The following is a 71,329-nucleotide window of genomic DNA, read 5'->3' on the forward strand; positions in this document are numbered from 1 at the left end:
ATTACTGTTTTCCCAGGATCCATTTTGCCCTACTGTTAAGTTTGCACCATTATTTTTATGATAGCCCCATTTTAAGATTTGCAATTAAGATGTTAAAGTAAGCTGTTACAATAATGAGGTACACCGAGTGCCAGTAGAAAACACACAGGAAACTATCAAGTCAAAGACCATGCAATTTCAAAATGTACAAGGGTTTTCCTTCCTCCTGAAACTCATCTGTGCTCTTCAAAGTAATGAGAACGCAGTGCATACAGTAATCCTTAAACTGGTCACACGTGAACATTACAGACAGCTTCCTGAAGAATTAACAAGTCAACCGATATTGGCTGTATAACATTTTTATTTTACTATATTGACATTTTATGCACAAATATTTTAGAGTAAAAATAACTGTCTCATGTAAAATTACCAAAAAAATGAGAACCACAAAACAAATACATAATTATCAGCAGAGTATAAGTGTCTTTATTTAAAGAGTAAAAAGTATGCAAAAACCTTCTCTTTTACAAAAACATTTGGGAATATTCTTTCTACGTTTCCATCTGGCAGCATCAGAACAACTCGACAGTATATTCTACGTCTCTTTTCATCATTGAAGACATCAAGTTAGTCACAGGTTTCTCCCTCAACTACAGCAAACATGACAGCAGTTTTATACTGTTTGAAAGACAACTTCCTTGCTAGTTAGAACAAGGTAGAAAACCAAAACAACCCGAAGAACTGTATCATACCTACTGAAAAGCTTCAAACTAACAAGCAGATGTATTTACAAACCAAGTGTGAGATCAGAACTTTCCCCTAGAGGGCTTACCATGTACAAAGAACATTCAGGGGGATAAATAATTTCTACTGCATTTCAATTTCAGTTCATCCTACTGCAGGATGGACTTTTTGCCTTTCATGGACTCTGCTAAAAAGAACTAGTGATTTGTATTGGCCTTCTGCTTCGTACTGGCACGATGTTACGTGTGTAGTTGTTGCCACTCAATTATCAGTTCCACCTTACTCTTAGTAAGCAAGTCTACATCTGTGCAAGTCAACCTCAAGCGCTTGCCAACTGGTGGAGCTGGACTATTTTAAGAGCAAGAAGTGGACTGATGGTTGACTTCTCATGACAGAGAGCTAACAGCTTAAAAGATTTTATCAAAAGAAGAAAAAAAGTCAGCATGTTCAGTAGATGGAGTACTTCAGGTATCCAAGAATGAAAATAATGCTAAGAATGAATGGATCTGACAAGAAAATGTGATAGTTACGGAGCTAATAAAAAAGGTGGGCTAGAAATTAATGCAAGGTTTTTAATTAACCAAAAGCTGTCTGCAAATGAACACGCACCTATAAAGTAAACATTTTTAAAATAAAGATGAATACTCTGTGTTTTTTGCCCTTGGACTACAGGTACAACCATTCCTTTCCAGCTTAACAACCACCCACCACTCTTACTACTCACCGTGTAAGGACATTTTATGTTTAGAAAGTCTCTGTGCAAGTACTTTTGATTTAAGGTCTAGGAGTAGCTGAAGCTCTCATAAAATTAAAGGTTTTCCCTTAGCCATTTGGATTTTAATTAACTGTGAAATGTCCGTGGGTGCAGGATGTATAAAAAGTTGGGAAATACACCTTATAACATCATAATTACAATGTTTAATAACACAAAAGGACAGAACTAAAACCATACTATTTTCAAGACATCAAAAGAAATACTCTTAAGTGTAGAAACTCAAACATCACAATCTACTTTTTACTGCACTTTCGTATGAAGTTCTCTCTATACCAATCTCAGAATTCAGAATATATTCCAACTCTTTCTACTCATCACCCATACTTCAAATTGTACCCAGCTCTGGAGCATGCATTTGGCTTATGAAGCTTCAGAAACGTAATCTGAAGTTCAGAAAGAAATTCATTTTAAATAAAAATTACACATCTTTGCAATTCTTATATATGTCAGACTGTACAATAATTTGGAATTAAATTTCAGTTCTCTTTAAAACTATTTTCAACTTGCATTTTGTTTAAAGAGCAAGGGACTAATGACTGTGATTAACTTAGGTCTTCGGTCACTAGGGCTGACTAACATGCAGGTATAAAGCACCTGGCAGAACAGAGCATAAAACCAAGCAAACGAACAGAACAACCCACCAAAGCAGACTACTCTTTGGGTGAGGGATATTCTTTCAAGTTTTCAAGTCACCTGATGGGACAATGGTGGGGGAAAAAGTTTTATTTTATGTTACATGGCTAGCTTTAATGAGGTCTTGTAGCAGGTTAGTACTTGCCCTCATAAATTATCTACATATTACAATGAAATACTCAATTGGCTTTTCATCTAAGCCAGATCTAAACCTGGATCTCCTTCTTCAGCACAGATCTTCAGTTCTGTCTAGCCTTAGTTTCCTTTTCTTATTAACACACAAGTTCTTAAAGCACCTGATGTTTTGTCACGTTTGGTGTGCCTTTCAGCTCTGCTTGATTAAATGACAGAAATGAATGTGTCTAACTTCAAAAGCATCAAACTCAACGTGGTAGCTCAGCAGAGAACAAACTGGAAAGAACCCAATCTAGACAACTGATCTGCCTGTGTTTACTTCTTTTTTGTTAAAAGCACTGCAATTATTTTGTATAGCTGTGAACACAGATCACAGATCAACGTTCTTCACCAATGTCAGATTGTATATCACAGAGGCCCTGGCTCAAAGTTGCAGAAGTTGTGGTGATACCTTAACTTACACTGAAACGTATGCTGCTAAAAGATCCAAATTTACTTAAGTCCCAGTTCTTTGTAGAAAATCATGCATGGTATTGTACTGTGAAGAAAAAGAAGAAGCTTCCATTTCAGATAAAAGTAAAAGCAACTTCTCTGGCTATATAGGAAAGGCCATGGGTTCCCGCTTCCAGGTCCTAGTGCTTAATTATCTTTCTCTGTTTGCAAGGATGCAGTAGCCAGTGCTACTGCTGTAACTGGCTGTGCAATGCCATGAAGCTGCATCTTGGCCAGTTTCTTTTGCTCGCATTCTCGGACCAACCGATTCAGCTCTGCTGCGCTGTATCCAATGAGAGTTTTCAAGTCACACACAAATTTGTAGACAAACCTCTTGCCTTGCACTTTGCATATCATGTCTCCATCATAATAGTATCTGTAAAAAATAATAATAGTAATAATAAATATATATTTATATCAAATTAAGTTTTCAGCATCTGTAACTTCCACACCTAGTCATTTCCTTAAAGACACTTAATATTATACTTTAACATAAACTTCGGGTATTTTCTTTCATGATAAAAGGGGAAGAGAGTTGAAAGCTGCCCCAGCACCTTGACATACTAGAGGGAAACAAAACAGTAATTATTTTATAAGCTGTATTAAGCACCAAGACCATCATTTCTAAGCTAGAGCAATTAAAAAACAGCCTGGGCTAGAGGAGCAGAGATGGAAGTTAATATAGAGCTTTGCCTTAATAATAAAGTGTTACCTCCCCCCTCATCACTGTCTCTTGCTTTCTTTGCTCATTTCTGCTTTTCTGAGATAAACGGTTTATGTTGGAAACAGTCTGAAAGTCAGCACTGTGGTTTTTACAGTGTTAAACAGAAGAGTAAGAGAGAAAGTAAAGATACTTCTCAATCACCAGCAAAATCAAGCTCAGTACAAAGACTACCTATTTTCCCCTAGTCCCAGAAGATAAAAGGTAAGCTCCTAAGAACATAACCAAATTTCATCCCATGCTATAAACAAGCAAGTTACAATTGAGGATATATGATGACACAGTGTAATCATATATGATGATTAAATTTATGTTGAATACATTTCTAGTTGCAGCATTTGCCTATTCAAAAACCACAACCATAGTTTTCTAAACCTGCATGGGTATTTTACCAGCTATCAGAATGCTCTGAATCACATGGAAATTTTGTTTCAGAACAACAGAGGAAATTAATACTTTTTCTTCAAGCCTCACTTTGCTACAGGGTAATTATACAGATGCTGATTGCAGAAAATCAAGTTATACATGTAACAACAACAACAAGCTGCTCCTCCTTTTTTCATGAAAAAGCTGTCTGTTTCACCCACAGTTGGGTGGAAGATCGAGCATGTTTCTCAGTGATATCATTTCCAGCACTAATCAAAATTGACACCGTAAATTCAGCACATTAATAAACAAAACACATTGCCATTTTTGTTTTACTAAAAGTTTAACTTGACAACAACGTTCATCTCAGCAGTACTAACAGGCACTGAAGATCCCTTCAGACTTTCAAGTGTTAGAAAACATGTCAAATGCAAAATGGCAAGATTGAGGAATGCGATTTCTGTAATTCATTAACTGAAATATAACTGCAAAACTTCTCTTTAAACTAATGTACTCAAACTACTGTTCAGACATATGTTAAGTATCATAGTGATGAGGACATTATCCCAGAGTTCTTCAGCTGCATGTGAGACCCTCTGCATAGCTTGTTGATAAACCCCACAAAAATATCAGCATCATTTATAAGATTTGATGTTCCAATAATTTTTGCATACACCTTCAATGCATAAACTCATGGATTCAGACAAACACATCGGAAATGGGAATGGCACTGCAATGACACAGGCTGGGGAGCAGCTGTACTGAGCAAAAGACCCTGGACATCTGCACTGACTGCAAGCTGGACCAACTGCGCCCTGGGAGCAAACATACTGAGGGCGCACTCAATTGCACTGCCACTATTATTGATGAAGGTGTGAAGGAACACTGGTCACCCAGTGGTGTCCCCTGAGGGACTGCATCTGTCCTGGTGGAGATGTTTATTACCTGGCACAGGAAGTTATCCTCTATACATTCCAGGAGCCTCCTGGATCACCTACAGTTTGCTGTGCTACTTTTCCAGCACATCTAAGGGTGACTGTCACCTAAAAGGACAAGAGCCTAGGACTGTGACACCTCCCACACCCTGAGGAAGAAGGCTCCATCAGCAGGCTCTGCTTCATCAGGAGGCTTGTCGTAAAGGACAACCACAAAGCTTCCTATGTTGCTTTGGTCTTTAACTCTTGCACTTGGGTTTTTTACTTGCTTGTAGCCATTTTTCCAGGGACAGCTCTTCATATTCTACTCCAAGCATGTTCAACCCATGGCATGCAGCTCAGGACAGCCAGCAATGAGGCCTGCCCTCAGCCCTGAACATCATGGTTAACACCGTCTCAGCTGAAACCACAACATGGGGTGCAGTGCTAACTCAACTTATGGCAAATAATTTAATGCATTTTGATACACTGGCCAAACTCAGTCCTGTAAACAGCAAAAAAATATGCAGCCATGCTTTCCATTTTGATAAAGGAATCTGAGAACAGGTTTCAAGATTACAAAAAAAAAAAAGATCAATTTTCTGATACATTTATAACTCCCCTCAAAAGGGAACTGTCTATGTCAACTACTCTTTCCTTCTTGGTAGAAGCAGCCTTAATGCTTGGAGTTGTCCTCCTTGTCCTAGGCAGTCTCCTGAGTAGACCTTCCACTGCATTCTCACTTACCTCTCAAGTTCTAGATCCTCAGACCTACTGTGCAGGAAGAAATGGCTTCAAGGGGACTTACTAGCTATGTTCTAGTACCTATAGAGGAGTCTCTGAAAAAAGAAAAGCCACATACGGTGGCACACAGCAGGAGGACAATCACAACTGGGATAAAACAAAATAGAAAGGGATCAGACTGGGTATGGGAACTTCTTCCCTTGGAGGAAGAAGTTGGACTAAATGATCTTGTAGGTCCTTTCCAACCTAATGTATCTATGAATCTATGAGGACAGGCAAAGAGTGGGACAAGCAGCCCAGTGACATCATAAAGGCTCTATATCCAAGATGGTATGGGTAAGCTGTGTATCTGCTGCCTGCCAATTTCTTTTGATGTCACCTGTTCATGTACATAAGCTGGCAAACAGCTGTCTTTACTTATTCCATGCCAATTCATGAATTTATGAACTTCAGCCTTCCTCAGTTTTAGCATTATTTCTCACAGAGATATATTTAAAGAGAATTTGGTATTTTTTAAACAATGTTAGATGAGTTTACTTCCTTTTATGAAAAATAACATAGTCAAAAGTGGAAATGATGAAAAGTTAAACTCGTATCTCAGACTTCAACAGACACACAACTCTACTCTTCTGAAACTACTTAAATATTTATTGCTTAATGCTGCAAATGCCTTCTTTGAAAACCAAGAGAAATAGTGTTCACTGTATCCAAATAAAAAATAAGAAGCACAATCTTAATGATTTAAGACAACTTGGATGATTTTTCCCATGCTCCTAGAGACCAAATTAACTGGGGGAAAAAAAGCCTGAAGTAGAGCTACTTGCATTCTTCCCTTGTCCCTCAACTCTATCACTTGCAGAGGTTCAATAATACAAATCCTTTTTATCAATGTCAAACTACAGAAATCATGATGGAAGGAAGAAAACCTGTAACAAATAATTACAGAAGAATGTCTCCTTTATACCGTAATAAGAAAAAGGACAGAAACTAGTAAATAAAAAAAGTCAAGTCAGTAATTCAAGGTATTCACACATTTCTGCAACTTTCCCCACTAACAAGTACTGTTTACAAACCAGTAGATGCATTAATGTTGAAGATGTGTCAAAAAAATTGAAATATACGTAGGAAAAGCTAGCTGCACAGATTGACTGTCTTGTCAGTGCTTAATAATCTTGGGGAAAAAAAAGGAATTTCTGTATGTTTAAGAAATTACTGTATTAACTGCTATGAAGAGACAACTAGTACAATCTAACAGGAAGGAGCAGCTTCACAGGAACTGTATGATCTCCTTACTGAAAAAAGCTCACAAAAGCACTCTGATCCTGTATTACAACAGCTACAAATGGAATAGTCAAGAGTAACTGAACACGTTATCAATTTCTGAAGTTTCTTACCTCAAAGCCCGACTAAGCTTTTCATAGTTCATTGTGGGTTTGTTTTTGCGCTGCCCCCATTTTTGTGCAACCAGTTCGGGTTGTTTCAATTTAAACTCTCCTTCATCACCAACCCAAGAAATACAGTCCCGAGCATCTTTGTCAGTGAGAAGTTCTAATAAAAACTGCCACAATTGGATCTGGCCGTTGTTTCCTGTCAAAATAGGAACAACAAGATCCATCTCTCCCAGTACTTTTTTTCGTGTTCTCAAAGTTCAACATTTTCAACCAGCAGATAAAGCAAATCAACGCAGAACACACAACAGAAAGAGAACTTGCATTTAGTTAAAATATATACATGCAATAGAATACATTATTTTTAATTATCACTTTTTTTTTTCCTGATTTTCTACATGTAGTATTAGAAATAGGGAAAAAAGACCCACATACTAGAGTTTACGTCAATATATCATCTTGTATGTGCAATCAATCATTAAGACTTATTTGTAAGTATCTGCAATTAAATCACTAAACTCAGTGAGTTATAGAGAGTAGACAACGCTTAAAGGGAGATACAGTACTTCCCATTGATGCCAGATGATAAATTCTGGACCTAAGAATGACAATAATGGACTCTCAAACAGAGTTAAAAAATAGGAAAATGTGAGGGTAAGGAGAATTAAGGACTTAAAACAACAGTTCACAGAAGTGAAGAATATCAAAGCAAAAATGACAGTATGAGTAACCAAATCTGCATATGCTTGTGATGTATTTTCTATATAAAATACCAAAAGAGACTTTATGTAATTCTTTCCAAAAACCTTGCAAGCAGAGTGACAAAGACATGCCCTATAAAACCGTAATTCAACTTAATGAGTGCTTACCACATTTGCATTTAAAAATAATGTAGACAATACCTGTTCTGTTCCCAGGGGAACTTCTATCTTCCCCCGAGATCCTCGGAGATCTCTGTACTTTAGCTGCCTTTGCACTGCTGTTTATTACTTTAATGGTGGTTGGGGTAGCAGGCTGTACAGATGCTGGAATAATGTGCACAGCTGTGAAGCAGAAAACATCGCAGAACATCAATTATAAATAGCTAGGCAGAGAAACATCACATGCATAGGCATTTATTATTTATTATCTATATTACAACAGCAAAAAAGAGGTTTTTTATTTATTTATTTTTTACCTTTTACTAAAAAGATGCCCACTGTTTAAGTCACAGTGCTAAGAATTGAAAGAACTTTTACCACTTCTAGTGGAAATTGTGTTTAAGACTTGTAGTAAAGCTGGTATGTTGTAGATAAAACATTAGCTTTAGTCTACTATCACGTGTAGTACACATTCACATAATAAAACTCATTTGTTTTTATGCTGTTCCCATGTGATTTACCTTAACACAATCTTCTCTACGCTCACTGTACAATCCTTCATGCCTGCTATTCATACAGCAATGAGGACTGGAAGATTCAAAAGTCCCATTTTAGGTGAATTTAACTAGAGACAAACCCAGGATGCTCTAAATGTCTATTTAATACATAAGCTGCTTAAAAGTCCTCTCAAAATTCATCAATTTTAATAACTGACGACACTTTTATTACATCTAAAAGGAGCTTCTAGTATTTTTCTTGTATTACTTTCCAAGCAAGTCCTCTCTTTCAATGCCCTCAATTTTTTCTTTTTTTTTTAAATAAAAACATTTTAACTTGTCCATTCCTGAACACAATACATAACCTAAAATACCAAAACATCAAGACCTCAAATACACACCCTTGAGATCTTACTTCAAAAGAGTGGAAAATCTACCATCCAAAATGTAAGTTAGATACTTTCATACTTCAAGTCAGTCAACATCTTTCTGCCAGCAACAAGATACTGAGAAATGAAATGTTTTGCTTTGAATATAAAAATACACTCCCTCCTCTTACTGAAAAAAGCTACACTCTGGTGACTTTCTTACTGTTGTACCATTACAGCACTGTATCAAAGTGTGGTGCAGAATCCTAGCACCAAGCTTGCAAGCAGTTAATGGTATTAATTAGCTTCTGGCAGAAATACTTACGCTGATCAATAGTAACAGTTGCTATTTCTCCAGAGTGTTCTTGGCTAGCCAACACATCTGCAGATCAGAAAGAAAGAGAGTTGTTACTCAAAACATTAACATCAAACTTACCTCTATCATCATTTGAAAACCAAAAATTTTTGTATTTCACAGAGGGGAAAAAAGCCCAACATTTCCTATCAGATTGGAAAAGACACACATAATTCATGGTCTTAAGGGTAAGTAGAAACATTTAACGCTTGACATTTATTTTTTAGAAATAAGTATTTCAGTAGTGAATTTCAAGGTGCCCTTTGCATTCTACACATCTTAAAGCCTTTAGCCATGTGATGTAAAGTAAGATAGAAATAGCTTTTAGTCTGCCAGGTTATATGCAAGCAGGGTAAGTCTGAAAGCATACTGATACAAGTGCATCACCGATCAGTCATGCTGTGCACAGTCTAAGGATTTATGTGCCTACGCTTAATGCTTTCCAATTATGTGAGACAGATGTACACTAAGTAACTCATATTCAATTATAAAACTCAAATTTGGGAGATGCACAAACTAAGAATCTTAATTAAAAATAATAAGAAGGACTTATCAGTCCCGGCTTCTTCCATGCTAGTTAAGTTTGATGAACAATGGGGAAACTGCTTACCACTCACACATGCTTCTTAACAGCACACATTCTTGCTAATATATCCTGCTATTCTGTGTTGATGCCCACATTTTTACTGCTAACATTAAACAGGAGAAAAACAGCTGCTTTTAACTGATTCAAGAATAAATAAGAGAAAAGGGTGAATAGAGTAAAATCAAATGTAGAAAAATCTCCCATACACTTTCGAAGAAGCTCCAAGTGACTCCATAGAATTTCCCCACGTGGGACTCGCTGGAAGAAGTCTTCTTGACTGAGGCCACAGAGTTCCCGCCCAGGAATGCTGAGTGAATTAAGATCAACGTCTGACATGCTGAACTCCTTCATCACCCACACCACCCAGTGGAGCACTTGGTCTGTTGACCACTGCACAGGGTCTGGAAAAAGAAAGAAATGAAAATGCAGTACATCTCATCGCACTCTGCAAGGTCCCTTCTCAGTGAGGTTACAGAAGCAGTCTTTACTGTAATTTCAAACAATGAAATGCAAGTGGCCACTGAGCCACGGGATTGGAGCAAGTGTAACCTAGGGATCATTTTTCCTATACAATCTTCCAAAGTGAGAGCGAGAAGTGAGAAAGCAGTCACTGCTCGATTAAGAGAAGACTATTTTACTAAAAATGATAGAAGAATGTGGGACAATACAATATAAAAGGAATCAAGAGGAATAAATCAAACAGATGGGAAAGGGAACATCTCCTAACCACGCTGCTTGGTGGTACAGAAGGGAAAAAAATGAGGGACAACATTATATCACTTTGTATCTCCCACCCAGAAACCATGTGGGAAGGACTGGAGCATTTTCAAAACTGCAGCTCCTCCTTAGCAGTTGTTCAAATTCTGACAGTTCACTGCATGATGTTACGATACAGAATACTTATGAAAACTATGACATAAATATAATTTTAAGTGTGTGATAATCTGAAATACTAAATTCTACAGTCATTGAACATAACCTCAGTTTTGAAACTCTTTAAAATCACAGTTGCACTGAGTTTGGCTGGGATGGAGTTCATTTTCTGCACAGAAGCCTGCGTGTTGTTGTGCTTTAGATCTGCAACTAAGTTAGGCGTTGACAACAGACTGACTCTTTAGCTACTGCTGAGCAATGCTTACAGTGCATCAAGGCCCTCTCTTTCCCACTCAGCTTCCCCAGTGAGTAGGAAGGGGTGGGAATTTGATTGGTAAAGGACACAGATAGGACAGCTGACTCCAACAGTCCAGACAGATAGCCTGAGGCTAACTGTATTGTTTTGTTCAACGAAGACCAAGTACTGGGTTCTGTGGTTTGACCACAACAACCCCACAAAAACTACAGGCTGAAGGCAGAGTATACGGAAATCTGTGCAGAGAAAAAGGATCTGGAGCTATAGTTGACAGCCAGCTAAACATGAGTCAGCATTGTGCCCAGATGGCCAACAGCATTTGGCTTGTATCAGAAATAGAACCAGCAGCAGCAGGGAGGCAATCACACCTCTGTACTCAGCACTGGTGAGGTCACACCTTGAATACTGTGTTCTGTTTTAGGTCCCTCATTAAAGAAAAACATCGAAGCCCTGGAGTGCATCCAGAGAAGAACAAAAAGCTGGTGATGTGTCTGAGGAGCAGCTGAGGGAGCTAGGATTATTCAATCTGGAGGAGACTCAGGGGACACCTCCTTGCTCTCTACAACCACCTGAAGGGAGGCTGTGGCAAGGTGGGGGTCGGCCCTTTCTATGGGGGTAACAGTGATAGGATAGAAGGTAATAACCTTAAGTTGTACCAGGGGAGGTACAGTTTGGCTGTTAGGAAAAAATTCCTCTTTTTCAGAAGGAGTGGTAACGCATTGCAAGAGGCTGCTGAGGGAAGTGGGGTCACCATTCCTGCCATTCAAGAACAGTGTGGATGTGGCACTGAGCAACACGGTCATGGGCATAGTGGGAATGCACTGATGGCTGGACTAGGTGATCTTAGTCATCTTTTCCTTAAAGCCTTAAAGATTCTATCAACAGACCAAGGAGATATTCTTAAATCACACAGTAAATAAGATTTTAAAAAGCAAAAAACCCAAAGCTTTTTAAGTTTATAAATATTTACTAGAAGCTGTAATTTCTATTTTGCTTAATAAAAAGACAGTAACATTGCATCATTTTTCATTGATGCTACCAGAACCATACAGCATAATCCTTTGGGAAAAGCCACCCCAAAAGGATCTCTTACCTTTAGAATCTTACAATAAATTGCCAATTAATTTCCATGAAAAAAAATCTGCTAATTTGTTCTCTTTGAACACAACTGCAGGGCAAACACAAATCATTATTTTCCCTAACCAGTTCCATTGTTTCCAAGGTTTCTGCAACTCCCTTGTATGTCTTTGTTTCTCATACCAATGAATGTTTTTATTCTTCCTAGGAGCCTTTGCTGCAGTACTAAACTCCTGGATTTCATTAGAAAAAATACCTTTAACAGCTGAGTATTTGCAGTCTCTGGCAAAACCCACCAAAACATATCACAAAGGAAAAGCTACAACATCTTGAAGATCTTCTAAAAGCTAGTTTTCCACTTGCAGCAAAACAGAGAAGCCTGTCAGGATACCAGAGCATGATAAAAGCTATTTGGGAAATACTTGCCAATGAGAACAATTAAAAGATATCAAAAAGCTACTGCCTTAGTTATCAAAAATGTTTGAAATACTGGCAAGATAATGCAAAGACGTGTAACCACACTGGGATTTTTAAGCACTTCTAAACATCCTTTTCCAAATACCCTCTCATTCTGCAGTTGTGCTTACATAGTACAGCTTCATATGCTGAACATGCTTCACCAGTACATTTCATTCAGCAAGTCAGAACGTGCAACTCAGCCAGATAATAATCTCCTGAACATGATAAAGCTCAGAAAACTACAGTTTCAGCTCAATCCTCTGCAGGCATTTAGAGGTGCTTTTTCTAAGGTAACAATAAACCAGCAATCTGCTCAGAATCAATGTTAATTCAGAAGAGGTGATGATTTACTAGAGTGTTTATATTCATTTCCAAATTTTCTTTTTCCCCTCTATGTTGAAGCCAAGTATGGCTTTCCATGGAAAAATCTGAGTTTACAATGCACTCAGTGTGCTGCGACTCATGAAACAATTTGTTTCAGTATATTCAGAAGCAACCTCCACCACCTTATAACTAACATATGTATTTATACAGAGGAGGAAGAAAACTGCTTTCTAAAAACTCAGTGTAAAGGAAGTACTAGAACAAAAAGTGTCCTTTAAATAGAAATATTAGAAGCACTGATTCTACTTATCTCTGCATAAGATAAGGCATTATCTTATGAGAACTGCATAGCACTTATCCATAACCTGCCTATGAGCTACCAGAGCACTTGAATCACAGAACCCAAGTTAATTATCATTTATGAAAAATATGCCTCCTGCCCCAAAACAAACAGAAGAACCAGCCCCCACCTCCCTAACCAAACACATGCACAATTAATCATCAGCTATTATTACCATAGGGTATCCCGAGGCGTTCCTGCTCCTTTCTGTAGTCTTCCAATGCTGCAGCCCACCGTGTCACCTGTTCAGAGGTCTCATCTGAAATTGCTGCAATGTGTTTTGTTCCATCTAAGGTTATCACTTGAGCTTCCTCAACAAGGTGAGCTTCGGCCTCCGCATGATGAGCATCTGGATCAATCACTACCTCCACAGTTTCCACAGGCTTCACGATTTCAAGGATATTCAACTTGGGGTCTATTCCTAGATATAAATAGAACAAAGAAAAATTAAGAATAATTGATCAGGAAGTGCCAGCATACTTTGGAAAGAAGCATTATGCAAAAGAACCATCACTGATTTTCTGCAGGTGTCCTAAATGAGAACTACCTAGTCCACTATACACCTCAGTAAAATGAATACCAATTCATCTCTCTTTCCCCACTATTACAACTTCATATTCTACAGGAGTGAGCATGTGGGCACAGATCAAAATATTTCTTCTTTCAGAAATACACTGGGGAAAACAAACAAAAAGCCCACAACCAACCAAAACAAAAAAAAAAAAAAAAAACCCTAACAAAACAAACAAGCCATAAGCATCTGCTGCCTTCCCCCAACCAACACAGATTATTTCTAACCCTTACAGTCTTTTCCCCACTGTCTCTCAATTTTACACAGGAGCTAACATTTTCTCCTACAGTGCCCTGCAGAAAACAGTGTATTCAACATTCAGTTGAAACAAGACCAATAATGATGAAAATCTTAAGAACTTTATTATCCATATTTTTTGTTTGTTAACTTTAGTTCTGTCATATAAAATATATCTTCATTTTGCAATATGAAATGAAGTGGAAATAGTTTTAGACAACTAATAAATGACTGATTAGATGAAAAAGCACACGTGAAAATAAAGCAAACAAGCACCTCACTTAGGATAGTAAGTGATTAAAGTAGGCCGTGGAGGATTGGCAGATATAGAAGAGGCTTGTTTGAAAGTCATAAAAATGGGTAAAGGAAAACATTAAGGATTGAGGTTCTGTTTCAAATATTCAAAAACAAAAATAAAGAAGTTTTTAGAGACTAACAGTTCAGTATTGTTACCACAAAATAGCTCCCAAGGGAACTGTGAAGCTCTACTGCTTTGTCCACATGGAGACTGAAGTGATGAAACTCTGTAGAGCAGTCAGCTTAGAAGTAACAGTGCGGTCAAGTAATTGCCACCTATCCTAATGCTAGATCAAAATGAACTCACTGGGTTTGTCTGCATGTTCTCACATAAAGTAGATAAAGGGGGAGATAAAACAGTTGTCCAGTCTTCCTAGGATAACAGGTAAATTGTAAGCCACAACGTGAAAAAAAATGTAATGCATCCTAAAAGTTTAAACTGGTCCAAGAATACAAAAATTCAAGGAGGTCTGCTATCAAGATATGTATTAATGTTGCCTCCAGTACAAGCCTATTCACTACAAACTGCCTGAACACAGAAAATATCCTAGCATAGGAATGATCTACAGGCAATCCATCTTTGTTCTCTAACTCCGTGGTATTAACCACATCCAAAAAGCGAGGACATTCATATGGGAACTGTTGAGTCATGGCCTGAACCACTGATTGATCACCTGAGGTGAGCACTGAGTCAGCTGCAGGAGCACAGGTGAAAGTAATGAACCTGTGTGACCGGAAGGAGTGGAGTCTGGCTCCACCTCTCCCAGACCCCATTTAAGGGCTGACTACTACTGGGGAAGCATCTCTTGTTGGAGATCCCTCCCCTGTGGAGTTTCAGGGTGAGCCTCGATCTTCAGTGACAGGCAAGACCTTCCTAATTTACCAGGAGTCTTTATACCATCTGGATAATCCATCCAAAAATATACTGTTCATTTTGATTATACTGTCTGGGTATTATTAATTTTGGGTCATCACCTTACAGTATTACTCAGACTGCACCTTTAATTTAAAATCAGCATATACACTACATTCCCTCCTTTTCATAACAATAATAAGAGCTTTCTTATTGCTAAAAATAGCATAGAGAACAGCCACGTGAGGAGTTACACGTTTAAAAGAGCACTAAATAAGATACCTAAATCCAAAGCACCTCCTACTTAATCACTGCTCAGACATGAAATCTCTGTAAACGCAGTACAGCTATATACATACACATGCTCAGGAATTCTCAAAGGAGCTGGATAGTAACCTCTTAACTCAGTCACACGTTCAGAAAGTAAGCAAAACAGCATCTGCTCAGAAGAATATTCATCTTATATGTAAAAGAACTGAGATCAACACAACCAGCAGCTACAAATGCTTGCATTCACAAACAGTGCCTTGACCTGTTCAAGTTTGTATGTGACATGACAACAATTTGAGAACTGGAATCCACAAATCCAAAAGTTTGCTTTTACTTTTCTCCAGGTAAATAACTAATACAAACTCAGAATCACTTTAATTGTAGCTTGAGGAAAAACACCTATTAGCCTTTAAGGCTGGCAAAATGTTAATCTGATATCACCCCCAATGTGTGGCACAGGAAAAATCCCTGATCTAATATATTTTGTGACCAGATTAAAATAAAAAAAGCCCAAAATATTCTCTGTAGTGGTCTTTCACATTCATATGTTGCACTGCAGCTACTCAGAATGACACAGACTTGTAAGAGTGTTACTTCAGAGCAATACCAGGCAGGGCCAAGCTCAAAACAAATTATTATCAGAATGGCAGAAAAACTACAGGCATTTCCAAACTAGAAGAAAGTAGTTAAAGTGAGTTGGAAGTGAGTTGGAAGTGAGAGGAAGGGGGACCTGGGAAACTACAGGAAGGTGAGCTACACCTCTGTGCCTGGGAAGGTCGTGGAAAAGATCCTCCTAGAAGACATCTTAAGGCATGTGAGGGATGAGCACGTGATTTGAGACAATCAACAACGCTTCACCCAAGGAGGGCTGTGCCTGACCAAAGTGGCAGCTTGCTATGATAGAGCAATACTATCAGTGGACAAAGGGAAGGAACTGACATGATGTACCTGTACTTCTGCAAGGCCTTTGACATGGTCCCACACCACAGCCTTGTCTCTGAATTGAAGAGATAAAGATTTGAAGGGTGGACTACTCAGTAGATAAGGAATTGGTTGGAAGGTTGCAGCCAGAGGGTTGTGATCCATAGCTCTATGTCCAGGAGAAGGTCAGTAATGGGGGGCGTTCCCCAGGGGCTGGTAATCTTTAACATCTTTACATCTTTATCAGTGACATAGGTGATGGGTCTGAGAGCACCCGTAGTAAGTTTGCTGACAACACCAGCTGAGAGGTGAAGTAGATACAGCAGAATGAAGGGATGCCATCCAGGATGACCCTGATAAACTCTAAAGGTGGGCCCTTGCAAACCTAGTGAGATGCAACAAAGCAAAGTGCAAGGATTCGCATTTGGGTCACATTAACCCCATATATGTATGCAAACTGGGAGAACTCCTTGAGTGCAGCCCTGCTGAGAAGGCCTTAGGTGTTCAGGTTGACAAAAAAAAACTTAACATGAACCAGCATCGTGTGCTTGCAGCCAGAAGGCCAATGGCATCCTGTGTTCTGTCAGAAGATTGGAGGCCAGCAGGGAGAGGGAGGTGATTGTCCCTATCTACTCTGCCCTCATGAGACCCCATCTGGAGTACAGCATCCAAGTCTGGGGCCCCCAGCATAGGAAAAATGTGGAGCTTTTGGAGATGATCCAAATGAGGGCTACGAAGACGATCCAAGGCCTGGAGCACCTCTCTTATGAAGACAGGCTGAAGGAACTGGGTTTGTTCAGCTTGGAAAAGAGAAGACTATGGGGAGACCTCATTGTAGCCTTCCAATATTTAAAGGCAGTTTATAAACAGGAGTGAAAACAACAATGGTAGATAGTGACAGGACAAAGAGGAATGGTCTTAAACTAAAATGAAAGGAGATAGATCCAATGTTAGGGGGAAGTGGTTTTTTTTTTCCCACTGAGAGTGGTGAGGTGCTGCCCAGGAAGGCTGTGGATGCCCCATTCCAGGATGTGTTTAAGTCCAGGCTGAATGGGGCCCTGGGCAATGTGATGTTGTAGTTGATCTAACAGCTGGAAACCCTGCCTCTGGCAGGGGGATTAGAACTTGATAACCCTTGAAGTCCATTCCAACCCAAGCCATTCTATGATTCCATGATTCTCTTAAGAAATAAGGGAGTTCAACCCAGAGCAGGGATTAGCATCATTGAATATTGCTAGCTTAATTCTATTAATAACATGATTTGTGTGAAAATAAATAACCAAAAGTCTTGCAAAGGTACATCATCCACAGGGAAGAAAAAAAGAGAAAAAAAAGAGGGAGAAAGCACAAGACTCCAGCTTTTTTTTCTCCTCTCCTCTGGCTCAAGGGCACACTGCTCTTGCCAGAGTAAGAAATCCATCTCCTCCTTACTTATATGCAAGTCATTTGCTTTGTGAATTTCTTCTATAGTTAACTGGGGGAAAAAAAAATCTCCTTGAAGTACATGGTCACATACCCCAGTTTTACATTAAAATAAAACAAAAACTGAAAGCACAGGAAGAAAATAGAAGTTAATCACAAAGATCTGTATCACCTACATCCCCTTGAAATGGGAAGGGTGAGCACAGCATACTACAAGCTATGGGTGATGAATTAAGAGCGGTTAGTCTAATCCTCTAAAGAATACATTTTTCCTAAACAAAGAAACAAGGAAGATACTTCAATCCCCACTATGTGAAGAGCTGGGGATTCAATCTAGCACTTGTCACCTGACTACATTAAATACAAATACAAGCTCTATCAAATGCTGTTTAAGCACAGTTAAAACAGAGAGGATCTCTTCTGTAAAATCTATACTGAAATAACAAGAAAAAAAAAGATGTGCTCCCCAAATTCTGCTGATCTCCTTGGGTGACATAAAATGATTGAAGATACCCTACTCCGATGCAAATTGCCACTGAGGATTTGAAAACACAGCAACGTACATCCATAGATGTTTCACAAAGCCCAGTGTGGTCACTGTTCTCTGTAAGTGGCAACAGTCCATTGACCCAGGCATAAAGAAGGAAGCAAAGGGGAATAGGACATGAAGCACAACAGTAAATTTTAATTGGTACTATATATAAATGAAGGAGACAATGAAAAATACATTCTGAAATTATATGGCCACCCACTTACAGCTAGAAAGAGCAGAGTACTGGGTTTGTTCTCAGGCACTCCTATGGTGCTGGATGGTCTATAAAGCTGACAAATGTAACTGCTTACCTTGCCTAGATACTACTTGGACACTGAGTTGTACTGTTCCATCTGTTTTCACTCCTTGATCAAAAAGGCTTCGATCTGGGTCCAGCTTAATAGAAGTATTAAAAAGAATTAAAGAATTAAAACATGTATTAGTCACACAGTTATAACAACAGTTACACACTGTGATGCCTGAAGAAATATGTAGGAGGGGAATTTTCTCAAATAACATGTTATCTATGCATCTGAATAGCACAAAAATCTTTCTGCTCTATTCAAACAAAACAAGATCAGACTCTTGGAAGTTCAGATAGCAACAAATGACGGAGGCTACCTCATGAGTTTTTGCTTAGACAATGTTGTCATTACGCTCATTCTTTCACCTCATGGTTGGGTAATGGGAATGTCTCCCCCCAACTCACAAGCCATAACCCCCCCAGTTTTTTTGTTTTTTAATTTATTCATACAGAACTTATGTGTAAATGTTTGAATATTTTTATGATAATGAAGTTGGTGTAAAATTAAACTCTGTATTGCGGTGTACAAAATAAAGCAGGAATTTCATGTCAAAAGAAAGGGATGAAGCATAATGCCTCTCTGCTAAGAGTTTAAATTTTCTGTAACTATAACCTGGCAGTTTACCTGGATATCTTGCAGACAAATCTCATGCGCATCCAAGGAACACAGCAGCCTGGGTTCCAGCAATTTCTTAAGATTTCCAATTGGTTCATTGATGTCAATAGCCTGATTCACAAATTCTGCTGTGGTGTAGGTTTGCTCAACAATGCTTTAAGTACCAAATGAACACAAGGAATCATTACCCATATGTCAGTACAGCTCGCGCAATACAGTAGTTAGAGAACAAATTTTATGAAAGTTAGGAATAAGCTACACTAAACAATTATTGACTATGAATTCTTAATACCATTCAGAGAAACTACTTGCGCACAGTGAATTACCAAATTTCATCCCACTGATTTTACAGCTGACCTTCTTTTTAAGCTGTGCCACAGTTCAAAAGCTAAGCTGAATACAAGATTATTTTCAGATCCGAGTTTTCAATATACTAAGTTCTGATTAGTTTATTATATATTGTTAACCTTCACACTGAGTAAAGTGAGTCTGTCTACCCTGAGTGCTATGTATTTAAAAGATTCACGTTAAAAGTCAAATATGAAAACTTAACATGCAGAGTACAAAGAGTGTTTTACACCTCTCTTTTACAGATTAACTGTCCATGCCTTTTAGCCAATCAGAATATTAGGAAAGAAGCTTTACGAACTAAAAACTAGGTTAAGGAAACTAAGGCAAAGTATACTTCTATATCTACAGATTCTGTTCTAAACCTCTGCTTTTTAAAAATTGGTCCTGGATAGCAAGGAATTTAATAGACTGGAGAAACTAAAGGCTCATCTAAATTAAAGGAGATGCTGAATCTGAAACGTTTGCAACAATTACACGTAGAAATATTCCCACAGAGGTGAAAAGTAAAGAGAGTGCTGCTATTAATACTGCAGCAATAAAAAAAAAAATAAGGGGGAGATTTAACCAACTAAGATTGAATAACATGATCTACTGGGGTCACTGACTGGAGAGCAGCCCCATGGAAAGCAGTCTGAGGTTGAACCTAAGTCAGCAGTGTGCCCTGGCAGCCCAAAGGGCCAACTGTACCTGATGGGTGCATCAGGCCGAGCACTGCCAGCCAGGAGAGGAAAGGGGCTGCCCCGCTGTGCTCGCACTTCGCAGCCTCTCCTTGAGCACTCTGGGGCACAGCCCAGAGCCTGCCTGAGCGCAGAAAGCATCTGGACAGTGATCTCAAACACAGTGCTTGAATTTCACATGGTTCTGTGCGTAGCCCAGAGTTGGACTCAGTGCTCTTCAGGGGTCCCTTCCAAACTGGGATATGCTATGACAGCACTATACGGTTTTCTAGTAGTGGCTATAGTTCCACATTATTATTATTTTTAATCTTTTAATCAATTAATTAAATGAACAAGAAAACTGAAGAGAGCACAGGCAAAATGCAGACCTCTATAACCATAAGAAAAGTTGAAAACAATCAAGCACAGGAGCATGGAGATGGCAGGGAAACAGTTACTTTACCACGTTAAAGTTACTACTTTCACCTAGCTAGAAAACACTTGCACTTATTTCATAATCATACTAATCTCTGAAGCATTACACAATACCTAATAATAAACCTGAGTAACTGAACTTAGTGTGTGCACTCACAACTCTAAAATCAGGAAAACACAAAACAAATAAATCACTCTAATGACTCTCAAAAGCAAAGACAGTACATACCTTTCTTCAGTACATTCCTGTTTCTCGTTTCCATCAATCTCTATTTCTATCAACTCCTCTGCTTCTCTCTTAGTCATGGCTAAAACGTCTTAAGAACAGAGCTGGGAACAAAGAAATCTTTTTGTAAGTCACAGATGAACAAAACAAGCTGATTGTTTGCGTCCTATCAAACATTTCTTTAAACCAAATGCCTAGATAGTTTTTTTGAAGAAAAAAGGAAAACCAAAACCCAAAACAGATTTCACAAGATAGATGACAATACCTGCTTCTCAAATAGGAGGTCAGCCTGAGGAGGCAGAGGCGAGCAAAGCAGAGGCACAGAAAAGGGGAGAAAGATGGTTCCAGTGAGCACAAAGACAACAAAATGAGGTGAGCAGAGTGGAAAGAGGAAGAACAACATCACCAAAACATGAGAAATCAGTAACAGTTTGAGGAAGACTAATAGCGAAAATTAGTCATGTGTTCCTACACCAAAATAGTGACTCCTGATAATATTAACAAGCAGCATGATTCAAACAAAACACAGGTTTTACACAAAGTCCAATGAAACTCTGCTGCTACAGGGCTGCGCAGAGACTGACACCATGCATATGTGTGGATGGGACAGAACAAAATCACGCAAGGCAGATCACTGGGGCTATTAACTACAGAGAGGGGGGACTATGATGCCAAGAACCCGGCACAGACTCTCTACAAGAAAGATGCCTGGTTAGACATGTGGGACGTGAACTGTCTGATGCTAGCTAAATAATGTTAAAAAACAAGAACAAAAGAGAACTTGTGCTCATCATCCCACCAGCTAACTGTGAAGCAGGGACAGTTCAAGGAGCATATACATCTCACCAAGCAATAATGAAAAAAACCTCAATGAAGACGTTTTGTTTTAATTATACTTCACAGTCTGCCAGCTCCACAGAAGAATCACGTTATGCTGTAGACGTGAGCAGCACAGATACAATACAGGTGAAATACAAACAAAAGAGACATAATCGAACCCATGAAGCAGCTAGGGATTCAACAGAGCCTCTTGGGATAACGAGTGAAACCTAATAAAGAGGTTGCACAAGAAACATTCATATGCTGTGCTCAGGAATGTGGTTTGAGCGGGGAAGCACTGGTGGTGGACAGTTGGTTGGACTGGATGATCTTGGAGATGTTTCCAAAGTAGGTGGTTCTATGACCACGCTGTTGGGAGGGCCCCATGGTTCATCTGTTTCAGGGTATGGTCACCCCTACCGTTATGTCCACTGGAAAGGCCACACACACAGTTGGACCTTTACAGAGGATTTTTCACCAGTTACCAGCCAGTCTGATTTTAACACAGAGACGCTAAAAGGGCCAAAGTTTTCAGACGTTCTCCTTCCTCGCCAGAGGACACAAGTTCAAAAACAAACTCAAGCGGGCACGTGCATGGAAAAACACAGCAAGGAAAAACACAGCAAGGAACTGCGTAAGACGACAAATCCGTCGCCCGCCACCCCGCACCTGGTTACGGCCGGGCCCGGGCCCGGCCCCGCCCGGGGAGCCTGCAGGGCCGCCATGTGCCGCTCCTCCCCGCCGTCCCCGCTTCTCTCCCCGCGGCCCTCCCGCTTCCCCCCCTCCTCCTCGCGGCGTTGTTTGAACCCGAAACGGAAATGAGACGCGCGGCGCCGGGGAGAAACGGAAACAAAACACGGGCCGGGCCGTGCCGCCAGGCCGCGCCGCGCTCACCCACCTCACCTCCTCCGCCTTCCGCGCCAGCCCCGAACGGAGCGGCCCACGCCTCCTCCCGCGGCCCTCGCGGCCCCGCCGGGTCCCGCCGCCACCACCGCCGCCCCGCGGAGGCCGCCGCGCGTTCGGGATTGGGCAGCGCGGGCCCGGGCGGGGAGGGCGCGCCGACACCGCCACCTGCCGCGGGAACTACAGCTCCCGGCGGCCAATGCGAGAGCAGTGGGGAGAGTGTGTGGGAGGGGAGGGCGCCGCCCTGAGCCCTTTCCCCTCACCCGGAAGCGCAGCACCTACTTCCGGCGGCCGTTTGGTCGGTGCCCTCGGGCCTGTACGGCCTCGCGAGACTGGTGTGCGGCCGCGGGGATCGGAGTGAGGCAGAGGTAGGCCCCGCGGAGCCCCAGCATGCCTTGCGCGGGAGGGCGGCGCATGCGCGCTGCGCACCGTCCCAAGGTGACTGCGGCTTCGCACTGGGTTGGGGTAGGGTAGTTTTTGGTGGGGTAAAGCGCCGTTGTTTATGCGATTTATTCGTTCGTTCTGTTGTTCTAAGGGTAAACGTCGGTGCCGTCATGATCCTGCATCAGATCCTGCGACTTTCTTCCCTTTTTCGCTCCGCTGTCTCCACTCACTTGCGGAGAAACATCGGTTTCACCGCCATCGCTTTTAATAAGGCGAAAGAGCTTGACCCGGTTCAGAAGCTCTTCCTGGACAAGATCAGGGAGTACAACACGAAAAGCAAGTAAGTACACTGAGTTGTCTTAAAGCAGATGATGGAGCGGGTTAAGGGTGCTGGTTTTTGACGCACATTGAAAGATATTCACTTTGTGGCTGGATCCTGCATACCTCAGGAGCACTCCTGTGCCACCAAGCACTGCTGTGCTGCATGCTGATATCTCGGGGAGCAGCAGAGGCTCTGCTTCTTGCTCTTTTTTTCTTGTTTAATATTCAAGCCACGATCATGAACTCAGAAATAGCAGAGGTACAGGTGACGTTTTTGTCAAGAAGTCACACCTGGAACGCATGAAACTCCAGAGCCCTGCAAGTCTAGATACTCAGCATGGTTTTTGTGTCTCCAGAGACTGCTTCTGTAGCTGGAAGCTTCGTTATTCACAGCAAAAAGCCCATTCTTTACCCTGAGAACCTTTAATTATAATGTAAGTAGGGCTTTAAGGTGTGTCATCATTAGAAACTGTTTTGAATTATTTGCTTGATTGTCAAAATGATAATCCATAAATTGCAATGAAAATGTAGAACTTCCATACAAACTTTTTGAACTGAATTATTAATCAGAACTTTTTTTATTGCCACTGTTTGTTTTTAGGCAAGCTGGAGGGCCTGTTGATGTAGGCCCTGAGTTCCAGAAAGACATGAATGAATCGCTCGCTAGGCTTCAGCGGATGTATGGGGAGGGAGATCTAACCAAGTTCCCAGAATTTAAATTTGAGGGTGAGTTAACAATGCTCCTGAACTTGTGGTTGGAAGAAAGGACACGCTCACCAACTGACTTTTTGTTAATTCCCTTTTAGTTTTTGTTGGAACCATTAATTTTGTGTAAGATTCCCTCAGTGAATAACCTCACTTTTCCAGTGAAGATGTGAACTTACTTGGATGGACATTTGACCAGACTTGCAGTCAGAGTAGTAGTGTGTGTATAGTGTGTATATTGTGGATAACCAGTGTGTATCATCCAGGCTGCAGTTTGTAGACTTTATAAACTCATCTGGAAAGTCAGAGATTTCAGAAGGTGAACATAGAGCTATTCATGATTACAGCATGACTGATACTAAATCTATGTCTCCAGTTATTTTGAGGTGAGTTGTGGTTAGCTGCTCTCGATTTGTATTGGAATGCTTTTATATTACCTAGACTGAATGTGAGAATGCTAGGTGTGATTGGTTCATGTGGAATGCAAAGGGACTGCACCAACTGTTTTCCTTAGGACATAAAGGCAACTTAACCTTTGTTAATGACAGGCTCATCTTGTTGTTTCTTTTACTTACTTAAGCAAGTACACCTCAAAATGTCCATTGCTCACAAGCAGCTTTATCTGATAAAGTCAGCTTGGGGTGGTAAATTGTCTTTCCCATAAGCTGTAAGCAGCTGGTAGCTGGGACTTGGCAATGACTTGAGTTACATGGCAGGGTTTTAGCAGCACAAGTACTGCTGGTGGCCTCAGTGAGGGCACCAGGGGCTGTTGACATGGTTGCAGCACACCCAGCACAGCACAGGGCTCAGCCCACAGTGACACTGGTGGCACCTCTGTATTAAGGCACTCAGTAAATGGCAAAAAGAAAACTCTGTGGCAGCTGTGAAAGGAGCAATGAGGGGAAAAGATGTGAGAGCTGACACCAAAGTTAGTGAAAGAGGTGCAAATGAATCAGAAACAAAGGAGTGACATTGAGCCTAGGAAGACAGGCTCTGTGGGGGTGGGGAGCTTGTGGGTTGAGATAAGGACAGGGAGATCACTCACCAATTATGTACAAAAACAGACCCCCTTTCCTGGTCCATCCTTTTCTGCCTCCTCTGCTCAAGCAGTGCAAATGAATGGGAAATGAAGGCTGTGGTCAGTCCATAACATTTAATCTCTGCTGCTCTTCCGTGGTTGCTCTGCCCCTGTTCTTTGTGGATCCCTCACAAAGGATACTGTCCTTCCTGAACAGATCCTACATGGGCTTCCCTCAGGCTACAGTTCTCAAAGTGCTGCTCCAACACAGCTCCATACCACAGGGCCCACCCTTCAGGGACCATGCTGCTCCACACAGGTCCCCACAGGTGGCAGCTCCCCCAGCTCTGCTCCACTGTGGGCTCCTCCCCGTGGGCTGCAGCTTCAGCCCAAGGCTGCTCCTACAGGGGCTTTCCAAGGACTGTGCCTCCTCCAGGCCTCACCAACTGCTGCTCTGTGGGTCCCTCCTTGGCTGCAGGAAATCTGCTGCAAACAGTACCCATGGACGGCAGGGGGAGAGCCTGCTCCACCATGGGCCTCTCCTGAGCTGCAGGGAGATGTGCTGTGTGCCTGGAGCACCTCCTGCACTGACTGCTGCACAGCAGTTTTTCCTTTTTAAAAAAATCTGCTGTCCCAGAGGCACACCCAGTGTCATGCATGGCTTAGCTCTGGTCAGAAGTAGGACCTTTTCAGAGCAGGCAGGAGCTGGCTGTTTAATGTATGTTTAAGCTCTTAGAGCTGACACACCCATAGCCCCCACTGCTACCAAAACCAAAGCTACTGAGTAGCTTAATATTTAGTTTTCTTTGAACATCACGTTGTGTTTTAGGCTGGAATAAGAGAAAACTAACATGTCTCTTCTCTCTCTGCTTCCTTGTTACTCCTTTAGAGCCCAACTTTGAGGAGACTCCGAAGTAATTTCTTCCTGTCACCCTCCAGACAACAGCATACATCCATGGAGATGCAGAATATGGCATCAGTTGTAACTTAATAAATGCAGTGTTTCAGTTTCATTTTGGAAGTGTGAACAAGTTCTCATGTGCATGGGGATTCTAGTTGGTTCTGATTGTCAGCTACTACAGTTACTGAGGTACCTGAATAGCATATCTCACTGCTGAACTCCTTCAAGTAAGCCACAATTCAGTGCTGAGAAGTTACAAAACTGAGTGGATACATCCAGAAGAGACTTTATTTTCCTGAGTTTGTGACATTTCAAGATTCTGCATAGATTTTGCATACTCTGATTTTACATCAGTGAACGTATAAGCGATGCTCTCACAGGAGCAACTGAAACTTGTTACTGATGTAGGGCATCAGTATTCAGTAACAGAACTACTGACACAAACACTTGAGGTTCTGAGCAGCTATTTATTTGTAATACTTCAACATTTAGGGTCCAGCTGTTACAACTGTAGTTGTACTGGCATGATCTTTTTGATAATGCAAGTAACATATTCAATCTACAGAAAGAGGTACTTCCTTGTAAAAGAAATACTGTAGGCATTTTATATTAGACAATAAAACAATGCTTGGGACTCAATTACAAGCAGCTTTGTCCTGCCTGGACAGTGAATTAAAGTCTGTTCAATTTGCACTTCTAGGTGGCTCTGTCAAACCTAATATAATGCTGATGTATGAGTAAGAATGGAGTCAACACTGCAGGAGAGTTTGAGCCCTTGACAATGGTGGAGGGGTCATCTGTGAAAGTTATTTGGATAGACTGTTCCAAGCTGCAGGAATGAATCCCGTATTGCTGCATGTATACATCAACAAAATGAGAAGTCACACCAATGGATCTGTTTGTTCCTTTTAGTTGCATCTTTAAGTTAAGCATTTTTGTGGTTGGTTAAAAAAAGCAATCATTTACATACAATTAAGTTGACTAGATCTAAACAGTAGCAAACAGTAGCAATTTCTATTTTCAGTGCATATTACATGGAAACAATATTTACAGAGTAGAGGTCAAAAAAATCCCTATGATATTTTTGTATAACAAGTAGTTGTTTGATGTCCCTCACAGAGGCTGAAATCTTCTAGATAACAAAGGACTTGGTATGCTTGAAATCCTAAATGAAACAAGCAAGGTGACATAAGTAGTAGTTCAGGTATTTTAACCACATTAACAACTTACATTTCAGAAGAAAGTCAAGCATGCAAACCAAAAAGGATAATGACTGTTAGATACACTGTAAGTTTGCTTATACTGTTACACAAAACAGAATATTCTATTAAAAGACAGAAGTATTAGTATCTGCTGAGCATCTGATGGACAAAGGCATTAACACTGCTCCTTCACACTCAAAACAGCCAAGTAGTTGGCCTCTTATCTACATACTAAATAACAAAAATACATGCTGACAATGGACACACACTACTAAAAGTAAAATACCTTTTCACTCGTAGATTGAGAGTTGGACTTCCTGTTAATAGAACAGGAAAGGATATTAAGTTAAACAGGTATTTGTTTAGCCCTTTGAGAATTTTACTTATGAACATGTTTGTCCTGATCTCCAGCAATCCTTAAGTTTCTTTTCCATCTTAGAAGTACAAAATCTGTAACAAATCCACTTAATGCTTTTAGACAGCTGTGGTGATCTCATGAGCAACTGCCAAATTACCTTCCCTAGCTTGTCCCTTCACGGTTTCCAGGTACACTTTGTCTAATTAGCAATCAATATAACCAGCACAGTATGTTAAAACAGAGTTTTTCTTCAGTTTATTTCACCCAGTTTGAGGAAGAAAAAAGAATGCCTCTAGCTGAGTCTGGGATGTAAAGCATAACTACAAATAGTAATATCACAGTAATAATTCATTTTCTGACTGGGACACTGGTTCTAATGAGGAAATCCATTGGTGTGCTGGATCAGGTTTATTTTAGCATTCAAAGATGTCACTGTATGAGAGAAAGTCCTTAAACATCACAGTTACTAAATCATCATCATGTAAATGAAGTGTACAGTGACTTGGATAAAATATAAAGGTACTTACTGGGAAGAGCTTTCCTCTGGGAAAAAAAGAAGAAAAAGCAGAATGAGCACAGGAGTAGTTTCCTTAAAATTCTTTGACATATTTACTCAAAGCTTCAGCTGCTAAGTGAAATTTCAGTGTAGTTTAAATTTGAACAGAAGAAGATCAGGTGGGTTTCAACAATTCAAATTGTAAGGAAGAGGGACGCTAACATCAGCTCTGTTACTTTCGGGAAGCCGTCTTTCCCAGACTGACATCTGCAAACCTTATCGCTGCGCCGAACTGTACAGGCGCTGATATACGTGCTATGGAGAGGTAGATCGCTTGGGCTCAAGGTTTTCCCAGGTGATCCTCAGTATTTCACCACGTGCACTTTCACCACGAACCAGAAGAGGGAGCAAGTTACTTAGTTCCCCTGCATCAAAACTCGGGCTCCAAAAAACCCTTTATAGATTACAAGCAACCTTGTACGTCTTGTTTTTGCAGCATATATCATTCCTATCCCCTCTCAAAACTGCAGCAGAAACTCTAGAAACCAGGGCCCTGCTTGCTGCTTTTCCTAGATTGCTGTCTGCTATCCTTCTGCAACTGTACAAACACCTCCATCTCATTCTTACAGTATCCTCTGCAGCATAAGTCTGAATAAAAATGCACAGAGAAGTTGCTCTTTAGCTATAGTACCACGGAGTTAACACGTGAGAAATACATGTTACAGTCAGCAGAAATATAGTTGTTTTGTGTTTTGTTTTTTAGCCAAAGAGTGATTTTACTGTACTTACTTGTAAAATACCCTTTTTTTTGAGCATAAAACACTCCAAGGCCACATAGTGCCATTACCAGAGCCACAATTACTACAGCAGCAATGATACCGCTTACATTAAGGTCATCTGTAATTATAAAAGATAAATACAACATTTAAAGTTTTAAAAACATTTGAAGGATGGATTTTTTTCCCCCCTAATTACTACAGGTACCTTTCGTATTTATGAATGGACTTTGGTCTAAGCTTTATAAATTAGTACCTACCACACAAATGTGGATAAATTGTCCCAAAAGGATTACTATATCACAGCCACGTTAACAGGAGTGCTTGATACACTTCAAATCCTTCCTCTGAGTCAAAAAGTAAGGAAAGAATTAGAGTGGTCAAGAGACACAAACTCCTTGTTCTATCTATGCACTGTAAGTACTATTCAGGCTGTACATCTTCTAAAGATTCAAGGTATATTTCCTTAGTCTATTTAAACAACTGTTAGCCTACAACAGCTGATGATTTGTCACATCTGTCATGAAGAACTCTTTTGCCAGGTTATTTAAAATTAGATTTTTTTAAAATTATGTTTAAATAGCAAGGCTTTTAAAATTCAACATACTGAATGTAAAATAAGAAAAAAAAATTACACAATTCTATGATTCTATGATTCACTTGGGTGAATATTTCCACTATTACAGTTTTGCAGTACAAGCAGTAAAGGAAAGGCAGCAGGATCATTGGTGTGGACTAACAACAGTAGACTGGTACATTATGCTGTACAGCATCCATAATAGCATTCTGAAGCATTAAGGTTCTCAGATGGACACTGGTCCTGTCACATTCAGTGATGAGCAACATTAAAGGCTGGATACTACAATAATTTTAATACATCCAACTAACTGCTTTTCTATAAACTACAGTGAGACAACACACACACAAAGAAGAGAAAAAAAAGGAATGCTTTAAGCAGCCTCCCTAACTCCATATAAAGTGCCCTAACATATGAATATTATTCCTCCCCCGTAATACCATAATCAAATAAAAGGCTGTAATTAAATCTGGTCTTAGTTTCTCAACTGTATCACACAATGAAATCAGTTCAGATGCAAGACTGTTTTCTGTCCCTCTTTATTCTGACACATACCAACTTGCATTCGCTTCATGGAGCATTTCTGAGGTAATCCGATCCCATTTGAGGCTACACAGAAATACTCTCCAGTGTCGTTCTTTGAAACAGTGTTAAATATCTGTTAAGACAGAGTCCAAAACCATTGTCAGAATGGGAAAACAAAAAGCAATTTACTGCAGTATAGAAATTTTGAGACGTTGACACATTTATTTCCCAGAGAATCTGAAGAAAAGTGAGAACTTGTGCTCTCCTGTTCACGTTGATCCTGCTCCCATCCATATCCCTTCAGCTACTTGAACACGGGTCTTTTAGAAAAGCATTTTTACTAGATGGAGCATACACGAAGCATTGTACAAAGGATTTCCCAAGGAATTTTTTTGCTTTCCTCCAGAAATGTCACCTCCTCCATTATTCTAATGGAGAAATGCTGAACTGGATTACTTATGAAATATTTCTGATGTAATAACTACAGTGAGAAAGCAAAAAATAGATGCTGACCTCAGATCAGTTTCTGTGTTCCTCTATACTTATTTTTATAATCAGATTCGTTAGATGTTCTCCCTTTAATGTATCCTATACATCAGAACTATGACTTTAAAGAAGAGATTAATGTTTTTGAGCAGTTTGCAGTGTGCCAGAATATCTACAGCACCTCTGAATGATAAGGCACATTTTGGTTTCCAAATGTGATCATTTACAAGAGTAGAGTGTTCCTAAAATGACTCTTCTTCTATAAATAAATAAAGAAATAAAGATCTCAGCTTACAACACATGGTAAGTAGTATGTGATTTTCTCCTTTTCACAAGGACCAGCTCTAATGCTTGGTGGGGGAAAAGGGGCTGAGAAAAAAAGATGGCCAGCTCTCACATGGAACGTAGCAGGAAACACACTTACCACTACTCACTCCCATTGACTATACAGGTACAGCACTGGGGCCTTTAAATGACACTGGACTGCAGAGGTTCTGTACTGCCATTGGTGCTGCATCCCACTGAAGGATGTGAAGTTGCTGTTTTACATTTTAAGGCAGTAACAAATATAACTCCATCACATACTGAGAGATCGTTCTCACCTGGAGCTGGCTGGCTAACCAACAAGGTGAAATTTGTCATTTATTTGTTAGATTCTGCTCATTTATAATTGCTACAGCCTTATAAATCACCCAGTTTGCCTACTACACTCGACCTCTATGTTTTGTCATTGGTCTGAGGCAGAAACTGTACCCTATAAATTTGCTATCACATTTCAGCATGACATTGATCTCTGAGAAAGACCTTGTGCCTTGGAATATAGCCACTGTACAGAAATTTGGTTTTCTTCACGGCTGCTTATTACAGTTGGTTACTACACTTACCAGAGTGCCAGAGTTTTTATTCATGGTGTACGTTATGTTGGCTGTTCTAGCACTGCCTGTTCCCGTCTTTTCTAGTAACGCAACACCGTTCTTGTACCACTGATATTCAGATGGAGGAGACCCCTCAGCTTCCTTACAGCTCAGCTCCACTACTGTTCCCGTCATTGCAGAGCTTGGTACCACACATATTGGAGTGGTGGGAGGAACTGGAAAACAAAAATGTACTTGTTACACAGTCTTATCAGTATTTGCTATCTCACAACTGTTTGACTGTCACTGAGGAGGTGAACACCTGCCTACATGCTTAACAACTACGACATTAACAAACAGGGGCTCTGGAGATAGGGTGAATGGCAGATTTCTGCTACTGAAGAACACCGTGAGGTCTGTGAGCTGCCAAAAACACTAAAGGCAGAGGTTTGTTCCTGGGCTTCCTCACCACATGCTGTGTTCTTGCGTCTTCAGTCTAAACACAGTCATCCAAACTCTAGGTATCTTGTTCCACCCCATTTATTCTGTGGGGCCTCCTGCTCCCAGACACAGGAGGGATGTCTCAGGGAATGTGAAGTCCAGGAATTAATTTTTTTCCTCACTAGTATTTAAAAACAAAAGTGAGAAAGAGTAAAAAGATTTTGGTTTTGCTTCTACTGTTCTTTGGAACATAATTGTCAGAAAGAATGACCAAGACTAGCCACCATCACAGCCAATGTGTGAATCTCAGGTAGAAGATGAAAAGCAATTGACTACTGATTTCAGTTTAAATTAAAAAACAAAAACAAACAACAGCAACCACCCAAACCAGAAAAACAAAGAGGAATACAGGGCATATTAAAAACACAGGTGACATCTTAACAACTATTCATAATTTTTCCATGTCTGACCTTAAAATAGAAAGCAACAATTCTAAAAGCAAAACAAAACCCACACTGAACTTCCATAAACTTTAAAAACATTTTTTGCACAAGACACAAAATCACCCACCACTCTCTTTTGACTCCAAGATTTCAATTTTAAATGAAGAAGCTACACTAAAATCTGTTGAGAGAGTGGAAGAAAGAAGGAAAAGGTGATATTACCTCACTGTTGGAATTATACAGAAGTGTATGGATTTATTGTCATTTATGAAGAACTCTGAAACTTTATTTTTAATTTCAGAAGATCAATTAATTTTTTACTGAAAAAAAAGCAGGAACTTCTTTCCTACATATGAGGAAAAAAAAAGAAGTAAATTATCTACTTCTTCCATTCGTGGCACGGAAAGAGTAGGAGAAATAGTGGAAAAAGAATGGGCTCAAAATTCATTTTTTCATCCTTTCCCCAGCTGGGGAAAAAAAAAAAACAACAAGAAAAGTACCCATAAAGAATAATAAAAAACAACACACCTCCTATAAATAAAGTCCACAGATTGCTACCTGGCATTATGCAGGCACTGCAGCAATTTCTCCTTCCAAAAACAGGAGGAGACTGCTTTAGAATATTTGATAAGTGTTGACAGATGCTGACTTTCCAGTGTCAAACAGGATCAGATTCTCAGCCACTGAGTAACTTTAGTTTTAGTAGAAATTGACATTTCGTCATCATATTGATCAGCATACTTAGTGATAATTTTTGACAGTGAAAACACACATTCATATCAATAAAGAACTAAGTTATGTTACTATCTGATACAGGTATGCATTTCTTTGAATAATACTGTAGAACGTGAATGTAAGAAAGAACATGTGTTTATTATCCAACCCAAGAAAGACCCAAAATCCAATAGCCACCTGACAATCATACATGCAACACCCTTTGCCATCGTTCAATTTATTTACAGAAATCTAAGTACTAAAGTTGCTTTTTACCCAATACTGTGAGAGTAATAGTAGCCTCTCCCAGTCGTTGCCCCTCTTCACTCCTTGCACTGATTTCACAGCGGTAGGTCCCAGAATCCTTTCTAGTCACATTTCTAATACGGATTCCTGTATTCAGCATCTCTGCTCGGTCTTTAAGATCACCTTTAAGAGAGAATAGACAGAGTGGTTTCTGTTTATCACTTACAGAAAATATCTGTTTCTTACTGACTGGTTCCAAAATCCCACACAGTTTATGAACTATTGCTCATTTATGCAGTGCTAGATACCTATCACCAAAGGGCAATATGTAATCCCTCTCCCAAGACAGTAAGAACCTTCCACAAACTTCTCTATTCAAGTCCAGAAAAAAGTTACTCCAAAGTGTCACTTTCTAGTTGGAAGATAGAAGACGTTTTTATTCTGTGTCATGTGACTGAAAAATGAAGATTGTTTTCCACTTGGAGAGATGGCAATCACTGACTTCTCTTACAGAAATGATTCTGAGTGAGATTACAGCAAACTAATTTACATATTAACATAGCAAGAAAAAAAAAGATGAATTTAGCAAAGATATGACCATCAGTTTTCCTACAATGAGCTTTTCTTCATTCGATAGCTTGTTTTGAAATTAAACTTGCACAAACAGAACAATGAGTTCTAGTGTCTTTGTAACTGAAACATATGCGGGGAAAAAAAAAGTTCATCAACAAGACCAGTACATCTTACCAACTCTATAAACTAACAAAATTGCTGTGGCCTTATTTTACTTCTCAAGCTTTACTTGTCACATACAAAGTACCAAAGAACATTGCTTTCTTCAACAGATAAAGCAGAGGTAAATCTTCTAAACAAAGTATAAACAGAAATTCTACTTTTGAAAAAGATTACAAATAATTTAAAATGTACTGCTGAGTTTATATTTTATGTATATAAACATAGTTGCATTATTCATATCTAAGCCCCTAGCTCTACAGCAGGCTTCTGAGACCTCTTTGTTGGATAGGAGTGCAGAGCTTTCAACAGACTTATGCAAGTTCATGTTTGAATTGTAATTTCAGTTTTTAAAACCCTCAAGGAACACGCAATGTCAATTTTCTCTGTCTCTGGTGTTGTAATATTTAGCTTCTTTAAAAACATGACTAAACATTGAAAATTTTCTCAAAAGCTGTTTTTTTCTCCCTTGAGAAAGCATTCTTTTCCTCAAAAGGACAAAAGTCAAGAGCATCCTCTTTCATTATCATAACGTTTTGCCCGAGGAGAGTTGATATCTGTGCAAGAGAATGACATATTAAACCGTTAGTCTAAGCTTGTAGTACTATACCTGTAAATTTACCATCGTAGTAGACAAACGAAACTGCTTGGGACTGGATTTTCTTCCATTCTATTCTAAGACTCATCCCTTTTGAAAATTTGTGCTTGCAACTAAGAATAGCCTCTAGAGAAGGAAAACAAACAGACAAAAACAAACACAAAAGAACAAAGAGCAAAAGAGAAAGTTAGAACTTTCAGCATTGCGCGAGGTACACATTCAGGTTCTGTGACATTAATATTCCTCTTTAAAAGAGCCTGAGCAATCAGCAAGGGCCAGATCTATTTCAAATGATGCCATCAAACCTTCTCCAGATCTACACAAGTACAAAGAAGAGATAGAAACTAGTAATTTCCTCTTAATTCAATGGCCTTGGGATCAAACTTCAGATGTTGGATGAGCAGAGATTCCATACCACTATCCTCATTTTATGTTTTAATATTTTTGTCGGTGAACAAAACAGACTCTCATCCATTTATTATCTTTATTGACTCTGAATTCATTATTGGTAGCTTACCTGTAATAATACAAATGAAAAACACACTATTAAGATGGTTAGATATTCTAAATAACTTAAATATTTAGTTACAATTTCACATAGATTATTTTAAGGGTATATAGGAGATAAGCTTATGCTTCATTAAGATTGTCCAGTCAAGGGCCTTTCCAGTGCAATGGTAATAGTGATACTGGGGTAGCAACAACCTAAACCAAGCAAACTAGCAAGTAGGAAGCCCAGGGCTGGGCAGGGGAAGCAGGTAGGCTAAGGGCTGAGACAGTACTCAGGAGATGAATGAGCACGGATGTGTGCTTCTGGAACCTAGAGTGCTGTATGAGCACTTTCATCAGTGAACTCTACTCTCTAAAGGGGAAGAAAGAGGCTTAAGCTGTCTGCACTTTGCTTCAACTATATTACATGTGTGTGTGGCTGAAAGCAGTGTTTTTTCTTTGCTGGTTTGCACATGGAGCCTTGCTACTGACCAAATCTGCAAATGGGAAAGTAGCACCTGTATGCCTCAGTCCGGGACAAAGAACCCACAGGAATCCAGATATATCACGCTGGGCTACAGCAGCCATGCATTGGAAGTCTCCTACTTTTCCTGAGTGAAGAAGGTTTAAAAACCTGTTCACATATCTGCCTGTCTACTGAAGTTTCACGTTATAGATAGCAGGCATCTCCAGATATTTCACAGAAGCTGAGATCTCAAGAATTGCTGTTTCACTCTAGTTGCCATCACCGGGTAGGAAGCAGAACAAATTTGGTATTTCTTATGAGGAACAGATCAACTATTATTTTTCACTCCCTTGCAGCGTGGCATGGTCATATGCCACCTCTAATATGCAGCCTGCATCATAATTGTGGTCTCTGGTCAAGCCTATAGATATGATGGGGGAACTGAAGAGGGAGAGAAGGCATGACAGGCTGTAAAGGAGAGTTATCTGGACAAACTCAGCATTTCAGTAGTTTCATGTTTGTGGAACAGTATGCTGGAAAATAAATATATTTTCTTCCCTCCAGTAAATAACCCTTAAATATTAATACAAATTGACTGGATTCTCTCCTCTGATACCGTCTCCAACCGCACGTGTGACTGTCTCTGAATCTATTAATAAGTGAAATTTAGTATCTCTCAGGAACTTCTGTGAAAGAAACAAATACACTATTGATCTTGATTTCTCATCTTCCAATATAGGCCACAGTATCATGTATCAAAAGCCCTTGCAGTTTTGGCAATGCCTGCCAGGTTTACAGGGGGCAAACATCTACTGATAAAATGTGCAACCAATCTGCATTAACCAGCATCTTCCTTTCCAATCTCATCAAAAAAAGTTGCAGGGTATCAACAGATCTGTACATTCACCCTTTAGATTTGCACACATTTCCAACCCACTAGGTTTGTGTGTTTGTTGCCCTCTTTTTATGTTTTAATAAAGAAATATTTTTTAAAAGTAAGTTTGGTTACTTATATACATAATTATATTATATAATTCTATATGCTGCCCAAGACCATTCCCTCTTCAGTCAGTGCATTCCAGGCAAGCCAAAATGTTGGACACCCATGCTTAGAGTTTCATTTGCCAGATCTGTTCTGTGAAGAAACAAAAAGCTTCAAAGGGGTCAGGCTGGTAGCCCCAGGGATCTCTCATGGGGAAAAAAATGTCCAGACTTGAAAGAAAAAATGAGACAAGAGGGCATTATTTGCCAGAAACATGTTACACACGCACTGGCTGCTTCCAAAAACATGCCGTGCACTCAGGAAGCCCGAGGTTCCTGACTTCAGGTTGAGTGGCTGGGTGGAGGCTTCCTGAATCTTAAGATTTGCAGAAGTTTCCTTTCCATTCTGTTTTTGTATCCTTCTAACAAAGAAAAGCCATCATTCAAACTCAGTTTTCTTTTGGTACTGACCTTGTGACAGTTGGCTGGTCCCATGAGCTGGTCTATATTGGCTGAGCTGTCTGCATCAGCTGAAGTGTACTCAGCTTAACAAGTCACCTCTGTCTTGAAAGAGCTGCCCCCGTCTCATGTGCCACACTTTTTTTTCTTTCCAGAAAAGCCTTGTATTTATGCCCTCCCACTAATCTTATCCAGAAAAAAGGTACAAAAGGGAGCATAGGAATGCACACAGAACAACAGAGAAAACATAATAAAAGCCTTCATTACTTATAGTTCTCTTCTCCTCCTTTTCCCCCATACTAATGCAGACAGTTAGAGGAATTTTCCAGAAACAATCTACTTGGTTTTTATTAAGATAGACACACAGGAAGCTGTTCAACAGCAGAGGCTCTATCAGCCTGGTAAGAAGCCTAAGGGATCTTGGAGAGGTCTGAACAACAGTGACTTTGGATTTATATCTGGTCCAGGGTAATCATTTGATTAGCCCTCCTCTACAGTAATAGAAATTGGAAGGGAAAAGAGAAACATATTTCAGATCAGCTGCATTTAGATTAATAGCTAAGTCTCTCTGCTCATACTCTCCCTCAGTGCAAAAAAAGGGAAAGTTATGCTTATTTCTATGTTAAACTGATCTCTTACACGAATACCAAAATAACAAAGGACAAGCCATGCATATGGATAGAGAGCTGACAGCTTCAGAGACCATTCAAATATTTCATCACTACCTCATAGATGAATAAAGGCTCAGCAAAAAACCTTTCAATTTGAAATTCCCATCTCTCTGCATTCCAACCAAGTAGAATGAAACAACAGAAATCCGCATAAGCCACATACCTCACATACTTACACACTACTAGGATCTCTTTCTCATCTACCCAGCAAACATCAGGTTTTTCTTCCCTGCCTCCTTATATTTTGTAGCTGATGATCAGAAGTCATCATCCAGCCATGATAAGAGTCATGATAAAAGGTATGCAATTTTAGACAGCCAAGTTACTGGCATATTAAAAACAGCCAATAAGTTATAGCTACTGACAATAAAGAGAAAATAATGGTAAATCAGCTAACTCCTCACATCTCCGTTTAAGGTTAATGCCTTCCTTATCCATCATTTCACAGCACTTTACATGGAAGGAAACAAAACCAATGTTACAGAGTGGGCTATCAGGACTGAAAAACAAGTGACAAGAACCACAGAATAGATGAGGTTGAAAAGAAGCTCTAGAGAGCATTTAGTCCGACTCTGTAAGCAACTAAAAATGGGGACAAAACTAAGATTACAAGAGCAGCCAACAAAGAGAGTACTATCAAGATCACCCTTCCCCCCTCACAAGGAAAGAGGAAGACAATCTTAACTACACAGCTTCTGTCTGAATAGCTTGGATATATTTATTACATGTATGCACATACTATACCTTTAAACTCCTCTGCTTTTACGTTTTTGTTATCTGTTTCAATAGAAATTCCAGTTGCCTTATGACCTGCAAGAGGACAGAAAAAAAAACAAAAAACAGTTCAGCAATAAACACTTGTACTTTTCATTAGTGTTTCAGCAGTTTTTGAGACTTCCTTATACAGTACAGGTTGGATATTGTCCGCTAAGCACTTGACTAAGATTTAGAGCCTGTCTGGCCACGTGTATAGCCTTGAACAATTCATATTTTCCTATGACTTGCCATCTGTAAAACAAACAAACAAAAAAAACCACACGTAATATTTTTCTGTAACAATACCATGGTAATATTTACGCATGAGAAGTTCAATATAAACAGTAGGTGTTGCTTTATACTGGGGTAATGTTTCAGTCTGTTTTCAATTCAGGTGACTTGTATTTCCATTGTGTTTCTGTTACATAGCAGGCTTCTTTTCTGAATACCACATACTGTTTCTTCAGGAAAACATATGTGCAAAAAGTGGCAAAAAACTCAAGAAAGTACTCTAGTCTGCATTCCCTCATGATTCAGGGGTGTTCCTGCCCTGCAGGAACAACTAAATACATTTCTTTACACAGGTTTATGTTAATATATTTTTCAAAAGCATCTCAAGTTCCAGAGGGTTTAGACAAGTTTTCAAGATGGTATGGACACTCATCTTACACTTGATTTCCTACGTCCACATCAGCCACTGAACAATTGCTACGGAGGGTATGAAGAAGTGAGTACAACTCCTCATCACTAATATTTAGAAATATGGCTAATTCACAATAGGAGTGTAATCCTATTTTGGGTGATAGAAAGCAGTCCAGCTTGACCTACTACTTGCCTCTCAGACACACAGAACTTCTTTGTTCAAAAATTAATTTCCCTTCCCTCATTAGGCATATCTGGGACACCCACCATTGTTCTGAAGACATGAACACATCAAGAGTCATTTGCTTCTTATTATTTTCTTCTGGTCGTTCATTATTTCTGTTAAAGTGCGTTCACCATTTATCATTTCACTGAGTCTATCTGGCTTTCAGCCATGAGTGCTCACAGCTCTGCGTTAGGATGCCATACTCTTTACACAAAGATACCATCAACGAGTCATCTCTTGGTTTTCTTCTCAAGATCATTCCTTGTTGTTCAAGCCTGGCACTACACACTGCATGCTCCATCTGAAATGCTCCTGTGGCCCCTTCTACACAACTTTCTAACACTTCTCCAATTTCCTTTAAAAATACAGATTGTGGCATATGAGTATCCTTAACCATTGTGGCTGTGAGTGATAGAGCAGTTACAACAGCTATTTGTGTCTGCACCACTACAGCACAGGTTCAGCTGTCCATTTCCAGTATCCTGTCAAGGTGGGTTGACCTTGGCTTGCTGTCTGTCACCCCCCAGCCACTGTCACTACACCTCTTCAACGGGACAAGGGAGGAAAATAAGATGAAAATGCTTTTAGGCAGAGATTGTGGGGGGGGGGGGTTTGCTCATCAGTTAGCATCACAGGCAAAACAGACTTGACTAGGGAAAACTAATTTAATCTATTGACTGAGTGGTGCAAAGAGGATAAAGGATGAAGGCTTCTGTCAGTTATAATGGCTTCTCTCTGACAGCCCTTCCTCTGCACACTTTTGCTCAGCTCCAGTGCAGGCCTTTCCCACGGGCTGCAGCTTACTTCAGGGAACATCCAACTCATCCCAACATGGGCTCTCAAGGGCTGCAGTGGCAACTCTGCTCAGGCAACTGCAGCCCCTCTTTCTCTCTTCTGTGCATCTGCAGGGCTGTTCCTGACCCGGCTCCCATCACCTCCCCCCTCATATCTCCCCACCATGTGGTACATGCTCTCCCTTCCCCAAGCTGTTCCTGAGCTGCCCCAGGGTGGCTGCTGGTCCCGGCTATGAGTCTAGAACAGTTCAGCCCAGGCCTTGCCTCACACAGCAGACCCACAGCCTCCTAACTGCACCTCAACACCCGTACCCCAGGACACCTCCACTACTTCTCAGTGCTGCTGCTTTCTAGGAATCTCTCTGTCCCTCTCTCCACATCCAAACGTATGTCCAACTTTTCTTGTTTCTCAAAGGATACAGCTTTGTGAACCCAGCAATATAAAGTGAATTTTCACATCTGCAGATTAACAAAAGACCCAAATTTGTGTACAACTATCCTGTTCTCAGTATGTCTTAAACACCCTTGTGGCACCCCAGAATAGTTATGGCAGAAGTTTATATTATGAAAGTAAATGCAAAGCAAAGATGACAGTTCAAGTAACACCATTTATGGTCCCTCAGATTACAGAAATAGTGAAAATATTTCCATTACAAATCATGCTTGCAAATTTTTCCACTCCACCAAGAAAGGAAACTTCTTGTAGGGCTTTTAGAGAAGTAAAGCAGAACAAACTGCCAAAAGAGTCCTGAGGAGAGCATAAGAGGGAACCCCTCTTGTCCCCCAGCACCTCCCCAGGTAACAGCTGCCCCTGCACCTACACACAGCCTTTCTCTCTGATTTTACCTAAGCTTAGCCTAAAATAAAGGCTGGAATAATTCTCCTTTACATCTATTAAGCCCTATTTATTAAACTCTCTTCTTTAATACAGTGGTCATGAAGCTCACTGACCTGTTTTAAGTATTCATGATCCAGTGTACACAATAGGAAATAATATCTTATGACTTCTGGACCAAGATCGTGTTCTTATTTCTGTGGAAGTTACCATGAAATTACTCTGTGTACTTCATATTGGGAGCTTGCAATTGCACTAAGTCTGTATATTTCCTCCTGGATCAAGGGAATTACAGAATGCATAAGTTTGGTATGCAATGTAACAGGTACAAAATATTATGTGAGAAAAAGAAAAACAACTTAGCTCAACACAAAGCCCTCCTTGTCACACACAAACCACACACATATAGACTCCTCCTCAAGAAACACTTGAGTCTGAACAATAAGGTGGTGCAGTGGCAGCTGATGATCAAAACCTGATCAAGCAGGAGAGGTCTTTAAAGCTAGAGCACTTCTTCCTTAAAATGCCCTTTTAGAAAAGCTTCTGCCAATTATTCAGAGTCCAGTACTCAAACACTGGATTTTAATTCACCATATGAAGAGCACTAGAGAAAAGATGACAGATTACTGTACTACCAAGCTTTTTATTCTTCAGCTACTTTTATACACAGACTGTAAAACAAAAAACAAACAAAAACCAAACAAAACTGTACTCTTACTTGGAAGTAACTTAATTTGTTTGCAACTAGGCCCACAAAATGAAGTTTCCATTTAATCATCACGCAGCTGTAAACTGACAGTAGCTGGAGGAATCATCAAGGAAGAACGCATTAGTCAAACCAAATCAAAGGAAACTGTGGTGCCTGGAGGAAATTACACAAGAACAGAATCAAAACAAAGTAATAAGTACAAGAGAAAACGTAGACTAGCACTATTTGTTTTGCCAAGTTCTAAGTAGCAGGTGGCCAAGAACAAAGCTTAACAAAGAATACTGAAAGCTTAGGAAGTCCAGTGTCCCAAGAACAAAGAGATAACACAGACAGTTCTCTTACATTACTCCTCTACAGAGAACAGGAAGACAGCCATTATGTACCCAAATGACACCTTGTGTCTTGTCACGGACTCAACATTCACATGTCATTTAGTGCTTGTGTTGCTGTATTTTTTCAGAAGTGAAGAAGCCCATAGATAGCATAGTCCATAAGAGGAAGATAGAATATGCTTCCTAACTTCAGATAGAATTTATCACCTCAGAGGATGCTAACTCCCATTCTCCTTTAGTGAAGATGAGGTCACTACAACCAATAGGGTACCTATCATCTTATATATCATCAGGGTATAGTGCTGGCAGGCTAGGCAGTGTTAACCGCAGCGTGCCAGGGCTGAAGCCCACCACTCTCCCCAGACACATTGCTGTCATCAGATGAGTATTTAAACAGCTTTTGTCTTCCATCAATTTGCACGTTGAATGCTAGCCTTCAGTAAACGTGCTGGAAAAAGCTTGGCACTGTTAACAGACGGCAACTGCGGGAATCTTTACAGCGTTTGCCAGAGTCCTCAGCCAATTTGAGAAACCAGTGATTTATGAACCAAAACGTAGCTTGGACTGAGTACAAACAGCCCCATTAAGGAGATATAACAAACATGGCATTAAGAGTTCAAACTTTGGGCAAGGGCTAGAAGAAATTAACACACGTCATGGAAAAAAAGAAAAAGCTTGTGTCTTTCATTTATCTGGAATATTCTTGAACCCTAATATTAATAATAGAACAAGATTTACTCCAGGAAAGTCTTACAAAACAAAAAGCAACCAAAAACCAATACCAAAAAGGTATGTAGGGTAATGCATACCTTCAGCCACAGGAAACAAATAAGAGAGTAATCTCATTTGCAGGGGATGCTGTAGAGTCCATTCTATTTCAGATGCAGATGGTAAGTTTGTATTTTACTAAGCATGATGCCACTACGCAAAGCACAGCAACTCAAGGAATAATGCACACCTTGGAGCTTACAAACTAACGGACTATAAAACACAAAGAGAACTTACAGAGTTTCTGAGCCATCCCTTAAATTATGTGGTTGTGTCTGTCAGCAGCTTTTATAACGTTTAGGAAACTGCTGGACTTAACCACAGTAAGTTTTAGTCATTCAGGCACCAGAGCCGGTGGTAATACACACAGCTCCTGAGAGTATCTTAACACTGTGTGAAATATGTGCCAAGATTTTAAACACTCTTCTTGGCTAATTAGGACACAGTCCATACAGATGTTTTTAATCAGGAAAAAATCCTAGGGATCCCACGTCACGTACACGTGTTATCCATGCCTCAATGGCAAATGAGATATTTTTCTACTAGCTTGAAGAAACTGCTTTTAACTAAAGGTTTTAATACTTGAAAAATTATTAAGAAAAGCTGTTCCTCAGTAAGACCAGTGCTCGCCTCTGGCTTCTACGCAGAAGTTGTTTAGGGTGTATCTGTGCTGCTACAGTTTCAAGCTGAGGGAAAGACATGGCTACTTATTTTCAGTAAACAGTACTAGAAACAGTACCTTGATCTTGACTCTGGGGAATGATAGGGGTACAGAAAAAGCAGCAGCGTTTTAGATACTCAGAAGAGACAATGGCTAAAGGGGTTTGGGGAAAAAAAATAATAATCATAGGCAGAGTAACAGTCTAACTTCTATGCTTCAGCACAGCCTATGAACTCCTGCAAGAAGCATCTTTCCCACAGCAAGATCTATAATCTCAGGAAGAACCTCAGAAGGCACTTCAATTTGTGTACACAGATACCTGTTAGCTTTCCCTCATTCTCCTTGACCCCCTTTTTCCTACAAGCCCTCTCCTAATTCCTGTCAAAACTAGTTTGTCAAACCATCGGGGGGGGGGGGGGAGGGGGGAAATGGGGAGAGGAAAGGTAGCTAAATCCAACATTCGTTTTGGCTTCTCTTCTGGAAGAGAAGCTATTACAAATAATCTTACATACAAAAGTTGACCTTTACCCTGTTCCCCCAGAAACCCAAAAATATTCCCTCAAAGGCATTTTTCCCCCCTTACAGGCCAGGCTCAGAGCCACACACAATAGATCAGACCCCTCCTCTGTCTGCTCACCTGAGCAAAGCCATCCATTTGAAGCTTCTAACAAGTCCAGATGGTAAGGCAGTTAGAAATACAACATGCACACACATTACATGTCTTGCCAAGTTAGTCATCAGGCATTCTCTTCATTCTTTTTCATTAAAAGAGCTCAAATAAAAAGCAAAGACAGTGAAATTCTGAATGCATATATATATTTCTACAGATACCCAAGGAAGACATAGCAGTCAGACTTTATAGTACCCTACCCACAAAACTTCTATTACATCAAAGGAAGGTACACTTTATGCTGGTTTCTCAGAACATGACAGAGCAGTAGGCATTTTCAGAAGAAAACTTAGGTAAAAGTGACAGAGTTTAAGTGGTCAAGCAGCTCAACTTCAAAGTTTCTCTTGGATTTTATTACACATCCAGAGGTCTAAAAACAAGAACAAACCAACAAACAACAACCAAAAGCATAGGAAGTACTATTTTATTTAGATGTAGCATAAAAATAAAAATCGCAGCAATTCTTCACTTTCATTTGTTAGAGAAAGTATGTTTTTAATCAGAGTCAGCAACTCTGCCTTTGTGATGGAAATCATGTGAGAAGCAGCTCAGAGAACCATACCATATCCAGCTGGGAGCTGCTCCCTAGGGGACCAGAAGCTTTGTCAGTGAGACTAAGAGCAGGACTTCTACCTGTATTGAAAGCTCTTGTTGGATGGTCTGAAGAGCTCTCAATCTCACAGGGGTGAAAAAGCTCTTTTGTTGTATTGCCTCTATTACAGAGCAGACCAGAAAAGCAGCTCTCATTCACCATGCCAGCCTAGGGATGGTTTAATGCTCCGCTTTGTGTCTGTGCTGTTCAGTGCAAACTGAAAGGCCTGCACACCAGCTGATGTTGCTTTTACTTTCAAGATACTTTTTCACTTAACTTGAAGGTCAGGAATAACAAGAGTACATTTTTCAATTATCTTTAGTTAGCAGCAGGAGTCCTGAGAGTTTAGGATCACATCCATGATCACTTTGGAGCACAGCCCCAAGGACAGCGGGCTGGCAAGGCAAAACTGGAAGTGCTTGTAGAGGAGAAAGCAGGGAATAAAAACAAGTGGCATGGGACAAGAGAGGAAGGAATTATTTAGGTCAGCCTTTATGAAGAAACTGAACACCAAAATAAATGAATTCCAGAGAACACTGAATGGCCTCCAAACTGCTTTCAGGAGTCCCAACACAGATTTCTAGGCGACAAGGTGTGGGAAATTAGAACGTAAGCTTTCAGAGATACGTTATTAACCAATTAACTATCTGTGGCTCTCGTTCTCGCAGCAGCCCCACAGCTGCCTGCCTCCGAGGCCTGCTGCACACTCGGGTTGCCACAGCAACGCAGCGGCGGCTCAAGGCAGCCTGCAGGCTGCTGCCTATAGCAGCAGGCATCAGGATGCTGAGGGCTTGTGTCCTGTACCACTGTGTTTCAAAAGACCTTTAGAAAAGACACCCACACCCGCAGCCTCTTGGCTGCTGCTGTCCCACGCACCTCATGTAGTGTGCACAGCAGCAGCGAGCTGAAGAAACAGGTTTAACAATTCAGCAAAACACCTGTCTGTTCAAATATCTAGGGAAATTCTCATAGTGTGATTACCGAATTCACAGAACAAAGTCGAGTCCCCACTGCAAACTGGCATGTCCCCCTGAAGTCAATAGTATCGGGCTGATTCACATCAACTGTAAAATCAGCACATGAGAGCTGGGAAACAAGAGAAAACAAGCAACTCCCTCAAAAAAGCCATGCAACCATTAGGGCTTTCAGCTCAAGACAGAAGTTCCATGCTAGATTTCAGAGGTCTGCACAACACTTAAGTGACTTCTGCTGGGTCTGCCAAGCAATTTCAAAAGGATAAATGCTTTAAAAAAGTTGTGTCATTTATAAACCTACTAACGCACATTAAAAAATTCTGAGAACGGATTCAGTTCACTTCCCAGCTGCACCAACCAGTGCAGTAAACACCATGTAGAACTAGAGTTCCTGCTAGCTCAGAACCAGAGGAATAACTGAACTCTGTGATGGAAAGATCGTGTTTCCAGATCTCCTAGGAAAAACATCAGGTCTCTAAGATTTCAAATCTTGGAAGCAAATGCACTGTTCTAGTGAGGGAACATTTCTTTCCCTAACTAGTGTCAACCATCTAAGATGGAAACAGATTTTCTGATCATACCCAGTCCCTTCTCAAGTTCAGAGCATTTCTTTCACATAGATTAATCAAAAAAGGGGTTGAAAAGTCCTAAGTGTTTATATGAAGTGCTTTAACTGCAGAAATGCAGACCTATTCAGGTCTGTCATCTAAAGGCAAATGAGTACCAAACTAGCCATAAGATGCAAAGAGATCCACACTAACAGGTACAATCACTAATTAGACTAACTATATCCAAAAGTCTCATTTTCAGAAAAAAATTAAATTCAAAAATCAAGCCAGCATTGTCACTGTATATCTTCCACTGAAAGAAATGATCAATCTGAAGTCTGGTAGCTTAAAAAAATATATATTATAGTCTCAGAAGCAGACATTCACCTAGAATATACTTTTGTACTAACATGGAATGAATGCAAGAACAACTCCTCATGATGAGTTTTTAAGAGGGCTTTACACAAGCTTTCTTTCATTCAACTTCTGCTGACTTTGGGACAAACTATGACTTTAATCTAGCTAGCATGTCCATTAAACAAAAGTATATGTATATAAAGAATCTTTTCAAAAACAGCAGGATACTCTTTAAATGGAAATATTGGGTTTGCATAATGGTTTGTGAATTAAGGATTTCTGAGGAGACATTTTCAACAGCTGAGGATGAGGTGTCACTTGACCAACTTCCAACTGAATCGTGAAATGTAGGTCTACATATTGTTAGTGATCAGAAGCACTGGACTAATATATTAGCTTTTTTCCTCACAATGCTACAGACCAGTTTCTTTGCTAATATGAGCTGCAAGTACAATGCCCACTTCTCTCCTAGCAAAGAATATGGTGAACACTTCCAAATCATCTGCACACAGTTTGCCAAATTAGCTCATCCCACTTTCATTCACACATGATCCCTTAATACTGCCAAGTTTGCTCAATGGTCTCCTCCTGCCAGAAGCAGCTAACAGTTATGTTTGATGGCTATTACTGTCAATGAATATTGTGGTTTACAGCACAAATTTATGCATATAATGTATTGAGAAGAGCTAAAACAGAAGATGTTTTGCACTCTGGAAGGTATAGGGTGATTAGAAGAAATCCTCCGGAAGGTAGAGCTAGGAACAATAGGTCACAGTATAATAGGAGCCAGATTTTCCTCAAAGGGAATGAAGAGGGTAATAATAATAAATCACTGTAAAGTTTTCATCCCATTGGAAGATACACAAACAAAAAAACATATGGGTATTCAGATTAGAAAACATTAGAAGAGCAACGCTGTAATGTTACACAGGAAACAGGAATAAACAGAGCAGCTCTGCACTGTATTTATTTTTAAAATCAAGAGTACATGTTAACTCTGTGATCATCATAGCTTTTCAACAGGAGAGATGTGTCAGGAGCCACATCCTTGAGAATAGTTGGGAAAGATTAGCTAACAAGCAATTCATCTGCTTTGCGTCACAAAGGCAAGCTTGGGTAGCAACCTAACATTCACAATTCACTAGTCTGAAGCTTCACATAACACGATTTGATTATCTTGTCAGCAGATATTTAAACTAGGAAAGCACCAGCTGTTTCACTGTCACAAAAGTGAAATTAAAAAGAAAAATGTCACCAATTCTGTAACACTGTAACATAATAAATAAATAAATAAATCCTGGGGAAGACAACAGTTGCATGGAAGACAAATAACCTTGTCAGAATCAAATAGCCAATCTTGGCATAATTTAAAAACAAAACTAATTCCTATTTCAATGTGCTCCTGGAAGCCATTATTAGTATTTTTTAAGCCACTAGATATTTTTAGAATTAAATAAAATCTTTTTAATGATTTCACCTCCTGGCCCACCTTTTCAAGGGCAACTTGAAAGATCTATAGGAGTCTGATAGTTAAAACAGCTATATACAGAATACATAAGATACACTATTCACGTAAGATATGTATCATTAAAACCCATGTATTACATTTCTAAAATGCTTGCTAGAGTCAATGGATAAACACATTTTATGGAATCATTATCTTCCAGATAGGCATATATGCTTTTTTTAGACTACTGTTTTGTTACCTGTTTTGCCTACTTTTGATTTTGTTTTCTTTAGCGCCAACTGCTCACAAGATATGGATATTTTGTGAATTCACGACACTGTTTGCTTACATTTCCTTTAGAAATAAGACTAAATAATAGCACTTTGTAGTACTCAATTCAAGTTAACTAATTTCAGCTTAAGAATTTCTTTTTGAGAAGAGTATCTGAAGAACTGTTTAAGGACTATGCTGACATAAAGGTTATATGGGCAGATGCACATCAGAATAAGTACTGTGATTATATGCAATCCAAACAAACAAACAAAAAGCCTTCAGGGTTCAGAACCAAAGCCACATAACTATCTACGTTAGTAAGAAGAGGATCTGACATATCTACACATTTATTTCCACTGTTGTTGCAAGTCTGCTCATCTTGCATCAAGAGTGTATGACACCTAGCATCAGCACAGTTAGGAATGGTCAAGAAGCCAAGAAAGGGAACAAGATGGTTTGTTGAATAATAGATAGTTACCTGCATTTCTCTCCTATAAGAGGAACTCATTGCCTTCTAAGTTTAGCTGAAAGCACACTTGTTAAAAGAAGCCTATAAGCTTTTAGGCTTGACGTTTGAGTGCCAAGTTATGTTTTATGGCAGTTAAGGACCAGGTTCCTTACATAACAGAATGAATTACTCTTTCACACACGTACACATGCACACACATGAAATAATACCCACTTCAAGGCTGACAGATATGCAACTCCCTATAGCCAAGTCTACACATACCTTCCACTTAAACAGTTAGCCAAGCCTCTTCACACATTTAGCTGTAGGAGCTTTTTCAGATACCATCTGCTCAGTCTTCACATTTCCCATCACAAAGCAGAAAAAGCTAAAGGTCATGAATTATCTGTTCTTCAGTCAGCATGATTAAGAATTTAAAAGAATCAGATTTAATACCACATTTCTGCTTTTAAGACTTCGTCCATAAGGACAGGACTCCAAAAAACTATAGGGATTCAAATGCAGCATTCAGCAGCAAAATAATGCTGTATTTTTTTTTCTTCTGATTTTCAAATGATTAGTGCCATCCCAAAACTGAAGAGTAAACCTCAGGTTACTAACCTGTTTACACTGGATATTCAATTGTAAATAATACGTCCATAAGCAGGGCTACCAGAACTCAAGTCCACTTTTATATGCACACATTGGACACAAGGGACACTGTTCTACTGGTATTATTAGTACCATATATTGTCTTACTCTCCTTGTATTCATGCAACATGAAATAGTTCAGTTTCAGAAGAAAGACAAATTCCTCCCTACCCCCTGCTGTATTTTGTTCAATGCTTTTAATTTCTAACCTCTGCTGGAAGCCACAGATATCACATTGCTTCAGTAACGGAAGGGAGGCCTGCTCACTACCCAGCCTACTCCCCCACATTGATCTTCTGATTTATGAGGGAAAAAAAAAGAATAAAAGAAAAGCACACAGAGACATACAGTTGTTAAAAGTGCCAGTAAGATCCCAATAACATTTTCCCCAATAATTAGGTGAAATTAAGAACCATTGTGTTCATTATCTAATTGAATGCTGGCCTTGTCTTGAAGAATGTCCTTCAGCTTTCCGAAGTAGTGTAAAACAATGTTTTTGTTTAAGTAGTCTTTGTTACATAGATATTCAGTACAAATGCTTTAGCAGTAAACAAAGTATCTGCCTTAAACATTTATGACATTTTTGCAAGAAAACAAGTTTTCTGGGATTTTTTTTTTTTTTTGTTGGCTTGAAGCCCATCTTATAAGTTAAGGAAAAAAAAAACAACAACACCTTTCTGCACTGCTCTATTGTTCCCTAAAAGGCATGGAGTTTGCTTTAACTCAACAGAAACATTCTGCACCTGCAAGTCTCTCAGCTGTGTATATGAGAACTGGTCATTCCCACTTCTCTATTTACATAACTTGGAAAAGGTTTGCATAAGCTTTAAATAAGTTTGAATGCTTATAAACAGACATCACTTTCCTTATTCTCTCACAGAAGTCAGCACGTTCTCCCAATGGCTTTTTGTGTTAGAAAGCCAGTATTCCATCACATATTCCAAAATTGGGACGTGGCCTCAGAAGCAATGCTTTCACTTCCCCCTTCTCAAAAAGAGGGGCTAAAAAACTGAACACAGTTGTAAAGTGAAGAGCAACTGTTGTGTGCTATTAGAACGCTGAGGACTCAGCTAGAGATATAACTGGAATGCAAATTAAGAGTCATATCAACAGGAGCTGAAAACAGATATGATGTGGAATATCAATAATATAACAAAAATCATAAAACCATAACAAGTCACTATCTCCATATTCACTGCTGATTCCATGTAGAAAAACAGCTTTCCCAGCTGACTCTTACGCACCAGGACATTATTCACAGAAAGTGTACTTGGTTTTGAGCCTAAGTTCTGGAAGCACCCCTGAGCCATTCCTTCAACAGTGCTTAAACTGAACAGACAGAACTGCATCTACTTCTTACGCTTAATATATTTCACAAGACTTCATGATCAACTAGTGCTGTTAGAATCAAGGGACGTAGATCTTATACAGGAAAAAAAAAAGTTGACAAAATGGAATTACGTGAAGGCCTCTTAAGACTGTATGGCAAGAAGCAAAACCTTACACTAAGACAGCCCTAAGCACTGCTTCACAATGTTTAAGCATACCTTCACTATGGTATGTATCTGCTTACTACTCTATACCTCCTATTCCAGGCAGAAACTTTTGATACTATTGGCAAGTATGGAGTCCCTTAATTTGTCAGCTTTACTAGTCATTCCAATACTACAAAAACAGCACCCTAAAAATATTATGAGCTCTTACAACTACCAAGCTGTCCCAATTTCCCTCTTCCTCTTCTACATTTTCAACTACTCTATTCAATATATATTTAAAAATATATATTTCCTTCAATATTGATTTACTTTCAGGACCTTCTCAAATGTTTACAACTTATGTATACATTAGTAAACCACATTACACCTGGGAGGAACATTACCTTAGGCAGCTGAAAGTAGCAGGGGCAGTGACTGCAAGATACAAAGAAAAACTCAAATTCTGCAAATAAAACACTTCCATTTCATTCATTCATTCACAGACAAATATTTACTGTCATTTAAATGGAAAACTACTAAGCCTTCTCATAATATAAAGACTTTTTTGGCATCAACTCTTTCCAAGAGCTAAGCATTGGAATTTATGTGGAGATTAGATTGGAAAGGAAAAATAAAATAAAAACACCCCCTCACCTTCCAGCAAGGGCTCTACAATATATGCTCAGACTTGAAAGAAAGGCAGGGACACATTGCTAAATAGAACTAAACAGAAAGAGTGATGCCTTGCTTTGATATTCAACTTGTGTTTTCAAAATAATCCTCTTCTACTTAATTCCAAAGAAGTTAGGTGTTGCAAACATCTGAAATGAACTTGAGTTGATTATGTGTAGTACAAGTCACTGACCAGTTATAATCTTCTATGTCTCAAGCAGTGAAATGTGTTTGACTACTAGATGTTACTAAAATTTCTAAATCAAGATTTAAAAGTCTTAATTGACAAGACATCATGTTAACATTTGTTTAATTCAGCAGTATTTAAAGACTATTCGGTCACTGTTAGAAAGCGTGTTTCTGACTTAAGAGTGCCACTGAGCACTGCCAGAAAAACTCTATTACTACTGGGGCAAGCTGCCTTCCCAAATACAGACATACCACACTTATCACTGTTATTAACTACACAGCACAGCCTGCTTGAAGCCCAGTTTTGGAACTGCTCACCACCAGCAGTCCGAACAGTAACGAAGTTGCCCTGATGCCTAGTCATGCTGTCAAAAATATCAGTTCATGAAACAAGAGCTACAGACAAGAGCCATGTATCCAAGAGATATATTCTCATCTTCATGACTGACCAGCTTAAAGAGTGGGAGAACGGGTCTCAATGGCCTGTAGTCAACATTTACTTCTGTAAGCCATTTCACAGAAACAGGGTACTGAATGACAAAACTTAGCTAGAACATAAACCTAAGCACACCTACACAGTCTAAAATGCATCAGTCAAGATTATGTGGTTTTCTCTTTTTTTCTTCTTCTTCTTCCAGCAGAGCTACTAAAAAGCTTGAGTTATGAACCAGAGCCTCCCAGTGACAGGACTGTTCATACACTCAAGTGAGAAGTTGCTGTCTAACTCATGTAATATTTATTCAAGCTCTGTTTTTTCTGTGTAGCATCCCCTCACATGTTTATAAGTATGCCAGGCATGAACACTTCTTCAGCTCTAACCTACGTCCTGTCAGCATCCACAAACCCTTAGCTTGCTGCCCCAAAAATTTCTCCAAATTCATACTGAGCACTCTGCACTCTGGGACAACTTAACTATTATTTTAGTTATGAATAATATCAAGAGTCACTTCTCAAGAATGCAGGTCCCACTGTAATCTCCAGTACTATATTAACAGTTTGCAAACAGCAAATACAGCTGTTATTCTTATCATTACCTGGTAACAAAACAATTCTATAATCCATCGCTTCCCATCCACACCATAACATGTTTTGTTTCCCCTTGAGCCTGACTCAGTGCTCTGCACTGAACTGAATGCACGTTATGAAGCTAATCCTAACATCTGGATGCTGCTCTGAGTCACATGGCCTGATTTTTGGGTGATTCTGTGTAGGAACAGGAGTTGGAATTGATGATTCTAACAAAAAAAAAAAAAAAAATATATATATATATATGTATCTATTGAAACTTCATACCTGTAGAAGCTGTTCTTTTCATCTCAAGTCTGACCATTTCCTACTTTTTTAAAAGCCAGGAACAAGTTGTTATCACAACAAAAGTTGGATCTTCTTACTGAAAACCGCTAAGTTTTCAACAACTTAAAGCATTCAAAAAGGTTTATTACCACATTTTCCCATTGTGTTCTCCCCTGCAAACAATCTCTGAAAGAAACTGGATGCCTCCTTTGATTCCTGTTGACCAAGAGGGGCTACAGTCTCACCAGTGGTTCAACAATTACTCCTTCTGTGATACTGCTTGCTGCTGTTCAGAAATGGCTATCTTTTCCCTCTTGCATTTCCAAAAGCTTCTTCACCTCCCAGAGCATGCTAGAAAGTGACAAGTGAATAGGACCAGATGTTCAGCTACCAAGCTTACCTTCTGCCAGCATTATAAAATAGGCACTCAAGTGCACAATGATATCCCATGAGCATTAAGGTGACTTAAGTCATTGGAAACTTCTAGAAGAAAATGTGGCTCTGAAAATACAGGTGAGCACAAGCACAAAAAAACATCCAAATGTTGCTCCAGCTTCATTTTCTATCCCATTCTCCTTTCCTCTGTATTTAGGAAACTTACCATTTGTCTGGATTACAAGATACCATAATATTTGCACCAAGCTTCCTGCAGTAAAATTACATCAAAGTAATGTACAACACTGAGAAAGATGTGGCAGGCTTCTCTGAAGAAGTGTTTTGTTAAAAACGATAGTTCTCTGAGAATTAATCTGGATGGAAAATGACATGCCAGAAAGTAAAAACTACCCTTAAAAAGTTACTTTTTCTTGGGAGGAAGATGTGAACTAATAAGGGATTTGCCAGTAAAGTAATTGACTTTCAGTTTCCATGTAACATTTCCCTCATTTCCATGATAGCATTCATCCAGTAGATATTAGCCACCAAACTGGAAAGGGATAAACTTACTGCCAGAAAGACATCAGAGTTGGGGAAAAAATCTCAACCAACCAACCAAACACAGCTGTAAGATAGTCTGCTGCAAGTGGTTCTGCTTGATATTGGTCTGTAACTTCAGGGAAAACAATCTAGCCATTCCATACAGCCCTGGCAAATAGCCTGCAATGGCAAATACAAATTTAATTGTTTTAATGTAAAAACAATTTTATTGCCTAGTGGATGCTTGTTAATAACTTTCCTTTATGTAAGCTTTTACACTAGATTGATCTCCATTATTGCTGGGAGAGAGCATGACACCAAATCTTTATTTCTCTGAGAGAACTGTTAAAAGAGAATGCCAGTCATAAGGAATCAATTATAAAGAGCCTGTCTTTAGAAATGCTCTAAGAGAAAGATGACATTTCACAGCGCTGATAGAAATTAACTGAATTATAATAAACTCTTAGATTCCAGCTTCAGAATTAAGTTACTAGTTGCAGACAGCCCAAAACTTCATCTCCCCACCTAACAAGGGAAGCTTACTTACTGCTACTGCAGAAGATCTACACACATTACTGTTTGTCTTGAGTGAGAGTATTACTACTACTTACTCATGTGAAATGGAATGAGAGCTGATTTTCCTGTATATAAGCCATTGAAGATGATTTTCCCATACTTAAAAAGGGTTGTCCCGTTCATGACCACCAGCACTTGGGGTACCCTTTGAAGAAGCTATACATAAAAGCTGTCTTTATGCAACTTTAATTTACTTCTTTAGAAACAGGTTTGCACACGTTTCCCCAATAACATCTGGAGCTGGACAGTCTTGGCCTCAGACAAGCCTGGTAGCTCTAAGTTGTGAAAGATGATCCCACAAATTTTAAGTCAGTAAACTAAAGAGAAAATATGAAGCTCAAGCACTTCCATGTTCTTACTCATTTGTGATACCATCAGCCAATTTCTGCAGCAGAACCCAGCTGACTGCATGCTGCTGCCAAAATAATTTGTAGCAGGAAATACAAATATTATATTATCACAAAAAACAACAACAAACAAATAAAAAAACTTGGTGTAATTAAATTAAATAGCCAACAAGACGACCTCATCCAGGCTCAATTAGATCTGCTACTAACAGTGGTAATTTTAGCTCTCATTACTAAAGCCATATGCCTTACTGCACTCAAATTTACCAGAAATACACAACCTACAACACGAACAACGAAAATCTGCAGCACTGAAGCTGAGAGAACAGGACCTTGGAGATCAAGAAATAGTAAAAGCAAGTACTCCAACTTGAGTACAATTACCTAAACAGAAAAGGAGAATTGTGACTGCCCTGCAGTGATGGCGCAGGTGCATTTCATGCTGCCTGCATGCAAAGAAGGAAAACAGTTATCCCCTTTTTTCATCTTTTTTCTTCTGCACATCCAGTAACAGGCTGTAGGGGCAGCAATCAGAACAAATGGTACCACAGAGCAAGTCAGGAACCAGCCCTCTGTGTCTCCTCCCTGCTGACAGAAAGGAGAGAGACAAACCCTTACTAAACTGCACTGTGTCTGGCTGAGTCCCCTCTGAAACAGAGATCCTTTCAATAAACAGTGCCTAGATTTTAAAGAAAACAGCAAGACTTTCTGATAAAGCTCACAGCCAAGGTTTCCCCTGAGCCCTGAAGATCTAACCAAGATGTTGGAACTGTGAAGATAATAACAACAGACTGAAAAATCCGTCTCTCCTTGCAGAGGCAGGAAGGTCTTGCACCAAATCCTCAATTCATAAACTTTTTAGAAGCGCTCCAGTATGTCACTAAAGCATGAAGACAAAAAATAAAAATAAAAAATAAAAGCCAAGCATTTGAAACAAATACTGCTTTTCTATAGTAAAATCTAATCTGCTTGTTCATATTCAAGAACTATACAATAGCCCATATTATGGCTGCAGAGACTGTGCAAATTTGTAGACCACCAGCAGCCTACAGCACTGAAATATTGCTTCACTAAAACAGCAATGGAAGGAACCTTCTACAGATTCAGAGTTCTTGGAGGGACGAAGAGGAGACATTTTTGACCTACAACCTCTGCATCTCTCTGAAAGATTCCTGGGCACTAAGGAGTGTTTGTTCTAAAGCCTATAATAAAATAAAAAAAACAAACAACAAAAAAAACCCACAACCTCACCTTCCTGAAAACTATCCCAGAGAGCTCCATCAGATGTTTATGTAAGACTGCTATTTATTGCCTCCGCATTGTCCTCACCCCCAACACCCTGTACTGCATTTGTTCTCAGCATCAAAAGCTTAAATTTTAATTCTAACTTACAGTAATGCAAAGAAAAAAAATAAAAAAATCACACCTGGAAGCTCCACAGAAGGGCCAGTTCATCAGTATGCACCACCTTCCCAACTGCTGCCATGACTATTAATAGCAATAATTTCTGTACATTTTCTAATTCCTACCAACAGAGCTCAGAAGTCTGAGACTGCTCACCTTTAAAAACATTCACAGGCAGCACCAGTTTACGGAGCTCACACAGACTGAGAATGCACAACTGATGGTCTCCAACTCCCCTACTTTCCCCTAAATTAAAGATATGCTTTAACTCAGAGAAACCACTCGTGCTATGGGTCAGTAGCGTTTCTTTGTAGGTTTTCAATGAAAATACCTCAGCACTGTTCTTGGCTACGCTAACTTCCTATGACTGATTTATCCAGCTCTTAACTCCTGCAGCTGAATTACCAAACAAGTCCTCTACAGCTACTCTACAACTCTCACGCTCTACAGGTAATTTACCTAATTCTTTCTTTTCCTTGTTACACATTGCCCGTCCATTCCCTGCTGTCTCTGTAGCATGTTGGGATCCAGACCCACACCACAAATGATTCAACCCATACATCTGATGTGGATACCAGCATTACTCAGCCTTATTGTTAGCACAAGCACACTGTAGCCCTAGGAGCAGCAGCAGACTCTCAACAGCTTTTTCTGCCTGGATTTCCTCCAGCTCACAGAAACAACCAGCATTTGCACACCCACCTGCAGTTGCTTTCTTCATGCAAAAAACTCCATATCAGCACTTGGTTGGTAAACTGAGTTCTCTCCACCTGGCATTTTTTCTTTGAACAACTTAAAGGGGGAGGGGGGGGAATAGTGACAGAAAGAGAGAAAAGTATGTGTCTGCCAACAATTTATCCACCCGACCCAGTGTACTGCTTTGTAAACACCCTGCGGCATTTCCATGCTGACCAAAGCCAGCAGTATGAACACACAAAACCCAACAATGAGTAGCCTGAAAATGCTAAAACCACTAAATAAATACATAAATGAAACACACACAGCAGCCTTTTTTTGATCAGATATAGATATAAAAACAAATGAAGGAAAAGATAAAAGAATTTTTGTTGTTGTTTTTTTTCTAATTTACTGTGTGATAGAGAAAGCCTACATCAGCCACCCACTTAACAACCCTGGTTTTTCATAAGCTCTTGTACAGGTAAAGACAAAGGAAAACTGCTACCAAATCAGAGAACAAGTGTACATCAATTAAAGGTCTGTCCTCTCAGAACATTAATAATCACTAAGGTAGGAAAAAAATCTACCTAGGAAATGATCGTAAAGCCCAGCTGCCACCATGCCCACTATACATGTTCCTCATCCACACAGCTCTTGAACACCTCCCTGGGCAGCTTGATCCAGCACCTCACCACTCTTTCTGAGAACAGTTTTTTCCTAATAACTAACCTGAACCTCTTCTGATGCAACTTGAGGCCATTCCCTCTCGTCCTATCGCCATTACCAGGGAGAAGAGGCTGACCCACACACTGCCATCACCTTCTTTTCAGGTGGTTGTCAAAAGAAATAAGATCTCCCCTGAGCCTCCTCTTCTCCAGAATGAAGAACCCCAGTTCCCTCAGCTGCTCCCCATCAGGCTTGTGCTCCAGACAGCTTTGCTGCCCTTTTCCGGATACACTTCATCTTTCTTGTAGTGAAGGGCCCAAAACTGAACACAGTTCAGGGAAGACAGAGGAAAAGAAAAACAGACACCAAACCAAAGAACTAGCAGAGTGCGTGTCACTTTGAAGTCTGCTCTCCTCCAAAAAAGATTTTCTACACACAAATTTCTGTTAGATGAGGAGGATTTAAAGTTAAATGCAAGAGTGCCTTATTGAGCAGCCCTAATAGTCAGGTTTCAGGTTCTCACTTCATTAGCGAGACAATGTGAGCTGCACAATTCGTTTCAGGGCATCCTTTGCACATATTGACTCTTTCTCAAAGGTAGCAGAGAGACACGGAGCACAGTCAGATGTGACCTGAAAGAACCAGGCACCCCATTGGACTGGCACTGGGAACACCGCATATTCATTCACTGTTTCTCTGCAGCTAAACGGCCCCGCACTCCGCTTTCACTCATTTCCATGCGTTTTCTGGGTGGGGCGCCTTTTCCTAACTTCACATCTCTCCGTCTGGTTTTTAAACGAGTTAAGACAACAAGACCAGAAAACTCAGCCTCCTCCAGAGCCGCGTTACTCGCAGACAGCACACTCCTAGCACTCGCCCGTTCATCTCTTAGGACCCACCAGGAGGGCGCAGCCCGCATCCTAACACTCGCGGTGCCGCAGATCGCGGTCAGCTCACGCGCGCCGGGTGGAGGACGCGGTCACAGCCCCGCGGGACGAAGCAGGGACCCGCTCCCCAGCCGTGCCCCACGGCAGGCAGCTCGGAGGCTGCGGAGCGCTCCCAGAGGCGACGACAACTCTAATACGCACAAGCACGCAGCACGAACGTGCTCCCGAGAAGGAGGCGCGGCAACTTACAGCAAAAGACCCCCAAGTAGCCGAGGAGCAGCATGCGGAGGCTCGCCATCTTCCCGGCTGCGGCCGCTTCCCGCGGGCGGCAGCGGATAATCACCGCGGGGCGACGCCGGCTGCGGCGGGGCGTGGGGCGCGGCCCGGCCGGCGCGGAACGGAGCGGAGCGGAGCGAGGGGGCGGCCCGGGAGCGGCGGCGGCCGATAGGGGGCGGCCCGCGGCAGGGCAGATGCAGGCGGCGCCGGGGCTGCAGGTGGGGACCGCTGGCGGTGGGTGCCGAAGTTTGCGGCTCTCAGGCTCGGTGCTGGCGGGCGGTTCCCGGGCTCGGCTGCTTGGTCCTCCGCGTTCCCGGGCAGTGCGGAGCGACCCCGGGCCCCGAGTCGTCCCTCAGGGCCCGTGGTCGTGTGTACGCGTGTTTAGATGTGAGCTCACGGACGTTGGCAGCGGCAGAATAAAGTTTGGCTTCGATTAGGAAAAGCTTAAACTTCTCCTTCGAGAAGCTCGCAGTCACTGCTTGCGTTCACTTCCGCTATTACACCCATTCAGGATTGGAGAGAAATGGGATGGAAGCGGGCGTCACGGGGTGATGGTGAAAATGAAATGCAGGTGGGTGCTCATGGCAAAAGGAGAGCGACGTGACGGCACAGAGCTCAGTCACATCCATCCATCGCACCCGCGCAGGACAGAATGCCATATGCATCCGTATGCCAGCAGGGCAGCACGCTCACCTCTGCAGCCTCCTTTCTTGTCACCTTATGCTTGGTTTGGGAAGTTCTAGACTGAATATGCAGGAGGTGCAGTGGCCCTTTAAATCTAGGAATCAAGGAAAATAACTCCTCGTAACAACTAATTCCACATCCGAGTTGTTTCTAATGACGTCTTAAAATATACCGCTGATGAAATATGGTTCTGTAACAGGAAAAGTGTTAAAAGTATTTCCGATGATCAGTGCAGCAACACTGGCCATATTTTTAGACTGTAGTGAAATGGGGAAAGTTTATTTATAAACGAAGTATCCAGCAGCTCTTTTAATAGCAACCAGAGAATTAGGATTGCACTCTTCACATCAAAATCTTCAGTCTGTTTATCACCTACAAAAATGTATGTGGAATACAAGTAATATTTCTGAAATAAATAAATAAAGCACATATATATTTATATACTTCACACATACATGTTGCAAGTATGTATTGCCACACTATGGAAGGAGCCTGGTGGAAAAGGTGTAGAGGTGGGGAATGACAAGAAATGGCAGTACATCTCATGGCATGGCTGCTGAAGCTGACACAATGGCAATGAACCAATGGCAAGAATGAAGAGATCAGTGGTGAGGAGAAGGTGTCTCGTTAGGATTTCCATCAGGATCCTTTCATCACAGCAAATACTCCATTCTGATTGTCCAAATAAATGGACTCTTGTATAGCATTTAATTTGGATTTCCTTAGCATGACTCATACCACAGTAAATCCATTTAAATGCTTTCAGTTTACATAAGCAAGAGTTCAAAGTAAAATTTCTTTCCATTTTCTATTTGCTGTTCTTTTCTGTTGCAAGTAGAGTGGATATTTGGTGTACAAGGGTGTCTCCCCAGCGCTTCTCTATGTTGTCCTAGTACAGTTTATCAGTACTTCCACAGCTTCTATGTGTCACTCTCTTTTATTTCAGCAATGGCAAGATCATGGCTTCTCCACTTGCTTTATCAAACAGCAGGAAATACAAGCAGTTGAATTTGAGAATTTTTGCATTTATAGGATTACTGGAAAAGCTGTTGCAGTGCATACAGTTTACTTAATGAATACAAGTTTTTCCTGTATTTACTTTGCTGAAAATGATACTCTTAAAATACTGTAAGTAGTTGTTAGAAGAGGATTGCTATCCACATAGTTACCCTTTTTAAGTAAAAGCAGTAAAAAGAATTTCACTGAAACAACACAGAGAGCTCAACAGGAAATATTTTTTTATGTTCAAAATACTCAACTGAACTGTTATTCTGAGAGCTTTCCATGCAGATTCCTTTTTTAAAGTGATATAAAAAAAAATAAAAATACTCCTGAACCACTCCATCCAGATGTGGAGTCCTCAGTACAAGAGAGAAGTGGACCTGTTGGAGCACATCCAGAGGAAGACCACAGAAATGATCCCAGGGATGGAACACATCCACTATGAGGACAGGCTGAGAGCTGGGGCTGTTCAGCCTGGAGAAGGGAAGGTTCTGGGGAGGCCTGGGAGCGGCCCTTCAGTATCCAAAGGGGGTCTAGGAGAAAGAAGAGGACAGACTATGCAGCAGGATCTGTTGTGATAGGACAAAGGAAAACAGTTTCAAACTAAAAGAGGGGAGATTTAGATTGGATATAAGGAAAATATTTTTTCAATGAAGGTGGTGAGGCAGTGGGACAGGCTGCCCAGAGAGCTGGTGGATGCCCCATCCTTGCAGACACTCCAGGTCAGGCTGGACAGGGCTCTGAACAACCTGATCTAGCTGTAGGTGTCCCTGCTCACTGCAGGGGGGTGGACCAGATGACCTTTAAAGGTCTCTTCCAACTCAAACAATTCTATAATCTAATGATTCTACAACAGCAAGAAAAACAAAACACAACAAAACAAAAACCAATCAAACAAAAAAAATCCCAATAGCATCTGCACACAGAATGCAGGTGAAGTGTACAAGTGTAACATGATTTCCAGATTTAGCTGCTTTATAATCTCAGTAATTCCTAAAAAAAAAATTCGATAATATTTCAGATAAATCCACATTCTTACATTACAGTGGAATTGTTTCTCTGTTAAAGGAAACTTGGTGGTACAACTGCGGGCTGCTGCCAATAACCTGCTCTAACATTACAAGTTTACGTCTTCTACTAGGATAGAGCCACTTCACCAAAATGTTAAAAAGACCTATGAAGAGAAGAGAAGAGAAGAGAAGAGAAGAGAAGAGAAGAGAAGAGAAGAGAAGAGAAGAGAAGAGAAGAGAAGAGAAGAGAAGAGAAGAGAAGAGAAGAGAAGAGAAAAGAGGAGTAGAATAAAGTTTTGAAAATTAATTTATAAAAGCAATGTAAGCCAAAAGTCAGTATCTTCCCCTTGGAAAAATATTGTCTTTCTAAGTTAGATGATGAGAAAACTGAATACAGAGAAGTTAATGAATATTACTTATATGTAATTTCTTCATTCACAATAGTTTTTTTCCACTGTGAATAAAACCAAATCACCCTGTATTTATTTTGCTATGGCTCACATGTTGGCTTCTAGAATAATGTTGATCTATAATAAAAAAGTGAATACAAAAAGTTAGGAATTAGAAATGCTAAATTTAGATGTAAAGGCACTGTGATGCAAATGATCATGTCATTGACAGGTAAGAGAGGAAGATGATTATGATTACATTTCTTAAAAACATATAATATAGGGGGAAAAGTACTGCTCTATGAGAACTGTCCATCTAGTTAATGTTTAGAGTGAGATTTACTTCCTGTGCAATCACTCACTTATCATAGCTAACAAATACCAAACTAAAAGACATTAAAAGGTCAAAGATCCCATTTGAGGGATGAATCCATGTATGCATCTTGTTTTCCAAGCACACCCAATTGTTCTCTTGTATGTTTTCCCAAGGGCTGAAGACTAGAGCAGTTAGCTGTAGAGAGACTGTTCTGGTGTGGTCAGGAGCACAGGAATGAGAAAAGCTGATGGATGTACATATAAGTGCAGGTGCACTTGCCCTTGTTGAACATCATGAAGTTGGCATAGGCCAGCCTCTCAAGCCTGTTCAGGTCTTCTGGATAGAAGCCCTTCCCTCTGGCATGTCAACTGCACCACTCAGCTTGGTGTCATCTGCAAACTTGCTGAGGATGCACTTGATCCCACCATCCATGTTGCCTACAAATATGTGCCATAAATTAGTTGCCTTGAGAAGTGGATTAGAGTACTGTGATAGAGTATAATATCTCTCTATGAGACTATTAAAATACTGCATATCTAATGTGGCAGCCAAACCAGGATTAGGCAAGATAGAAAATATCAGGGTAAAATACAACACTAATATAAATGACTAGTTTTCATTAGGTTTTTTTTTTTTTTTTTCCCAGTGAATATCCCCTCAATCTGTTGTATAATTTTATCTTTGATTCATATTAATGCTATTTTTTCAACCAAATTTGAAAGATTACTATCTTTCAAAGCAGGCAGCTCAGTAGCAATCAAAGGTATATTGCTGAAAAGAATGCACTGAAGTAGATGACATTGTCAGATGCTTCCTGATTCAGCATAGTTAACAGTGGACAATATGATAGCCAGGTAGATTCAGAACTGTGTTCTTACAAAGAAACACCACTGGCCATGGGTTACTGCTACCACATCAGTTGTAGACAGGAAGGTGTGTATGAAGCTGTATTTTGAGGCAGGTCACTGAAACAACGTGGACAAAAACAAAACCCCTCAGAGATACTGATACTGTAGTGTCTATCAGTGGACCCATCTCATCCTCAGTGCATTGAAGGGTTTTGCTACAGTGGTCTTCCTGGAGGGTGAGTGGTGTCACATGAGGAAGAAGGGCAGTTGGAAGAGCAGACATTTTTAGGGATGTGCTGCTGTTGCAGTGATCGATTGGCAAGCCCAGGGCTGGTCTAGGAGTCACGTGGACATAAGTAGCTATAGTTGGTCATGTACACATTGCGGCTGCATCTTATACAGTTGTGGAAGAGGTGGGGTTCCTGTTGCCTTGTTGGCAATCTCCTATTTTCTGATCATTAGAAGATACTATCTATAGTTTCCCTGAAATTGGAACAGCTTTATGAAAACTTGCACCTTGCAATTAACTGTGGCCAGCTTTTCTCCACTTTTATTACCCGTTTCTCCTCTGTACTACAGAAACACTGAGTGTCATGACATGCTGAAAGCCTCTGGAGTCCATCCAAATCCTTCCCTGTGTACTTTTCAGTCAGAAGGCCTTGGTCCCAAGCCAGACCTCTGGGAGACACCACTCATCACTGGCCTCCATGTGGACATAGAACTATTGATCACAACCCTCTGGCTGTGGCCATCCAACCAATTCCTTATCCACCAAATAGTCTGCTCTTAAAATCCATATCTCCAGTTTGGAGATGAGAATGCAGTGTAGGACCATGTCAAAGACCTTGCAGAAATCTAGGTAGATGACATCAGTTGCTCTTCCTCTGTCCATTGATGCCATCACTCCATTGAAGATTGGTCAGGTGTGGTTTACTCTCGGTGAAGCTGTGCTGGCCCTCTTGGATGACTTCCTTGTCTTGCATTTGCCTTAACATAGCTTCCAGGAGTGTTTAAAATGTGAGGAAGGAGAACAATAAACATGCCAAAATTCTTGGTATATCGAAAAATATGATGAAGAACAGGAACAGCTCCTGTAGTCTCACATCTGGGTTTCTGGATGGCAGCCCAGGTAAGCAGGGCTCCAGTGGCAGGTGTTGTATCAGCAGGAGCCAGCAGCCCTCAGCTCATCTCGATATGGCTGACTACAGCCAGAGTGGAAAATTCTGTCTGTCACTGGCTGTGGTTAGTGTTAGCACACTTAATTCTTTCTGATGCTGAGTTCAGTTATAGACTTTTCATTTTAATGGAACTACCTGAGTGTTACTGTTTTGACAATGGCATTCTTGGTGACTGTTGTGTCTTTGCTATTGGGGGATCTTGCTGAAAACTGCTGCCAGCTGAAATGTAAAACATTTCACAAATGTTTTTTACAAATAATGAGTTGTTTCACAGATTTTAACTTTGCTCAATCAGTGGTTTTACTACATGGGCTGTAGTTAGCTTGTGCTTACCTTAAATCTTTTTTGGGTGCTGAAGTGGTAGAGGAGTTCGTGATTGCAAACTGGCAGTTTGCCGCATAGAGTCGGAGTAACAAACTTGGCTGCTTTTGCACACTGTTGGCCTCTTGCTGTTTCTCAGTCAGTGCAATGAACAAGTCACCAGGCATTTCCAGCCGACGGCTGGGCCTCAGCTATTAACCCTGTAAACTCAGCAGCGAGTTGTCTCCATCAGTTCCACGTGATCCTAAATCTGCCGTTCAGGCGGGCGGTGTAACCTGCCGGCGTGAGGACACGTGTGAGCGACACAGAAAGGCTGAGAGCCCGACCGCCGCGAAAAAAGCACGCGCGGACCGAAACGAATCCCGAGGGGCCACGGCAGACGAGGCTCCACGGAGCCGCCTGGCGGCCGATAGCGGAGCGGCGGGCGGAACCATGCTGCCGCCGCCGCTGTTTCCGGCGGGGAACAGACCGGGGTGGAGTTGCAGCATGGCGGCGCGCTGGGCCTACCGCGGTCTGCGCGGCGGGCGGGAAGGGCGCCGTGAGTAGCGGCGGGACAGGGACAGGGACAGGGGCGACGCGGGGCGGTGGGCCGGTTGCCGGCCTCTCTTGCGGCCTTTGCTTCCCGGGGCCGGGCCTGCCGAGCGGGGCTGGTGGTGACCTGCGGGCTGCGCCGTGCTAGGGGCGTCTAACCCCTGGGGGCGTTAGCGGGGAGTGGGTGCTGGGCACAGGGGCGAGTGCTGTCTGCGCTGTCTACGTGTCTGAGGGAAGGCTAGTAGTGCGACGTCCCGTCCTCCCTTCTGCGGAAACCAGCGTATAAAACGCCTTTGACGTCTTTTTGTTAATTTTAGATCGTGTCTTTTGCCAGGGTTCAGCTCCTCAGTCTCTGCTTCTGGACTGACATCAGATGAAGTTATTCAGATGCGTAACCAGCTCTTTACCAAAGAGAAGGAGAGGCAGTTATCTCTTTATCCACGAATTGAGAAAATTGAAGTGAAATACACTGGAAAATCTCACCCCGGCAGCGTGTTCGTAATGAACAAAGCTTTGTCTACACCGTACAACTGTGCCATGCGTAAGTGAATGGACTCGTAAGCTAGCAGACTCATAAACTGCATGAATTATAGAATCATAAGGTTGGAAAAGATCTCTAAGATCACCTAGTCCGAACACCAGCCCACCCTCACCGTGCCCACTGACCACATCCCTCAGTGCCTTATCCACATGGTTCTTGAGCACCTCTGGAGACAGTTGTCCCACCACCACCACCCTGGGCAGCCTGTGCCACTGCCTCACCACTTTTTGAGAGGAAATTTTTCCTAATACCAAACTTAAACTTCCTTTCAGGTGGTTGTAGAGAGTGATAAGATCTCCCCTAAGCCTCGTCTTTTCCAGACTCAAAAATCCAAGTTCCCTCATCTGCTCCTCATAAGACTTGAACTCTTTTCTGATGTCACTGATAGTGCAAATTAGTTGCCAATGGAAGTATTAGCCATGCAAACTTGAAACATTAATGCTAGTGATGTTTAATGACATGGGTAAGGAATATGTATTCAGAACATTTGTATTTAAGTTTACAATATATTTTTAATGTAAACTCAATGTTTACTTTAAACTAGGTGACTACATGTAAGGGAGTTGGACTAGATGACTTTTAAAGGTCACGTCCAACTCTAATGATTCTATGTATACATGACTGTGGCCTTCAAAGGCCCTTTCCAATTCAAACAATTCTATGATTCATCACATAAAATACATTTGTCTGATGTAAAATATATCAGCAGAAATTGAGTTGAATGTTGTAGATTCTGTTAATAGCTCATCCTTCCAAGTCACTTAAGAGCAGCTAAACTTGCAGTTTGTTGTTAGAAATGCAGAATGCATGCTCTGAGGAACAATGTTAATATTGTGTATCAACAGTGTTAATAACTGTGTGGCGTGTTTTTCACTTTCTTTAGACTTGAGTGAATGGCATTGCAAGAGATCTGTTCTAGCCCTCGTGGATGGTGAAGTCTGGGATATGCATAGACCCTTGACCAAATCTTGTGAAATTCAGTTCCTCACCTTCAAAGATGAAGATCCAGAGGAAGTAAACAAAGTAAGTCTGCATCTTAACTGTTTGCAGTTGACCTTCATTGCAACCATTTGATTCTGTATGCCCCTTTTAGTTCCTCAAAGTTTGTTGTCATGAAAGTTCATAGATGTTTTTAGTGGTTAGAGCATCATGGCTATTGTTATTTAGAGCACAATGTGGGCTAGGTGTTATGAAGGCATCCCTTTCAACCTAGATTGTATGATTTTACAATTTGAGATTTAAATTTAGCCAGAGAAACAGCTGGCTTGCCATTTTCACAGAATCACAAAGTTACGGAGGTTCAAAGGGACCTCAAGAGATCATTGAATCCAACCCCCCTGCTAAATCAGGTACCCTAAAGTGGACTCCACAGGTAGGCATGTCCAGATGGATCTTGAATATCTCCATAGAGAAAGAGTTCTCACCCTCTCTGGGCCACCTATTCCAATGCTTTGTCACTTTTACTGCAAAGTTCTTCCTCACATTAGCACAAAACTTCCCATGTTCAAGTTTTAGGCCATTAATCCTTGTCCTATTGCTGCACACCACCAAGAAGAGCCTGCCTCATCCATTTGCCTGTCACCTTCCTTTAGATATTTATAAACATTTATCAGATCTCCAATTTTTTATTTTGATTCTCTTGATGAATGTTCTAATCATCACCAAAAAGAAGTTTAAATTCTAATGAAAGTGATGCTTGGGTTGTCATGAAGGTCTGTGCCTAATTCAGTGAAATGGTGTTCTTTGATGTAAGTAGCTGATGAACCAAGTGAAAGCTGTTACCTTCTGAGTAATGATGTGTTCTGAAATACTTCTTACAGGCCTATTGGCGTTCCTGTGCTATGATCATGGCAAGTGTGTTAAAGCGGGCATTCAAAGATGAGTACTCCGTGAATCTGGTTAAAGCTCCAGAGGTGCCAGGTGATGTAAATCTTCTGTCATTAATTATCTTGTCTTTTTTTTGCTTAAATGAATGTCTAATAATATTACAAAAGAAAATCAGAGGCTCCTTTTCCAATGCTTGATCATACTTAGTAATGTACATGTGTTAAATGGAATTGTTATAGCCTTTGTATTTGGTATGATGGTTATATTGAGATAATACAGAATTTGTATTTGGTGATGTTAAGTAGTTGGGCTTTAAACTGTATTGACTGAGTGACCTTTACATAACAGCTAAGTTATGTGACTGCTCTGAAGTGAAATAGGTGAACTGGAAAAAAGACAGGAGCCTATCTTCCTAAACTGTTTTTCTATATCAGTTGTTACACTAAGAATTAAATCTGAGTTCCTTTGCCATCTACCTAAATTACTTTTCTAAAGCTGTAGCTTTGAAGATTCATGAGTCTTATTTGGCATGATATTGGCAGAGAGAGGGAGGAGTAGACAAGGGAGTCTGTGCTCTTGGATGCTCCATTGGAAAAATAATTATCAGAAGAAAAATGTGATGTAAATTAAAGAAATCTTGGTACATTTATCAGACTGAACATAATTTCTTCATTCACATATGGAGGATTGGTCTGAGTGGTAACTGGATATGTGTGTTAGCACTTCAGATTACATAAGTTAGTAATTAAAGTCATGACCTTTTTATTGTGAAGGTACGTGAGTAACGTGAACATTTAAATAATAAAAAATTACTATGTGTTCATTGCCTTGGAAGGTCATCAGAGTATGAACAGGGTTAATAATGACTCACGTCCATCTGTAGCCTAAGATTCACAGAAGTGAGAAAATGCTCAAGAGAGACTTTATGGACTTGATGATCCTTGTGGGATCCTTCCAACACAGAATATTCTGTAATTTTTCTAACAGAGCTAAATTATTTCATATCTGACATAAAAGAACATGGTTGATTGGATGGAGTCTTCCTGCCATTGATTTGCTTTTGAACAATTTCAGGATTTGTCTTGATTGCTAGATTTAGAGTGGATATTGCGATCCTGCATATTTTATGATAAAAATCTTAAGATTCTGTTTTAATTACTCATTTTTATATATTTATGAGTACAGTATGCCAATGAAATGCGTACTTCATTACAAACATGAATATTTTCTCTTTGAAATTGCAGTGATCTCTGGAGCTTTCTGTTATGATGTAATTTTGGACAGTAGACTGAATGACTGGAAACCAACAAAGGTAAGTGCAATAAATTCTTGCTCAAAATGTTTTGTAGCTTGCATCCTTGTCCGATGGTTCTTTGGTGAGAGAAGAGGGTAGTGGTGTAGAGAGAATTTTTGGGTTTTTTTTTTTCCCTTTCATAGGGTTTTTTATTTTACATCAGGAATATGCCTCAGAAACTAAATCTCTGCATTTATCATATACTGTCTCTCTCTGAAGAGCGCTCTCAGTACACAAACTGGGTTTCTTTCAGATGTGTTTAAATCCAGAGGTGTTCTCCAGATGATTAGAAGTTTTCGGCCTAAAGAGCTAGAGCGGCTTTAATCTGAAGTACAATTCTGAAAGCAGTGTGTGGCTGCTGGACCTCAGTGCCTTCTTTGTTACTATACAGATCCACTCCTACATAACTAACCTTGTCTGGTAGTGTAGATGCCATGGTAGGCTTGCAGCATTTATGTGAGTAGAACCCTCTGACAGTAAAAGTGTATCTAATTTGCATATTTTCACGTAGTAATGTACAGCATAATCAGTTTATTGTTGTAAAAAAAGCCTGAGCACATTCAGCTGGAACACTTCTTAAGATGTGTTAGCTTGTATTTTGTGCCCTTCTGTAAATCTGATTATCTGTCAACTTAGGTAGCCGGTGTAATTTAATAAAACACGGTGAGTGTTTTGTCTTCTTTGCATGCCAGAATACCAGCAGATGTGTTTGTGGCTAACACAGAAGTGTTAAAACAGTTCCAAATTTTTCTTAGTTGTGGCCTTGAAGTTGAAAGAACAGTCTGAAATACTTGGTAAATGATATAATAAATGCAGTTTCTCTTAAAAAACAATTTCTCAATTATCGACAAATCTGAGTATGCAAAGCTTTGTTTTCTGGACCAAGATGATGAATTTCTAACTTATACAGTATTTTTTCTTTTGATTCCTCTAGAGTGGAGGCTGTTTGTAATTGGAATCATGATTCTGGGAAACAGAATACACAGATAAATCTTGAGCAGTTTTCTCAGGAAAATCTGAGTTTGACTCCCAACATATATATATATATTTTTTTTTTCTGATAGAACAGTGCCTGTGGATTTGTTCTTTAGTGATAAGTTGCTGATAAATAGTAATGACTGCAATCCTACAGCAATAGTCTACAGTTGTTTTGACTAATATTTAGTGTTTCTTATGCTTTATTCAGTACTGCTTTGAAACAGTGGCGATGGATTTATATGAATCAATTACTTTTTTAGGACAACTTCCGTTCTCTTACAAGGGATGCCAGTAAGCTAATTCATAAAGACCTGCCTTTTGAAATGCTGCATGTTGAAGCAAAAGTAGCACGTGAAATGTTTCAGCATAACAAGTAAGTGTATGAATTTGCCTTAATTCACTTAAATCCCTGTGTGTTTTCATGGATCTAAAATAAGGTGTGACAGGTGAAGTAAGACTGAACATCTTAGCATTCTCTCCAGAGGGGAAGACATTTGCTGGACATAGCATTATGAGACATGGAAAGACTGTAGTCTTTTAACTTTAATATTGAGCTTCAAGATTTCAGTACTTTTGAACTGGAGCTCTGGTGATTAGACTTCATGTGCTTGTTGCTTTAAGCCTTTGCTGAAAGGCTTTCATGTTTAAAGAAATGTAGATTTTTCTTATCTCGGTATCTTCAAATGAATATTTGATGAAATGTAGTTTTTGAGCTCTTCAGGGGGAAAATAGGCAAAATGCTCTGGGCTGTGCTACAAAAGAAAGCCTGTTTAAAGGACTTTTTTAGTTCACAGACCTCTTACTGTTCTGGAAAAATCACCTGGTCCGCATCTTTTCCATGTTAGGAGAGAAGTAGGGAAAATGTTAAATCATTTCTTGTTTTGTGAATGAGAGTTTTGCTCATAGCTAAAGTTACTGCAGAAATAAATAGTATTTTTAGTCTAATGATACTAACGTGGTGTACCATCAAGCATCTCTTTACTAGGTTGGCTTCTGTGCATTTAGAGCAGGTAGGAGCTCACTTCTGATAATGGCATTAGACATCATGTATGTTTCTAGTGTGAGGAGAGACCGCTTTGCTGTCTTGCAGATGACCAGTTGTTGAGGATCTCATGTTGCATTTGACCTGTTTATGTGACCTGGTAGTGTCTGCTGGTCTTCTATGTCTTGAAAAACTTTCATGTGAAGTAGTAGGCTCATTTTATCTTTCTGAATAAAACTTCTGAGAGAGCAAGGACCTCTTAAAACATATATATACTTTATGAAATATGCACATACACATTGGCATATAAAATTAAGGGTTTAAACCTTGTTCAAAGCTCTCAAATACAAACATGATTTTAAAAAAAAAAAAGGTCTTTAAACCAATCTTTTAAGAACTCAGTGTTAAAAGGTATTAATTTTTTATTTTTTTTTTATTTTTCTTGTCCAGGTATAAAATGGAGATGATAGAACAGAAAGCTTCCCAGGATGTGGAAGGACTTGTAAGACTACATAGGTAAGCAAAACTAAACTCTCTTTCTGTAATATTTCACTGAAAGTTTTAATTATATTGCAAGTAATATCTGCAAGTGAGAAAAATAAGTTACTTATAGATTTTAATTTAAAAATCACTGTTAATTGCTGTCTGTACTCTTATCAAGCTTTTTTTTATTATATCCTTCCTCCCACTCTCTAGTTTGAATGACAGATTTAACTTCACTATTAAAGTCAACATGAGTTCAAAAATTTGATAAACCCAAAGCTGTCTTTTGGACTTGAGTTATAGACTTTCTGAACTAATTTTAGGAAACTGGGTGACCTGTACTTTTTCTTCAGGAAACCCAGAAATGCTAAACTGTGGATGTGTTTAGATTTGGTTTGGGATTTGTGTGGATTTTCTTTCATCCTCTTTGATGTGTTCTGTAGATAGGATTTTGCTAATCAAAACCAAGTAGGACTGTAATTCTCTTTGATTATATTTTGGTCATAGTGGATTTCCTTTCCCCTTTGGTTTTGGACAGGCTTGGAGATTTTGTTGATGTTAGTGAAGGACCTCACATTCCAAGGACAAGTTTCTGTTTCCAGTATGAGATAACGGCAGCCCACAATCTTCAGACTAGCCAATCTGAGTTGATAAGGAGGTTTCAGGGCGTGTCCCTGCCAATCCATTTGAGGGTAACTACATTTTTTTCTGCATATATTTTCTACATTTTCTATGTTTTGTC

At 40.1% G+C, this 71,329-nt stretch overlaps 4 protein-coding genes across 6 annotated transcripts in view; 2 read left to right on the forward strand and 2 right to left on the reverse strand.

The window, feature by feature from the left end:
- Positions 1-2,264: 2,264 nt before the first annotated feature.
- On the reverse strand, positions 2,265-22,490 carry GABPA (GA binding protein transcription factor subunit alpha). 2 transcript variants are annotated; one of them, XM_065741832.1, is made up of 10 exons: positions 22,300-22,490; positions 20,581-20,681; positions 18,919-19,063; positions 18,301-18,385; positions 13,062-13,307; positions 9,764-9,958; positions 8,942-8,998; positions 7,794-7,934; positions 6,898-7,090; positions 2,265-3,134 (listed from the first exon to the last, which is right to left on the reverse strand). In XM_065741832.1, the coding sequence occupies exons 2-10, from the start codon at positions 20,655-20,657 to the stop codon at positions 2,906-2,908; spliced, it is 1,368 nt and encodes a 455-aa protein (XP_065597904.1). In that variant the 5' UTR covers positions 20,658-20,681; positions 22,300-22,490; the 3' UTR covers positions 2,265-2,905. The 2 variants fall into 2 exon arrangements, with proteins under 2 accessions (XP_065597904.1, XP_065597905.1); XM_065741833.1 differs by having other exon boundaries at positions 22,291-22,490.
- Positions 22,491-22,743: 253 nt separating this feature from the next.
- ATP5PF (ATP synthase peripheral stalk subunit F6) lies at positions 22,744-25,740 on the forward strand. The gene is made up of 3 exons (XM_065741825.1): positions 22,744-23,023; positions 23,606-23,730; positions 25,617-25,740. The coding sequence occupies exons 1-3, from the start codon at positions 22,854-22,856 to the stop codon at positions 25,643-25,645; spliced, it is 324 nt and encodes a 107-aa protein (XP_065597897.1). The 5' UTR covers positions 22,744-22,853; the 3' UTR covers positions 25,646-25,740.
- Positions 25,741-25,861: 121 nt separating this feature from the next.
- Positions 25,862-58,632, reverse strand: JAM2 (junctional adhesion molecule 2). 2 transcript variants are annotated; one of them, XM_065741828.1, is made up of 10 exons: positions 58,177-58,632; positions 37,887-37,952; positions 34,089-34,202; positions 32,777-32,929; positions 30,933-31,138; positions 29,593-29,695; positions 28,474-28,581; positions 27,716-27,731; positions 27,117-27,147; positions 25,862-26,793 (listed from the first exon to the last, which is right to left on the reverse strand). In XM_065741828.1, the coding sequence occupies exons 1-10, from the start codon at positions 58,223-58,225 to the stop codon at positions 26,761-26,763; spliced, it is 879 nt and encodes a 292-aa protein (XP_065597900.1). In that variant the 5' UTR covers positions 58,226-58,632; the 3' UTR covers positions 25,862-26,760. The 2 variants fall into 2 exon arrangements, with proteins under 2 accessions (XP_065597900.1, XP_065597899.1); XM_065741827.1 differs by lacking the exon at positions 58,177-58,632 and adding an exon at positions 54,677-54,760.
- A 5,791-nt stretch (positions 58,633-64,423) lies between these two features.
- MRPL39 (mitochondrial ribosomal protein L39) overlaps positions 64,424-71,329 on the forward strand; it is a 9,490-nt gene continuing 2,584 nt past the window's right edge. The window contains exons 1-8 of the mRNA XM_065741826.1: positions 64,424-64,489; positions 64,817-65,023; positions 65,907-66,046; positions 66,844-66,943; positions 68,095-68,162; positions 69,383-69,495; positions 70,555-70,620; positions 71,126-71,279. Coding sequence (XP_065597898.1) covers positions 64,438-64,489; positions 64,817-65,023; positions 65,907-66,046; positions 66,844-66,943; positions 68,095-68,162; positions 69,383-69,495; positions 70,555-70,620; positions 71,126-71,279 — 900 coding nt within the window. The 5' untranslated portion in view covers positions 64,424-64,437. The remainder of the gene's footprint in view (positions 64,490-64,816; positions 65,024-65,906; positions 66,047-66,843; positions 66,944-68,094; positions 68,163-69,382; positions 69,496-70,554; positions 70,621-71,125; positions 71,280-71,329) is intronic.

This window comes from Cyrtonyx montezumae, unplaced genomic scaffold, assembly GCF_038088225.1.
Source record: "Cyrtonyx montezumae isolate F1298 unplaced genomic scaffold, pur_monq_1.0 scaffold_3, whole genome shotgun sequence".
NCBI lineage: Eukaryota > Metazoa > Chordata > Aves > Galliformes > Odontophoridae > Cyrtonyx > Cyrtonyx montezumae.

What these genes read in the sequence shown, in the direction of transcription:
- JAM2 (XM_065741827.1), bottom strand. Translation starts at nt 54,728, where the DNA reads ATGCACCTGCGCCATCACTGCAGGGCAGTCACAATTCTCCTTTTCTGT. An exon ending in AATTCTCCTTTTCTGTTTAG is followed by an intron (nt 37,953 to 54,676) that starts GTAATTGTACTC and finishes GTCCTCTTGCAG; the next exon opens with GTCATAAGGCAACTGGAATT. An exon ending in ATAAAAACTCTGGCACTCTG is followed by an intron (nt 29,696 to 30,932) that starts GTAAGTGTAGTA and finishes CTGTCTTAACAG; the next exon opens with ATATTTAACACTGTTTCAAA.
- GABPA (XM_065741832.1), bottom strand. Translation starts at nt 20,657, where the DNA reads ATGACTAAGAGAGAAGCAGAGGAGTTGATAGAAATAGAGATTGATGGA. An exon ending in TTTGTCTGCAAGATATCCAG is followed by an intron (nt 18,386 to 18,918) that starts GTAAACTGCCAG and finishes ACTTCTATTAAG; the next exon opens with CTGGACCCAGATCGAAGCCT. An exon ending in AACTGTTACTATTGATCAGC is followed by an intron (nt 7,935 to 8,941) that starts GTAAGTATTTCT and finishes TCTGCTTCACAG; the next exon opens with CTGTGCACATTATTCCAGCA.
- ATP5PF (XM_065741825.1), top strand. Translation starts at nt 22,854, where the DNA reads ATGATCCTGCATCAGATCCTGCGACTTTCTTCCCTTTTTCGCTCCGCT. An exon ending in GAGTACAACACGAAAAGCAA is followed by an intron (nt 23,024 to 23,605) that starts GTAAGTACACTG and finishes GTTTGTTTTTAG; the next exon opens with GCAAGCTGGAGGGCCTGTTG. An exon ending in CCCAGAATTTAAATTTGAGG is followed by an intron (nt 23,731 to 25,616) that starts GTGAGTTAACAA and finishes TTACTCCTTTAG; the next exon opens with AGCCCAACTTTGAGGAGACT.